General features: G+C 33.3%; 2 protein-coding genes across 2 annotated transcripts; one reads left to right on the forward strand and one right to left on the reverse strand.

Annotated features, from left to right (window-relative positions):
- The first annotated feature begins 18,766 nt into the window (after window positions 1-18,766).
- On the forward strand, window positions 18,767-21,479 carry LYSOPL2 (lysophospholipase 2). The gene is made up of 2 exons (XM_006843140.4): window positions 18,767-19,526; window positions 20,920-21,479. Exons 1-2 carry the CDS (start codon window positions 18,930-18,932, stop codon window positions 21,289-21,291), a joined length of 969 nt encoding a protein of 322 aa, XP_006843203.1. The 5' UTR covers window positions 18,767-18,929; the 3' UTR covers window positions 21,292-21,479.
- A 1,899-nt stretch (window positions 21,480-23,378) lies between these two features.
- On the reverse strand, window positions 23,379-28,027 carry LOC18433045 (FAD/NAD(P)-binding oxidoreductase family protein). Its single transcript, XM_011624613.3, has 4 exons — window positions 27,735-28,027; window positions 26,748-27,046; window positions 25,418-25,628; window positions 23,379-24,157 (listed from the first exon to the last, which is right to left on the reverse strand). The coding sequence occupies exons 1-4, from the start codon at window positions 27,972-27,974 to the stop codon at window positions 23,648-23,650; spliced, it is 1,260 nt and encodes a 419-aa protein (XP_011622915.1). The 5' UTR covers window positions 27,975-28,027; the 3' UTR covers window positions 23,379-23,647.
- Between the last annotated feature and the right edge of the window lie 44,062 nt (window positions 28,028-72,089).

Below are 72,089 nucleotides of genomic sequence, written 5' to 3' on the forward strand. Positions count from 1 at the left end.
ATTACCTCTCTTCGTCCCTCCCTTTTTTCACTTTGATTTGTCTACGTTGCCTCTCTCTCTAACCTCTTTCTACTATCCATCTCTCCCTACATTCATAGACGTCTCTCATGCTCTTCTCCCCGTAACCTATGGGAATGGATGGTAGGAGTGAAAGAGAGAGAAAAAGGAAGATTTGGAGATGTGCAACTACCTAATCTTCACCCATACCCTGCAACAATAATGGCGACATCTTTAACCATAGCTGTCGAAAAGACCTTAAATCTATAGGTTTTAACTTCACCCAAAACCAGAGTTTTCTTCTAATATCAAACTCTCTGCTCCAAAGAAAACCATTTGATCCAAACCATAACAATGGCTGTACCCGTTAACCAAGAATTTCAATACCTAAATTGACAACCTTTAACTCCATTCCAAACCAGTTTTTCTCTCCCAATCTCTCTTACTCAAAACTCATTAATGCAAAGTTCCAAATTAAATCCACTCCAAAATCAGCTTTTTTGTCCCAATCTCCACATAAAACCCATTGATTCAAAGTTCCAAACAACCAAAGTCACAAGAAAAATAGTGGCTTTAACGGCTTACCTATTGCTTAGAAATTTTGCACTTCTAGTAAAACACAGGGTCGGAATATTAGACCACAAAACCAGTTTTTTTCTCACGCCCGAAACCTGAATCTCAACCTCCAAATTCATAAATTTTAATTCTCTCTGTCAAGCCACAAGAAACTTCTCTCTCAAGAAACATGAACTAACCTATTTCCCTCCTAAGAAAGAGCAGGAAACCAATACCTTCATAATAAGAAAAAGATAAGAGAAAAGGAGAGAAAAAAGGGCATATGAGAGAGATGCAGGTGATGAATAATTTTTCTTTTTTTAAACCTTCATAATAAAAGACTAAAATGCCTTTTTTATTTTAAGGTTCACTTCTGTTATGCAAGGGTAACAAAGGCAAAACTAATATTCACAAGTGGTTTTAAAGTTAACCTATGTTATTTCGAGAGTTGTTAAGTGTAAAAAATCCATATATATATCTATATATATATATATATATATATATATATATATATATATATGGTGCAGTTAGCATACAGATGCATCAGTAGCGGTAGAGGTCAGGTGCACCTTCAAATTTTATCATGGTATATATTTTTCATGTAAAATGTTCTTAGGATTATCTCAAAATCGATTTTTACATCTAATTATAAAATTTTAAATTTCAAAAATTGTTAAAATCAAGTAAATCTATAAACATATGAAAATCTTGAAAATGGACGGCGTAAATAGTATGTTGTAAAATGCACTATTTCTGAGACTTAAAATATTTTTATTTTTCATAGTCATACATCTTGATATCGAGATGATTAATCAAAGGGTTTTTCAACATTAAAACTACATTTTTTTATGGATTTTTGAGGTGCATCCATAGTTCTACATATAAGGTTGCAACCTTATATAAACTTTTTCCACATATATATATATATATATATATATATATATATATAAGTCTTCCCAACACCTATAGGTGAAAATGAATAGGGATTTCTCTCATCACCTTCCAAATTTCATCACGCAGTCACGATTGTCATGTACAGTTTTATTTTTTATTTTTTTTCTATAAATCGGAATAACCTAGAATTTGGAAGATATGTGCATCTTACTGAGGTACATCTAATAAAAAATATAAAAAAAATTATCCGTGAAAAAATAATTGACCAAAATACCCCCTAATTTTGGGGGTATTTTGGTCAATTATTTTCATGTAAAATATTTTTTTTATATTTTTCGAAGATTACCCTATTTTTAATGAATGCATGCTCCAAATTTCATATCATTCCGATTAGTTAAAAAAAATAAAAAATAAAACACTACCGGACAATCGTGACTACGCAATGAATTTTTTACAGTGATGTGGGTAGGCGAAATCACTGTTTATTTTCGCCTATAGGCACTGTATAGTATTTATATATATACCCTATTATTGAAGAATACATGCTCTAAATTTCATATCATTTCAATTTGTTAAAAAAAATAAAAAATGAAACACTACCGGACAATCGTGAATGCGCGATAAACTTTTGACGGTTATGGGGGTAGGAGAAATCACTGTTCATTTTTTCCTATAAGCGTTGCGTAGTGTTTATATATATATATATATATATATATATATATATATATATATATATATATATATATATATATATATATATATATATATATATATATGGTTTTTCTAGAGTTAACAACCCCTCAAAATACAATGGTTCAAGTAAGGATTAAAGTAGAGACCTGGAAAGCATGGGCTGTTAAGGTCGGAACAACAACTGTAATGATGGAGCGTAGAGTGAACAGAGTGAGAGAGAGAGAGAGCTGGAAGCTTAGAATAAGAGAGCAGAGAGAGAGAGAGCTTAGGGATGAATAGAGTGGAGAGCTGAGAAGAGAGGCTCCGAGTGACCTTGCTGTTGTGAAAGAAGGAGGCTATATTTATAGTCGAAGGAAGGAGAAAACTTCGAGATGAAGGTAAGTCCTGATTTGACTTAAAGTGGAGAGACAAGACTTAAAGAAGGAAATGAAGGATGATGGCACAAAAGCAAAAGAAAAAGAAGAAAAGTAGATTCTTTTGGTCGGAGGTAAGGACAAAAAGGGTATCTAGGAATAGTGGTCTTTTTGTCGTGACATGTCAGCAGCTTTTATCTTTTCTTGTGGCTACAGTGTCGGTGGCTTGTCGTTTATGTCGGTGGGAACAGTAATGGCTTCCTGAAACAGTGGTGACTTGTCGTTTATGTCGGTGGGAACAGTAATGGTATCCTGGAACAGTAGTGGCTTGTCGTATGTGAGTGAGTATTGTAACGGGTCACAATCTTGGCAGCAACAGATCATGGTCTTTGGCTGCATTCTTCCTGATCCTCTTTTTCTTCTTCGGGATCAGTTTCTTCAAGGGGAAAGTATCTATTGGTACGAGCTGGTGATGACTGTACGGTCTAATCTGATGAGACCGGCTTTCAACCTGCTTCTGCAAAAATCTCCCTCATTTGTTGTTCAAGGGTTTCTTTGGAGGCATTAGGGTTTGTTTGCAACATATTTTTCAAGTATGCAGGGAAATCAAAGGAAGTATTGACAGTATTATGTCCACTTGGACTGGGATTATATATAGGTTTTTGTGGAGGTATGCGTTTGGGCACTATGGTTGTGGGATCCATATTGAATATATCCCACCATTTAACTGAAATGGTTTTTCGAGGGCAAGGAATATATGTATGATCAGATGTATTATTAACAGAGATTGTATATTCCCATTTCATAATCCATGGGAGTTGATATAGTGCAACAAAGTAAAGGTGATTGTCTGTATTGATATCACTATTATTGAAGAGAACAAATTGTTCCTGCACTTTTTGAAAAGCAGGAGGTAAAATTTCAGTGGTTGATCCCCATACTAAAAACCAGTTTTTAAACCAATTGGGGAACCGTTCTAAAATTGGTAACCGAAATTGAATATACCAGCTATGAGTATTATTTGGATTTTGATAATAAAATATTTTATGTCAGGCCTCTATGTACTCGGCATATTTATAATATTTGTACGAAAACTCAGGATTATTTAGTTTTTTTCCCTGAGCGGGATTGCAACCCCACTTCTCATAAGAAAGCAATTTCTTGATCTGCATTTTGGAAAATGCAATCACTTTGATATTTTGTTGATAGTAATGGACAACAGAGATGGACCCTTTTTCCTTAAGAATGGCTTCATAGTACTCACGAGTTTTCCTCCATTGGTTGGATTCAAATGGTTTATGAGATATAATGGAGCAAGTTTAATGGGATCCATACTAGTATGGTGGTCATCTATTGTAATATCCATGAGATATGCTCTTTCAATGAATGGAGAGCGAGGAACATTAGACCTTTGGGTTGGCCTTGATTGAGCAGGAGTATAGGCTGGAGTGGTTGTATTAGTGTCTGGATAAGTGATTTGATGAATGGGTGAAATGGAAGGTGAAAGGGTAGCCAAAGGTGGATTTTTCACCTTCAAATGGTATTATTGTCAAAGGGCGTTTCTTCTGTGATCAGGAGAGACAAGACTTAAAGAAGGAAAAGAAGGATAGAAAAAGAAGAAAAGTAGATTCCTTTGGTCGGAGGTAAGGACAAAAAGGGTATTCCAAAAAGGGTATCTAGGAATAGTGATCCTTTTGTCGTGACATGTCGGCAGCTTTTGTCTTTTCTTGTGGCTACAGTGTCGGTGGCTTGTCGTTCATGTCGGTGGGAACAGTAATGGCATCCAGGAACAGTAGTGGCTTGTCGTATGTGAGTGAGTATTGTAACGGGTCACAATCTTGGTAGCGACGGGTCATGGTCTTTGGCTGTATTCTTCCGGGTCCTCTTCTTCTTCTTAGGTATGATCAGATGTATTATTAACAGAGATTGTATATTCCCATTTCATAATCCATGGGAGTTGATATAGTGCAATAAAGTAAAGGTGATTGTCTGTATTGATATCACTATTATTGAAGAGAACAAATTGTTCTTGCACTTTTTGAAAAGCAGGAGGTAAAATTTCAGTGGTTGATCCCCATACTAAAAACCAGTTTTTAAATCAATTGGGGAACCGTTCTAAAATTGATAACCGAAATTGAATATACCAGCTATGAGTATTATTTGGATTTTGATAATAAAATATTTTATGCCAGGCCTCTATGTACTCGACATAATTATAATATTTGTACGAAAACTCAGGATTATTTAGTTTTTTTCCCTGAGCGAGATTGCAACCCCACTCCTCATAAGAAAGCAATTTCTTGATCTGCATTTTGGAATATGCAATCACTTTGGTATGTTGTTGATAGTAATGGACAACAGAGATGGACCATGTTTCCATAAGAATGGTTTCATAGTACTCACAAGTTTTTACTCCATTGGTTGGATTCAAATGGTTTACGAGATATAATGGAGCAAGTTTGATGGGATCCATACTAGTATGGTGGTCATCTATTGTAATATCCATGAGATATGCTCTTTCAATGAATGGAGAGCGAGGAACATTAGGCCTTTGGGTTGGCCTGGATTGAGCAGAAGTATAGGCTAGACTAGATGTATTAGTGTCTGGATAAGTGATTTGATGAATGGGTGAAATGGAAGGTGAAAGGGTAGCCAAAGGCGGATTTTCACCTTCAAATGGTATTATTGTAAATGAGCGTTTTTCATTGCGAGAGGAATTGCTACGAGATCCCATTTTTCCCCCCCTTCAAAAATTCACGAGGTAAAAAATCAAGAAGGGAATTAGAAGAACCGTGAAGGTGTTCAATAGTAAAATCAAAGGCAAAAAGTAATAGCCTGCCAGCGAGCAAAGATTTGTTTGGAAACAAGGTTTTAAACATCTTTTTACAGAATGTCTTTTGCCGCTTTGCAATCGGTGCGAATAAGAAACTGTTGATTGATAATATCACTTTGAAATTTGGTAATGCAATGGACAATAGCAAGTAATTCTTTTTTTACCGTAGAATAGTTTTGTTGGGTTGGATTCCAAGCTTTAGAGGTATACCTGAGTAGTTGTTCATGACCATCTACTCGTTGTTTGAGGATTCCTCTTAATCCCAACTCTGAGGTGTCGCATTCAATTATTTTGAAAGCAGTAGGATGAGGAAGAGAAAGGCAAAAGAGAGTTTTGACTTTCTTTTTAATTATTTGTTCTGCCTTGGTATGAATATCCGTCCAAGGTTGTGGATTCTCTTTTAATCTATCATGTAAAGGTTTAGCATCTATAACAAGATTGTGATAGAAATCACTAACATAATTCAGACATCCTAAGAACTGTTGGAGTTCTGTTTTATCTAAAATCTTATCAAGAAATTTATCAGCAAATTGTAGTGATCGATCTATAGGAATAATGGTACCATGACGGATATTATGTCCTAAGAATCTAATAGTTGTTTTGAATAAAGTAATTTTTCTAACAGATACAACTAATCCAACATGCTGTACAGCATGAATAAAAGTATTAATATGTTTTATATGTTCATCCATGGGTTCAGAAAAAATCAGGACATCATCAATATAGACTATCATAAATTGATAATAAGCATTGAATACATCTTTCATTATTTTCTGAAATTCAGATGGAGCATTTTTCAATCCAAATGGCATTACATTCCATTCATATTGTCCAAATGGCACATTGAATGCTGTTTTATATTTATCTTTTTTTGGATTTGAATTTGCCAGTATCCTGACTTCATATCAAATTTAGAAAATATACAAGCATTTGCCACTCGATCTAATAAGTCTTTTTTATTAGGGATTTGATATCTTATCCATTGTAATACTTTATTTAATGGCTTATAATTAATAACCAACTCCATGGTGATGCGCTTGGTCTGATAAGTTTTTTTGTTTGGAGTTCAACACATATCCAGTAGAGCAGTATTCATTTGTATTGGTCTTGCTTTAGTAGGGATTTGTCTTGCATCAAATCTAGGTTCATATGGTAGGCAAATACTATGTTTTTTCCTTTCCCAAAAGGTATTGGGATGTTCACTGCAGATAGAGGTTTCTATTTGTTGTTGAATTTGTTGAATCTTTTGTTGTATCAAAGGATTCTGTAATTGTTCTTCCACATATTTTTATTTAATTTCTTGTTTCAAAGTACGAAGAAATTTTTCTTTATTTTGTAATTGACTTTTGACACTATTGATTTCTTTCAATTTTGGTTTATGAATAAAGTCAAAATGTATGGGTACATTTTGATAATTAGAAGATATTCCTATATGATTTATAGATAAGGGATATAGTAGTGTAAGGAATGGGATTCCAAGAATAACAGCTTGGCTTAGTCCTTTTACCATGATAAATGGTGTTTAGATACATTGATGATTATTACAAACAGAGGCATTAGATAATTTATAATTTATAAAGAGTCTACTGCCATCTGCAGTATTTAAGATTTGAGTTGTCTTATCAAAATATTTTGTTGGTACTAGTTCTTCATTGATACAATTAAGATCAGCACCTGAATCTATTAAAGCTGATGTTTGAAATCGATAGTCTTCTGCGACTATGATAGTGGCTTGAACAAACCATTTTCGAATCATAATTTTATCTAAAAGATTCACAGAAGAAGTTTGTTCTGTGATTAGAAGTGGTTCGGCTTCTGAGGTTTCTGGTATATCTCCTGGTGGGTCAGGATTATATGTTGTGACTAGATGATTGAATTCGATTTCATCTGTATCTGAATTTTGATTAGATAAATTTTGTAATTCTAAAATTTTAATCCTATTTTTTAATTGATGAACCTTATTTTTAACCTCATTGATCTCTTGTTTAAGTTCTGAAATAGAATGTTCCTTTTGCTTAGTGAGGTGTTGTTCACTAACTATTTTCATAATAGAGGTAAAATTATATTCATCAGGTGTTTTACTGATAGGAGGTGTTTTTACCTTTGTTTTGGCTAAATTTATAAATTTAGTAATAACAGATCTTTTTTCATCTGGATCTGTAATTTTTTCTATGAGATCTAAGATTAAATTATCTTCTTGTGTTAGGGTATGAAGAATATGCGAGGGGATAGGACAAGTGCAAGTGGATTCTTCCATTGGATGAGATGATTCTGTATCAGTAGAAGAATTTGAAGAATCAGATGACTGTGTCCATATTAGGTCGTCCTCTTGGATATTTCCTATGAGTGATGTGGTAGAATCTGTATTTGAGGAAGATGTATCACAAATGATTATATTATATAATTTTGATTTGATTGATTCATCTAGTTGTAATGCATCTATTTTCTTTTTTAATTTACATTGGTGTTTATAGTGGCTAAGTTTTCCACATTTATAACATACGGGTATTTTCTTTTTATTTTTATTGGGAGAAAACTTTTTTATGAATTTCTTATGTTTGGATTTCTTATATTGTTTATGTACTTTATCCTCTTTATATTTTTCCTTATATTTTTTCTTTTTCTTATATACCTTTTTCAGATTTATTATGTTTTCTATCTAAATGATAACCAAATTGTTCACAAAAATCACCAAGTTCTTTTCGCTTGGTAATTTGTTGTTTATCAAGTTGACGTTTGAATTAAGGTCAATACATAAAGCTAATCCTTCAGCACATATTTCAGCTGATAATTCTCCAAGTGTATATGCGGAGTATATGATAACTCCATTATGTTTCTTTTTTAGTCTTTTTTTGACTTTTTCTGCAAATAGGTATGGTAAACCAACAATAAATTTTTCTTTCCAATGGTCTAATTGACAATCTTCTCGTATGAGTAATCTAGAAAAGAATACATCCTTATACCACTTATAATGGGAGAGAGTAGGACATTGAAGATTGGACAGCAGATCTTCTGATCTTGCTGCTAATAAGGTTGTACTTCCTACGAAATGTTGAGTAATAGTATATATCAGGGTGTTTACTGCATCACTTTCAATATAAATTATTTCTTGATTTTGTTCATTTCTGGCAGTCCATTGTCTTGTATTGGTGAGGATTCTATTTTTTGTTTCATCATCAACATAGAAATCCTACCAACCTCTTAACCAGCCAGTAAATCCATTAACTATTGATTTGGCAACCTCTTGATCAGGATTGCCGGCCATTTTATTTACTGAGGTAAACATTGTCATATGTCTCATGACATCTAATATTTTTAGTTTTGATAAACCATCTATTGTCCAGTTGACAATTGAACTTCCTGAATAGGAAACAGCCTGTTGTATAGCATCTTCTTCTAATTGTACATCAACAAGTGTCGGTCTCTTATAGTATGGTAAAGCTGTGATCGGTTTCCATGTTTTACCATATGCTATTCTATTTAGATCAGTGGGTGAAGTATCCATAAAAGCAGATTCTTGGTTTTGTATGGTATCTTCTATAATTGGTTCCTCTTCTTGGAGCATTAAAGTCTCATGCTCAGGAATCTTCATTTTTCCTTTATTTGAAGATTCTGGAATAGTAGATAGAGGTATAGAAATACTGGGTATTGGCATAGAAGTACTTAATTTTGGGGACGGAATGCCCTTGATATCTAATTGAGCTAATTTAGATATTAATTGGTCCATGAGTGTTTTATTACCTTTTCCTATGTGGAATTTTGTCTTATTACGTTTCTGGAGATGGTTTGAATAAAACAGCTTTAGGAACAGGAGGGGTTACTCCCTTAGGTTGAGGAGTGACCAATCTTTCTATCATTTCTGCATGTTTTCCTAAAGATTGTATGTATAAGTTGGTATAATTATTTTGCTCAATAATATGTGGTATTAATTCATGTTTTTTTATCATATCCTTAGGTACAACCTTATAAGGTGTTGCAATAATTTCATATAGGGATTGAGGTGGTTCTCCTTTTACTGGTGGAGTATTGACTCCTTTGAGTATAATACTTTTGACAGGAGAATGGGTACTAGAAGTAGTAGTTCCATCTGTACTTATATAAGTTTTCTCTTCAATTGTTTGAATAGTATGGAACTGAGGAATTGTAATTTTATATTGAGTACAAATTTTTTGTAACCATATAAAAAATCCTTTTGTTTCTCTTTCCTTTTTCAAGAATTTATTATATTTTTTATGGAATAATTCTACTAACCTAGGTTTGAATGTTTTAAGATACCATTCTCTAATACCTTGATTTTCTGAAGTTAAATAGTCTTGTTTTATATATTCGATGTCTGCTTTTTTCTGTTTTCTTTGTAATCTATATGCTAGATATTCCTCTTATGTTTATATCTTCTTCGACTTGTAAAGTAAGTATTTGAAACTCATCTATGTCTGGTTCAGATGTTGTAGGTATTGATGGAGAAGGAAGTATTATGACATCTGGGGTTGTATGACAAGATTTCCCTGCTGGAATCATTAGTTTTCGAATCCTTTTTCTAGTTAATTCTAAATCATCTTGTGATTTAGTACTTTGAAATTTTATTTCAATATTTCCATCTTGATGTTCTATTATTTGATTGGGAATATTATTTACGGGTACTTCTCTGGGCTGGTTTGCATTTTGCAGTGCCCATGATTGAGGTAAAATAATATCTGACCAGGTAATGGTTTTGGGTATAATTGTATTTGATTTTTCTATATTTGTTTGAAATAATATGGTTTGATCCTTCTTATCTGTTTGCATAATATTAGGACAGAGAGTATTCATAACTTTGTAATAAATTCGATATACTATAGCTAAATTTTGATAACCATGAATCATATTAAATCCATAAGTTTTCAGATTGATAGTTAGGATATCTAGAATATTAGGGTCGGTTAATGAAACAGAAAAATTTGGACAACAATTAAAATAAATGGGTCCACTACAAAGGCTGGATTCAACCATGCCAAGGAGTGAGTCCGAAAACTTATTGTGTCTCGTATCTCTTAGGCATACGAGCACTGAGGTGTTTAACCCTAAACGAGTTAACGGTTTAATAGCTATTTGTATTAATCCAATGTGTAAATATTTATAATTATTTTCTTTATGTTTTTCAATTATTTTTCTTGATAATAGTAGAAAGTCTTCTTGGTTTTGTGTTACTGATAGACTTTCTTCTACTGTTTTTATTGCATATCCTAATTTTAATTTAAATGTTTCTTTTTGATAAATATCTTTTATTGGTACTTTAAGAATATTCCAGTTTTGCATATGATGTTCAATATCATTTATGACTATCTCTTCCTTATTTTTAACTCTTAAGGTTTGAGGTTGAGTTGCTATATTACCTTTAAGATTCCTAATTAAATTTGCTATCTGTAAGTTGCGGATAATGACAATCTGGATGACCAAGGGTCCAGTGTGTTCCCCTAAGCGGCTCTTCCTGGCCTTTGGCGAGTACTTTGCCTAGACTTCTTTCGTCTCTTGCCTTAACTCTCGGACCAACTTTCTTAGTTGTAAATTTAGTTAGGTTTCTACAGTAATACTGGAACTTAGACTCTTAAACAGTTTCACTGTTTTGCTCTGATACCAAAACGCGCCAGGATCTACAGTGAAGTCTTTTAGATATTGTTTACAATAGGTATGTGAATATTAAGCTATTATATTTTACTATTTTTTGTAAAATACGATAATAATTTAAACAGAATAGGAGTATGCAAATGAAGGGTATGACTGATATATTTATTATTAACCACCATGTGTGGTTGTGATTGCCTATTTTGATACTAAATACTATTTTGAATTGCATAATATAACATTATATCAAACCATAAGATATTTGATTTATACAGAAATGTATACAGAGGAGTACTGTAAAAACACGCTGATGTAAATCCCATGGACAAGCTTACAAATTGTAAAAACTTACAAACTGTAATAACTGTAAAACAAACTTACATTTTACAAATGCAATAACTGAAAAAGAGTTTCCAATGTTGAGGGCAATATGAAGGGAGAGCGTGAAGATTACAATCACACATACTAGGAATATAAGAAAGATGAGAAGATAGAACCTGGGTCTTAATGAAGTAAGGATTAAAGCAGAGACCTGAAAAGCATGGGCTGTTAAGGTCGGAACAGCAACTGTAATGATGGAGCGTAGAGTGAACAGAGTGAGAGAGAGAGAGAGAGAGAGAGAGCTGGAAGCTTAGAATAAGAGAGCAGAGAGAGAGAGCTTAGAGCTGAAAAGAGTGGAGAGCTGAGAAGAGAGGCTCCGAGTGACCTTGCTGTTGTGAAAGAAGGAGGCTATATTTATAGCCAAAGGGAGGAGAAAACTTCGAGACGACGATAAGTCCTGATTTGACTTAAAGTGGAGAGACAAGACTTAAAGAAGGAAAAGAAGGATAGAAAAAGAAGAAAAGTAGATTCCTTTGGTCGGAGGTAAGGACAAAAAGGGTATCTAGGAATAGTGGTCCTTTTGTCGTGACATGTCGACAACTTTTGTCTTTTCTTGTAGCTACAGTGTCGGTGGCTTGTCGTTTATGTCGGTGGGAACAGTAATGGCATCCTGGAACAGTGGTGGCTTGTCGTTTATGTCGGTGGGAACAGTAATGGCATCTTGGAACAGTAGTGGCTTGTCGTATGTGAGTGAGTATTCTAACGGGTCACAATCTTGGCAGCAACAGGTCATGGTCTTTGGCTGCATTCTTCCGGATCCTCTTCTTCTTCTTCGGGATCAGTTTCTTCAAGGGGAAAGTATCTATTGGTACTAGCTGGTGATGACTATACGGTCTCATCTGATGAGACCGGCTTTCTTCCTACTTCTGCAAAAATCTCCCTCATTTGTTGTTCAAGGGTTTCTTTGGAGGCATTGGGGTTTGTTTGCAACATATTTCTCAAGTATGTGGGGAAATCAAAGGAGGTATTGGCAGTATTATGTCCACTTGGACTGGGATTATATATAAGTTTTTGTGGAGGTATGCGTTTGGGCACTATGGTTGTGGGATCCATATTGAATATTTCCCACCATTTAACTGAAATGGTTTTCCAAGGCAAGGAATATATGTATGATCAGATGTATTATTAACAAAGATTGTATATTCCCATTTCATAATCCATGAGAGTTGATATAGTGCAACAAAGTAAAGGTGATTGTCTGTATTGATATCACTATTATTGAAGAGAACAAATTGTTCCTGCACTTTTTGAAAAGCAGGAGGTAAAACTTCAGTGGTTGATCCCCATACTAAAAACTAGTTTTTAAACCAATTGGGGAACCGTTCTAAAATTGGTAACTGAAATTGAATATACCAGCTATGAATATTATTTGGATTTTGATAATAAAATATTTTACGCCAGGCCTCTATATACTTGGCATATTTATAATATTTGTACGAAAACTCAGGATTATTTAGTTTTTTTTCCTGAGCGGGATTGCAACCCCACTCCTCATAAGAAAGCAATTTCTTGATCTGCATTTTGGAAAATGCAATCACTTTGGTATTTTGTTGATAGTAATGGACAACAGAGATGGACCCTGTTTCCATAAGAATGGCTTCATAGTACTCACGAGTTTTTACTTCATTAGTTGGATTCAAATGGTTTATGAGATATAATGGAGCAAGTTTGATGGGTTCCATACTCGTATGGTGATCATCTATTGTAATATCCATGAGATATGCTCTTTCAATGAATGGAGAGCGAGGAACATTAGGCCTTTGGGTTGGCCTTGATTGAGCAGGAGTATAGGCTGGAGTGGATGTATTTGTGTCTGGATAAGTGATTTGATGAATGGGTGAAATGGAAGGTGAAAGGGTAGCCAAAGGCGGATTTTCACCTTCAAATGGTACTATTGTCAAAGGGCGTTTCTTCTGTGATCAGAAGTGGTTTGGCTTCTGAGGTTTCTGGTATATCTCCTGGTGGGTCAGGATTATATGTTGTGACTAGATGATTGAATTCAATTTCATCTGTATCTGAATTTTGATTAGATAAAGTTTGTAATTCTAAAATTTTAATCCTATTTTTTAATTGATGAACCTCTTTTTTAACCTCATTGATCTCTTGTTTAAGTTCTGAAATAGAAGGTTCCTTTTGCTTAGTGAGGTGTTGTTCACTAACTCTTTTCATAATAGAGGCAAAATTGTATTCATCAGGTGTTTTACTGATAGAAGGTGTTTTTTCCTTTGTTTTGGCTAAATTTATAAATTTAGCAATCACAGATCTTTTTTCATCTGGATCTGTAATTTTTTCTATGAGATCTAAGATTAAATTATCTTGTTGTGTTAGGGTATGAAGATTATGCGAAGGGATAGGACAAGTGCAAGTGGATTCTTCCATTAGATGAGATGATTCTGTATCAGTAGAAGATATTGATGATGTCCTGATTTTTTTTGAATCCATAGATGAACATATAAAACATATTAATAGTTTTATTCATGCTATACAGCTTACTGGATTAGTTGTATCTGCTAGAAAAATTACTCTATTCAAAACAACTATTAGATTCTTAGGACATAATATCCATCATGGTACCATTATTCCTATAGATCGATCAATACAATTTGCAGATAAATTTCTTGAAAAAATTTTAGATAAAACAGAACTCCAACAATTCTTAGGATGTCTGAATTATGTTAGTGATTTCTATCACAATCTTGCTATAGATGCTAAACCTTTACATGATAGATTAAAAAAGAATCCACCACCTTGGACGGATATTCATACCAAAGCAGTACAAATAATTAAAAAGAAAGTAAAACTCTCCTTTGCCTTTCTCTTCCTCATCCTACTGCTTTCAAAATAATTGAATGCGACGCCTCGGAGTTGGGATTAGGAGGAATCCTCAAACAATGAGTAGATGGTCATGAACAACTACTCAGGTATATATATATATATATATATATATATATATAGAAAACTCTTTCCAGCGCCTATAAGCGAAAATAAATAGTGATTTCGCCTATCCTCATCACCATGCAAAGGTCATCGCGGGTCACAATTGTCCGGTAGTGTTTCATTTTTCATTTTTTTTCTACAAATCTAATTACTTAAAATTTGGAGCGTGTGTACGTCTTAGTGATGCGCATCTAATAAAAATATGAAAAAACTAATTCGCAAAATATAAATTGATCAAAATACCATTGAAAATTTATGGGGGTATTTTGATCAATTATATTTTACGAATTATTTTTTTCATATTTTTATTGGGTGCGCCTCATTGAGATGTACACACGCTTCAAATTTCAGATAATTCTGATTAGTAAAAAAAATGAAAATTAAAATACTACCGGATAACTGTGACCGTGTGATGAAGTTTGGATGGTGATGAGGGTAGACGAAATCACTGGTCATTTTCACTTATAGGCATTTTGTAGTATCTTCATATATATATATATATATATATATTATTATGTCATATTGTCGATCTAGCTATAGACACTCCATCTTGGTTAAGGGGTTTCTAAAGTGCCTAAAATCCTGAGGCTTAGGTCTTAAACCCTAGAATTGTCTATCTAGAACTACAAATTTCCCAGCATTTCAAAATTCAAAACTAAAATGCACCTAAACTTTGTCATAATACAACCTTGAGAAAAACCATTCTTAGGCCATGATAAGGGCTACATTCACACTAAAATTGCATAAACAAAGAAAACAGGTGAAAACATCTAAAATAACCCCCAAGTCTGCATCTTTGATATTATATCATTGGCTTTGGTTATGTTGGATATAGTGATTATCCAAAATCATCTACATTAGAAAATCCGTGGGATTGTGATTGATATTGATAAGTTTCTTAAAGAAATAGAAATCCAAAGAGATTAGGACTTTGAGATATATGTCTCTCGTTTCTTGAGATATATGTAACATCTATAAGAATTTTCTTATTTGATGTGGATTCCCAACTTTATATATATATATATATATATATATATATATATATATATATATATATATATATATATATATATATATATATATATATATATATATATATATGAGATGAAAGTGTAGAGAATTTATGTGCCCTATTTAGATCACCATATGGGAAAGGTGATTTCTTTTAGAGAGAGACATGGATCTCGTGTGCATGAGAGGTAAGGCGTTCCCTTCAGAGAGGAGAGCTTCTTATGGAGAAAAACACCTCGATGTGCCTCATGTCGATTAAGAAGCTAGTTTCTTGCAGGGAAGCGGTTCCAAGGAAGATTTTAGGTGGTTTCTCCTTTTAGTGAGAGAAAGTGTTTGTTGCTCTCAAGATTCTCTTCCTGGACAGTGGTTTAGCTATAGAATAGAGATGATCTCTTCATGGACTGTAGTTTAGGCTATGGAATAGATATGAGATGTCGATAATCGTGCCGATCCGGAGACTGGCTCTAAAAGGATTTACTCAACTGGGTTTTGTCGAGGGTTATAGAGGTAACTCTATGTCTTAAAATTTGAAATTTAACTTTAATTGGTATAGTGGATTTCAGTTTGTCGTGCTCGTAGATGTAGCCCTCTGTGAACCGTGTAAATCTTTATGTTCTTGTGGTGTATGTGTGTTTCACGTTTTATTTCTCGTGTTATAACTCGTACTCTCTCCTACAAAATTTTGTTTCTAGCCAGATAAATACACGATCTTGGTAGGATCCAATTTTGAGACTCTTGTTTCCTCATCTAAGAGGGTTCTTAAATCCTAACAGATTCATCGTCTACAAGACTTTTTGACGGATTTACACCCTTGGAATTGCTTAACCTAGAAATAAAAAAAAAAAACCTCTTTACACGAATATACCTTGTCAGTTCTTTGAAGTTCTCTTGAGTTGTTTTAGGCATATATTCATGTATTCAGCTTACGATCATCATAAAGATTTTCGAAAAAGATCAATTAACCCCATCGTCTAAGCTTACGATCACCATAAAGATTCTCGGGAAAGATCAATTAACCCCATCGTCTATCTGGGCTCGACTCCTAATGCTGGGCATGTAGACTAGGCTTAACCAAGCTCTCTTTATTTTTTTTCCCTTATTTTTATTTATTTGCTTTGATATTTCAAATTTATTATAGGTTTTGTTTATGTCCTATGCACTTTATTTTTATGGTCATTTAAGCAAGATTAAGCTAGCAAGGGCTAGAATACGTAATAAGAGAACCATGTGGTTCACTTTAGATGTTGCCGTATGATGGAACCCATTCCACTACTGCTCTTGTTGAAATTGTGAGTTCTATATCTAGATCAAGACATGTGAGATCTCGATTTTTTACTGCTCGGATTTGTATATAAACACCAGCGAGTTTGGATTGTTGATCCAGATGAGCTGAATCGGTTTCAATGCGTGAACGATCCAACCCCGTGATCCATTTTTAAAACTTGATTATAACAAAGCAAAAGTGTCACCTTCTACAAAAGGACTACTCTCCAATCAACCTCCAATTTAGTATTTACTTTGGAAAATTATAAATAACTCCCTTTGACCCTACTTTGTAAGCATTTTCCCCCAATACTTTATAAATGATACCACTAACCCCAAAAATGTCTATGTTTACATCCACCTCCCAAGTTAAAATCTATATTTTTTTCAGCGTAAAAATACCCAATCTAACAAGCACATTTAAAAATGTAGGTTCATTTACGATGAAAATATCCCTCTTAAAAATGCCCATTTCACTAACCCATCTCATTTTTTTAAATGATGCTGCTCTAGTGCAACCAACATCATTTTATAACTACGTACCGAACCGGCTTTATTTTTAAAAAAGGAAAAGATTATATAGAGCCCAACTTTATTTTAAAAAAGAGAAAAGTTTATATAGAGCTGGGGCTCTAAACAATCACATTCGAGCCTACGTAAAAAATTTTGCTAGACGATATTCTTTTGATGCCCAAAAGTCCTCAAATTGATCATCTCGACATCAAGATGCATTGACCAGAAAAAAATTAATTTTAATCTTTAAAAATAATGTATTTTGTAATGCATTTTTGGACCGTCAATTTTCAAGTTTTCATAAATCTGATGATCTACACCATTTTTGAAGCTTTAAACTTTATAAATAAAAATGAAAATATATTTTAAGGCTATTACAAAGATTTCTAGTGTTGAAATCACATTTCTCGATACTATTTAAAAGTATGCTCTAATTTGATTGTTTAGAGCCTAAGCTCTATACAAACTGCACCCTTTAAAAAATGACATGCACATTGTTTGATATAAAGCGAGTCCAACAATACAAGATGGATTTAATTTTTTTCTTAAAAAAAATGTGCATTGTAAGGCAAGTATTTAAATGGAACACATACCTAGTAGGGTGAACCCATCGGTGCTTATATACAAGATGGTCAAATCGGATGTAGTTCTAAGTCAATGTCCCTTACGAGACACTACAGCTCATCTCCACCTACTACGGTTCATCTCAACCATCGGCTTTTGAGATCAAACGGTGGATGTTTTACCTACTTGTATATTAATTATGTTCTGATTCTCACCTATTGATGTATGTACAATGCAGATCTAATTTTTTCCACTCTTGGACATTAATGCCTTTTTTTTGGAAAGAATTTTAGGAAGGATTAAGTTTTTATAACACCTAAAGCTTTATGAAAGCAAAATAAAGTCTCACCTCAAATCTCACTACTTTTGGTGACAAAAGTTTATGTGATGGATCTAAAATCAATTTTCAATACCAACTAAAAAATATGAATCTCAAATTGTACACACCTTGTGGATTTAGTAATACTTATTTTTAGATTGAAATGGGCGGTTTAGATAATTTTTTCCAATATACATTACTTTTAGAGTTTTAAATCCCAATTTTTTTTAGAGCCATTGTGTTCAATAGAGGTGATCGATGTAAAGGTTTTCCATTACGTAGAATTACAATTTTCAAGGAACTATAAGGTGAGGCTTCACTTAATTTGGTAGGACTGCAGCCATGTCAAACGATTGTCCTTTTAGGAAAGCAGAAATAAGCACACCAGTGCACTCACGGACTACCAATTGTCCGCTCTCTCTCTCTCTCTCTCCTCTCCACCAACCCAACCCCAACCCCAACCCCAACCCCAAACCCAACCCCAACCCAAAACCGTAACATCTAAGAACCAATTGTCCTCTCTCTCTCTCTCTCTCTCTCTCTAAGTTGAAACCTCCTTGTTGAATATACATCTCACCTACTCCCTCCCCCCCTTCTCCATCTCTCTCTCTCTTTCACAGTGTCTTAGCTTTTATATTTTGAAGCCACTACCTAACCCGTCTCCTTCTTCCCCACACAATTCATCTTCATCTCGGCAACTCAGAGCCACCCAACCCATTTCTTTTCTCTATCTAACTCAAATCCACCCAAGTCATCTCTTCTTCTATGCTGCTTAAAATTCAATCCCAAAACCAATCAACCTGTCTTCTTCTTGACTCAAAACCGCTGATTCAATCCCTAAACCACCCAAAACAAAATTCCAATAAACCAAAGGCACAAACCCACCAACCAAACAACAAAATCCTCTCTTTGAGACTGGAAACACAAAACCACTCTTCTCCAACCCAAAACCACTCTTCTCCAACCCAAAACCACTAATTAATCCCCTGAAAACCACCAAACACCCACACCTGTAATGGCTTCTGATCCCAATTCAACAACCCCTCCAAATTTTTGGGGTGACACACCAGAAGAAGAATACTACACATCGCAAGGAGTAACCCACTCTTCCTCTTACTTCACAACTCCCCACGGTCGACTCTTCACTCAGACATGGAAGCCTCTCTCCTCTTCTTCTAGAGCGTTAGTATGTTTCACCCATGGCTATGGCTCTGATACAGGTTGGCTTTTCCAAAAACTCCCCATTGCCTTTGCTCAGTGGGGTTACTTATCCATTGCCGCCGATCTTCTCGGTCACGGCCGATCCGACGGTCTTCGTTGTTATATGGGAGATATGAACAAAGTGGCATCTGCCTCTTTGATTTATTTTCAATCAGTGAGAGACTCAGATGAATGCAAAGAAATCCCTGCTTTTCTGTTTGGTGAATCAATGGGTGGGTTGGCTACTATGATGATGCATTTTTTGGACCCAAATGGGTGGAGTGGGCTCATGTTTTCAGCTCCATTATTTGTTATTCCTGAACCCATGAAGCCATCGAGGGTGAGGCTGTTCCTTTATGGGATGCTTATGGGTTTGGCTGATACTTGGGCTGTGATGCCTGACAATAAGATGGTATGTTAATGTACTTGATGGTCTTTTTGGTTTTTTCACTTTTACTCTGATGAGCTTTTTTTTTTTTTTTTTTTTTGAAGGTAGGTTGAAGCTACTTACCTCTTTTAGTTATAAAATTTAAATCCCAATATCAGTGAAATCCTTTCTTTTTAAAAAAAAATTTATATAAGGTTGCAACCTTAAAATGTAGAATTAAAGAATGTAGAATTAAAGATGCACCTCAAAAATATAAGAAAAAGTTGTTTTAATGTTTGAAACCCTCTAATTAACCATCTCATCTCAACATCTAAATGCATGAATATGAAAAAGAACAAAGATTTTGAATCTCAGAAATGGGGGTAGATATTAGTTTGATAAGTTAGCCGTATAGGAGGGCTTCAATTGCCCATTTGGTCAGTTTTTCTTTCAATTTTGTTTTGCTTCCAGTTAAAAGGTAATTAGGCTTTTCTTTTGTTTAGTTTTTTCACATTTGGTAGTGGATTGCTATTTCCACCATGTTTATTGCTTCAATTTCACACCCATAACGTGTTGGAGAATTTCCGAATTTAAGGCTGAAACTTTTTGGTAATAACCAATGAGAGTGTGGCTGCAGCAGAAACCACGGTTTTAAAAATCGGTGAACTAGACTAGAACGGGCCTGTTCAGATTGGGAATCGTCCAAACCAGTTCAGTTTTGCCTAAATATTGCGAACTGGCCAATTCTTCGCCAGAACTAGTCGGTTTTAGTAGAGAACCGGTCCTACTTTATTTTTAATATTTTTAAGGTTTTTGCTCGCCTTCTTTTTTATTCTCAGGTTCACTAGGCTGGATCGCCAATCCAGACTACCGATCCAGATGGGAGGGGCAATCTAGATCATCTAACCGTATTATTGACCCTTGGCAAAAACATTGTTCAATTAGCGAACCCCGTCTCTTTTTCTTGAATTTTTCCCATTTATTGTAATCCCGTCTTCATTTTTTCACTTTTCATATTTATCAATTTCTTTCTTTCCATTTTCATGATTCAGTTTGGGGCAAGTCCAATTTAAGCCCCTCGTACAAAAACTGCAATCCTATACTACCCGAAAGTACTCTATGCTCTAATCCTCATGAGGATGCGTGTTATGAGGATCATCGCCATCCAATCTATGGGTTGGACGGTGATGCATAGAGAAGGGGATCTTCCCTAATCGATATGTCCTCTCCTTTCATCACCACCAACCCATTGCTTGAACTTTATCACTACGCATCCCTATGATCATGAGGATCAATGTATACTTACCAAACAACACAGTTTTTTTTTTTGTAGAAAATAATACAAAAGAAAGTTTTGCTTCTTATTACCTGTTAATTAAATTAAAACAATCAAATTTACCTGACCACCTTTTATCTCGATTATGCTTTTGTGTTACAGGTGGGTAAGGCAATCAAGGATCCTGAGAAACTCAAGATCATAGCATCAAACCCTCGAAGATACACCGGAACACCAAGAGTGGGGACTATGAGAGAATTGAAAAGAGTTTGTGAATACATTCAAGCAAATTTCGACAAGGTGAAGGTGCCATTCTTGACTGTTCATGGAACAGCTGATGGGGTAACTGCACCCGAGTCGAGTAAGTGGCTCTACGAGAAGGCGTCGAGTGAAGATAAGACATTGAAACTTTATGAAGGAATGTATCATTCTCTTGTTCAAGGCGAGCCCGATGAAAATAGTGAGAGAGTTCTCGCAGACATGAGAGAATGGATCGATGCAAGGGTGGACAAGCTCCAAAATGTGAAGAAATAGAGAGAGAGATAGAGTATCCCAGATTTGAATGGTCTGTGGGGATAATTGTTTGAAAACTGTTGTTTTACAGAGAAAGATGCTCGATAAGCATTTCCAAGAGTGTGGGAGATGCATGCTTTGTATTTAAAGATGTTTGATTGGCATTATAATTAAGATTTGAATATGAACTTCTATTGTGTATGATAAAATGGTTTCCTCATGATCCAAGGGATAAATGCCCAAATGCCACATGTCTGGATCTGTTTGATCTAAGTTAATTAATTCATCGGTTGAATCTAAGTTAATTAATTGCATTACTCTTTTTGGGTCAAAGTGGAAAAAGATTGGATCCATCAAATAAGGAATTAATGTGTGGTATCATGTTACAACGCACATTGGTTTCTTTCAACTGATGTTCCACTATCAAAAGGTGAACACTCTTCTTTTTAATATGGTAAAAGGCAGGCAATGAAATCTGATCATTGGTCCCATGTGCCCCACTATCCCTTAGGTGGGTCTGATTAACAGTTAGGAATGTACAGTACCACTTTTCCTGATACTTATTAATTTGAGAACCATGGAAACCTATTAGTTTTTTTTGTGCAGTAAAACATACAAATCTTATAAAGGAAACAACAAAAGTAGGAAGAATTGTCATGTTCTCAACAGTCGTCCAACCTCAAGTTCCAAAACCAAGTAATATAAGCCATTCAATTGTCCCCCTAGAGGGATGAGTTCAGCAAAGATCTAAGATCTCACAATAACATCATTAATCCATCGAGGACTATTAGACACTGCCCTTCTATCTTACCCTTTTGATGTTTAGCAAATTCCTCCGATAAAGGCCCAAAGAAGGATGAGAGATATCAAAGAGTTCCACTTAGACAACCTTGACTTCAACCTCCATTGAATCTACAACACCAGTCGGTAGAAACAACCTTTTTTCGCATATCTTGGCTCCACCTCTAATTAGCCTTCTCGATCCCAAGTGTCAAAGTACAACTGTCAAAGTCTTGCAAATACCATTTTGGTAGACATCTTGGGACACCTCCTTGAACACTCTTGAGGTGCTCCCAAATCCTGATTATGCTGTTGGACAATTACGCCTTGAACTTCTCCAATGCAAATACCCAAGAAACAGGGTTTGTTTGAATGCAGTCAACCACCAACTCCCTCCTCACTGACCCTTATCCAAAATCTTCATTAATAATAGGGCCTCAAGAAACTTATATTTACAATCCACAGGAAGGAATCCATTGTTTTTTCTTTTTTTCTGTCTAATGTATAGCAGTTGTGTGTCACATTGCTGTTGACTGTGTGCACAAAGAGCACCAAAACGGCAACCAAATGCCAGAAGTTAAGTTTGGGCCTCACAAAATGACCGGTCAACAGAAGGTAGATTACACAACATTTCTGTAGAGAGAAAGAAGGCTGTTCAGAATGGACAAGAGAGCAAGGTGGTGACCCTTGCACGACTGTCTAGGCTGGGGTAGAGCAAATAATCCTAAGACAGTCGTTGAGTCATTGAGTCAATGTTTGGCCATCTGGTGTGCAAACCGTGTTTGCATAATTCCACCTTCAGGTCTTGACGTCATCAATGTAAATGACATTGGCTTGAATCCCATGATTTTCCAAATAAGAGAAATAATTCATTTATGCATGACGATCCATCAAGGGAACCTTCTCAAACAAGAAAGGACATGGGGGATGCCAAGCTCTAAGCTGGCTCGCCCAGGCCGCAAACCAAATCATGTTGCCTCGGCATTAGGCTAAGTCCATCGCCACTAAATCCAGAGAGAGAAATGCACCCAGTTTGACTCGAGTGAATCCAGCATATCCTATGGGAAAGCCCAAGTACCATTTTTTACATGATTGATAAGCACGTGTATAAATATATGCAAAGTTACACGCATATCTATGTATACATAGGAACTTAGTATTCGATTATGTATATATGTTCCAAATTCTATTGCATGACCTCCCCAAAACAATCTTCATAAAGTTCCATAACTGTCACTTCCCATATACCTGACCAGAATTACTCTAATCCATTACAAACACACAACAGAGTCATTCAAAGGGCACAAAGCTACGAAACTATGGGCAGATTTGGCAACCTTGTAACAATATATTTCATTATATACAATCCAGTCCTAACTGTTGAACAAATACAACACATCATTGAAAATGATAAGATGCCCAGCTAGAAAACAATATATTATGTACCTCACAAAATATCAACTAATTGAATGGTAGGCCAAACCAAAAACACTAGGAAAGTTCATTTCATACAACCTAAGCTAAAACAATAAATATATTACTTGGCAAAGAAACCGTTAACATTAACTACTAAATGGACCCATACATAATGACAAATCTAGCTTAAGATGTCACCAGGTAAAGGGATTTCCTCAAAAAAAGGCATTTTTCTTTGAAGAAGCTCCTCACGTTCCTCTGGACCTGCATTTTTCCATGGAAAGCTATGGGGAGGACTAAAAAGGAAACCTTGTTTTAGTCGCCCCAAGTGACGAGAGTGTAACACCTGCTTTGAAACCACTGGTAGCCGGAGGGACTCGTACTCTTTCAGTGCCAAACCCAAGTTTTCAACCCCAGATTTCCTTAGAGAATGGCCAAGTACCCAGGCATCTAGGATAGACATATTAGTACTTCTTAGGCCATGGGGTGAAGTGGGATGAGCTGCATCACCAACCAAGACCACATTATCCCAAGAGAGACGTACTAGAGGATCAGAATCATACATTATATTGATGAAGGGTTCCTTTGTTTCCTTCATGAGTCTAGCCAACTCAGGAACCCAAGCCTTCTCTGCCTCTTGATGCATCTTCTCTACCATGTCACCTCTCACTTTCACTGTCATTGAATTTCCCTGAAATGCATGCAAAGTAAATCAATAGCTTTGTGTCTTTTTGAAATGGATAATATACTTCACAAATATTAGTGCAATGATTTCCATAAAGGGACCCAAAACTTCAATTGAGAGATCTTGATCAGGGTACAAATGGAAGCCAACTATTAAATACATATGGAGGATAAAGAGGACCTTTTCTATACAAAGGTCCTCTTTATACAAAAAAATATGGAGGATAAAGAGGACCTTTGCTATACACAGTGAATATAAATCAAATGGATCAACTTGATTGTGATTTGTATATTTGTCTTTTTTAAGGCACTGTATAAGTTGATAGCAGGATAAATAGAAGTCAGAATGATTTAACTTGACTGCGGGATATAAATACTTCTATTTGGTTGTACTATATGTCAATAGCTGATGATTTACTTGCAATTGTTTAAAGATTTGTGCTATATCAAATTATAAGTTTCGTGTTCTCATTATATTATCAAGCCTATGGCTCCCTTGAGATCCTTATAATAATTATATCCCTCATTGCCCTTCCGATGGGAATTCTTAAGCTAGCACAATGTATATCCTAAACTGCGCCTAACTTCAAAATTTTCAAGTTTCTTGGAAGGAGTTCAATTTAAAACTATTTAGGAATAACAAACTTACTGGCATAAAAATTTAAAGTTCTAAGCAGCACGATGTAACAGTAAATTCAAATTCTTATACATTTATGAAGTAAACAAAAGAATACGAGCCCATTAGTTGCCTTACCTTAAAATGAAAGAAGGAAAACATAAGAAAACCAAATGAAAGACAAAAATTTACACTGTCAGAGGCTACAGCACCAGGATACACCTCTTTGGTAACATTAGTCGACAGCTAAGTAATTAGTCGACAGCTAAGTAAGTCCCAACACTAAACAAGATGTGTAACTGTCATAGAAACTAAGTGTACATTTGTCCAAAGTCTGGTCCAGGTCAAGTGGACCCAGACTCGACCCTTTGGATCTGGACCCGGATCTGGGTCAGGTTGACCCAACCTGTTCGCCACCCCTAAACCAGCTATAATCCAAAAGGTTAACTATGTAAAGAGGCTTTATCTATTCAAAGCCACATGACTCAAGAAAAACAGATCGAAATATTAAACAGAAATGAGACAACTTAAATAACTATATCAATAAAATGCATACTATAGAAAACGCACAAGGAAAGACAGGGGTATGTGTGTTGGTGTATATGTTTGTATGTACAATACCACATGACATGATCAAGAAGGATGTCATACCTTTGACTGTGGCTCAGGCTGGTTAACATACCAAATCCAATTGATCCTCTTATTTTGGATCTCATATATAACACAATGAGTTCCTTGTGCTAAATCAAAGTAAAGACAATTCCCAAGTTCTGGATAGACTCTCCGAAGTCCAAGTATAATGTCCGAATATTCATTCTCTGAAAAATCAAGAACTCCTCTCCATGCAGAGTAACCTAAATACCTGCTTCACAATAAGGAAAGTAGTAATCTATCATACAATACATAGATAAGGCTATGCATACACTTTTGCAACAAGCCATTTTACTTAAGAGCTTCAAGGAGTTTACAGTTGCTCGCTCCAGACTATAATGAACCAAATTTTTGTGACATTCTTTAAAGTCTAAAACCATTAATTTTGACAAAAAAGGAAAAAAAAATTAATGTAGCCCATATTTTCCATTAAATTTTCTAATGATGCCACAACACATTTTAAGCAGACCATTCATGGTTATCTGTTCTAAATAGAAGACGATCATCCTTGTGACCTCCTTGTATCAATAGCAGACATTGTATCCTTTCTACTTCTCTCAGTCCTTTTTTGGCTTGTGTCCCTTTGGTGCATTTGTCATGCTATTTGATCATTTTTTTTACTATATATACAACAATTTCATGAATTGCCAATAATCCAATAGCCTAAAGAGAGAGGTGTTCTTGATTTTATAATTAAAATTGTTCTTAATTTGAGAAACACCAAAAGGAAAGGACCTTCTCACCAAACTCATTTGCTAAGAAAATGAAAAGACAAAAGGAAGAATATTTCAAAGAATATTACACAACATGAAAGCATCACTAATTTGATCCATTACACAAAAAGCAACCCATAAATCAAGGTCAAGTGTTGTTCAGAAATATTTAATGTTACATTTGTGAAGATGCCAGGTACAAAGGTATTTGCTTCAGTGACTAATCGATTGGCCATCAATGCTTGACCTCTCATCAGCAATCCTCGAACTAGTCCATGTTACCTTTTAGTTCTGCAAGTATATTTTGTTTCTGTGGCCTTTTAATCCAATACCAACTTTACAATACAATACTTTCTTTGCATCCTCTGTCTCCATTGTTTTATGCATGACAAACTTAAATGATACCCCAGTATGTTCATCATTCAACTAAATTTCTTCATAATTTATCATTTTCTAATGTGCAAGACATTTAAAACTACACATGATTCAAAACAGACAATATGAAAACGGTAATAGAAACCCCAGCATTATCTATAAGAATACAACTGAATTATGATCAACGTATGAAACAGCAAGGACCCAGAATGAAAAACCATAAACCCACAAAGAAAATGTACCTAAGTTTATGATCAGGAAAGAAATGGCGCCGAATTGCGGATAAGCACCCATCAGCAGCCACAAGCAAGTCCCCAACAATCTTGATTACACTATCAGTTTCAATGATCTCAACTTGAGCTTGAACACCTTCTTGTGATCTTTGGAACGAAAGGAAATGGTGGCCCCAGAGAACAGTCTGTGGAGGCAAAGAGTAGTAAAGGAGGGCATGGAGATCACCCCAATGAGCTGCTCTGAAACCAAAGTCATCATCCCTGGCTAGTGTCCAACATACCTTCTTCTCGCTATCTGTTGCTTGGTTCTATTTAACAAATCCACAGAATCAAAATTCAAAAGTTCTGGAAAAAATTAAAGTTAGGTTTCATCTTACAACTTCAAAAGGTTTGCAGAAGCCTTAAAGTTGAGTGCAAATCTTATGGACAGTGGAAACTGAAAATCTAACTCACCATTAAAAAAAATGAAAATCCAGATTTTAAATTTGAGAAGAGAGGGAAGGCTCTTAATTTGGGTTATACTCAGGATTGTATACTACGATACCATTTATACTTACTATAAAGAGTCAACCGTTAACAGTAACCACGAGATGTCGAATTGGATGACTTGGGATATGTCTAGATGTTCAAGAAATTTTTTTGAATTTTAAATCGAGTCGATAACACTTTTGCAACAGCCCAATTTTAAATCTGCCCAAATATCATCAAATTGATCAAGATGGATGAACATGATAAAAAAAATAGATTTCCATGTTTTGAAAATAGTGCATTTTGTAACTATTTTTAGACGGACAATTTTCAAGATTTTCAAGTTTTCATATAAACGCCATCTACAATACTTAAATTTTATAAGTAAAGATAAAAATATAATCTAAAACTTTAAATTCTATAAGTAAAGATAAAAATATAATCTATTATTGAAACCATATTTCCCGACACTATTTGAAGGTGACTCTAATTTGATTAGTTAGAGCCTCAGCTATATACACACCGCACCTGATCAACCTTGAGAGGTAGGGATCCATGGAGGAGGGTCTGTTCTGTAAGCCATTGGGCAAGGACTCGGCACGAGTGCCTGTCGAGGCCGAGGCCTGCACCAGTGGAGCTGCCACTGTGTGCGAGCCCACTCGCCTTCTCCACCACCACCACGTCCCAGCCTGCACCTCCTAGTGAGTGCGCACAAGCTAGCCCTGATATGCTCCCACCCACAATTATGGCCCTTGGCTTCCCCATCATCTCTCTCTTGACCAGTCCTTATCCCTCGCTCCCAAGGAGGCCTTTTTACACACACGGCCTCTCTGTATAGGAAGCCTATTTCTCAGACACCTCTCTCCATATATGTACACCTCTCTCTCTATGTATAAAAAGCTTATTTCTCAATGACCTTTCTCTCCATATATATATATATATATATATATATATATATATATATATATATATATATATATATATATATATATATATATATATATATATATAACACTATACAATATCTACGGGTGAAATAAATAGTGATTTTGTCTGTCTTTATTACCGTCTAAAATTCATCGCACAGTCACGATTTTTATTTTTTATTTTTTTCTACAAATCAGAATGACCTGAAATTTGGAGCGTGTATTCATCAAAATAGAGAAATCTTCAAAAATTATAAAAAAAATATTTTACATAAAAAACATTAACCTAAATACCCCCGAAAAGTTTCGAGGGTATTTTAATCAATTTAGTTTTCACGGATAATTTTTATTAGATGCGCCTTAGTAAGATATACATACCCTCCAAATTTCAGGTCATTCTGATTTGTAGAAAAAAAAAGAAAAAGAAAACACTATCGGACAATCCTGACTGTGCGATGAAATTTGGACGGTGATGAGGGTAGGTGAAATCACTATTCATTTTCACCTATAGGTGTTGGAAAGACTTATATATATATATATATATATATATATAATAACTAGTCGAGGGACTCCTCTTTCTTTTTCAGCATTTTTATTTACATAAAAAGCTGTACAACTCCAAGATGAAGAGCTTGGTCGTATTAACTTTTTTAATTGGAGTTCATCTATTTCTTTTCTACGCATGTCTAATAAGGTAGTATTCATTTGTATTGGCCTAGCTTTTGTAGGTATTTGTTTTTCATCAAATCCTTGTTCATATGGTAGACTAATACTATGCTTTTTCCTTTGGGAATAATCGTACCATGATGAATCATATGTCCTAGGAACCTAATATTGGTTTTAAACAAAGTTATCTTTTTGGCCGATACAACTAATCCAGCATTCTGGACTGCATGTATAAAAGTATGAATATGTTTAATATGTTGGTCTAGGGATTCAGAAAAGATTAGGACATCATCAATATAAACTATCATGAATTGGTAATAAGCATTAAAGACATCATTCATTATTTTCTGAAATTCTGATGGAGCATTTTTTAAACCAAATGGCATTACATTCCATTCATATTGTCCAAATGGTACATTAAATGCTGTTTTGTATTTATCTTGTTCTTGAATTTGTATCTGCCAATATCCAGATTTCATATCGAATTTGGAAAAGATACAAGCATTGGCTACTCTATATAACTATTCTTTTTATATCAATAGGTGTAATCCATGGGAGTTGATATAAAGAAAATAATTATAAATATTTACACATTGGGTTAATTCAAATAGCTATTAAACCTTTAACTCGACTAGGGTTAAACACTTCTTTTTTTGTATGCCTAAGAGATACAAGACACAATAATTTCGCAGATTCACTCCTAGGTATGGTCGAATCCAGCCTATGTAGTGGACCAATATACTTTAATTGCTTTCCAAATTTTTCTGTTTCTTTAACAGATCCAAACATATTAGATATATTATCTATCAATTTAAAAACTCATGGATTCAATATGATGCATGGTTCTCAAAATTTAGCAATAGTATACAGAATTTATTATAAAGTAATGAATACTCTCTGTCCTAATATTATGCAAATTGATTCAACAAAAAACTATTAATACCTGCTAGAAAATCCTATCATGGTTTATAAGACTTGTTGCTAATATCATGAATGATTAGCTAATATCATGAATGAGACCTCTTTTTCATGATATTAGCAATCTAAATATTATACGAATAAAACTCTAGATAGTTTTAAAGAGGAAAAACACTATGCTTTTTCAAAGCGTAGTGTTTTCTTATATATATATATATATATATATATATATATATATATATATATATATATATATATATATATATATATATATATATATATATATTATAATAATCCAGCATTTTGGACTGCATGTATAAAAGTATTAATGTGTTTAATATGTTGATCTATTGATTCGGATAATATTAACACATCATCTATATAAACAATCATAAAATGGTGATAGGCATTAAAAACATCATTCATTATTTTCTGAAATTCTGATGGAGCATTTTTTAGTTCAAAGGGCATAACATTCCATTCATATTGACCAAATGGAACATTAAAAGCCGTTTTATATTTATCTTGTTCTTGGATTTGTATTTGCCAGTATCCTGATTTCATATCAAATTTAGAAAAGATACATGCTTGAGCAACTCTATCTAATAAATCTTTTTTATTAAGAATAGGATATCTGATCCATTTCAATACTTTATTCAAAGGTTTATAATTAATGACAAGTCTAGGAACGCCTCGTTCCTTTTCAGCTTTTTTGTTGACATAAAAAGCTGCACAGCTCCAAGGTGAAGAGCTTGGTCTTATAAGTTTTTTTATTTTGAAGATCATTCATTTCTTTTCGGCACAAATCTAATAAGATAGTATTCATTTGAATTGGTCTAGCTTTTGTAGGTATTTGTTTTTCATCAAATCCGTTTTCATATGGTAAACTTATACTATGCTTTTTTCTTTCCCAAAAAGCATTAGGATGTTCACTGCATATTGAAGTTTCTATATGTTGTTGTAATACTTGAATCTTTTGTTGTTTTGAAGGAGTTTGCAATTGTTCTTCAATAACCTTATATCTAATTTCTTGTTTAAGAGTACAAAGAAATCTTTCTTTGTCCCTTAATTGGCTTTTTACATTATTCAGTTCTTTTACTTTTGGTTTATGAATAAAGTTAAAATGTATTGGAATAGTTTGAATAGTTGACGATAGTCCTGTTTCATCTATGGTTAAAGGATAGAGCAGAGTAAGGAATGGAACTCCTAAAATTACTGCTTGACTTAATCCTTTTACCATTATAAATGGTGTATCTAGACACTGATGATTGTTACATACAGAAGCATTGGATAATTTATATTTGATAAGTAATCTACTTCCATCTGCTGTATTTAATATTTGAGTAGTTTTGTCAAAGTATTTGGAAGGTACAAGTCCTTCATTTATACAATTAAGATCAGCTCCCGAATCAATTAGGGCTGAGGTTTCAAAACTATAATCTTTGGCAACAATAATTTTTACTTGGACAAACCATTTTTGTATTACTATTTTGTCTATTAAATTAACAGAATGAATGGGTACTATTTTGGCTTCTGAAGATCCAGGGTTTTCTGATGATGGTTCTAAATCATATTTCATTAATTGGTCAAATTCTAGTTCATCTGTTTCTGAATCTTGTTGGAACATTTGTTGTAATTCCAATGATTTAATTCTATTTTTTAATTGGACTATTTCAGCCTTTATTTCTTTGATTTCTGTTTTGAGATCGGAAATTGTAGGTTCTTTTTGTTGAGAAGTGTGTTGGTCACTTACTTTTTTCATTATTGAAGCAAAACTATATTTATCAGGAGATTTATTGATGGGAAGTGATTTTGCTTTATTTTTAGTGATAGAAATGAATTGAGTAATGATGGCTCTTTTTTCTTCTGGATCAACAATTTTATCAATAATATCTAATATGAAATTATCTTCTTGAGTGAGTGTATGAACATTATGAGTTGATATTGGACAGCTGCAGTTATCATCTTTTGAATTAGATGATTCTGTATCTGTCGTATTGATAGAATCAGAAGATTCTGTCCATATTAAATCATCATCTTGGATTTGATCTATATGGGAATCAGAAGAAGTGGAGGATAAGGAATCATAATTGAGCATATGATATAATTTTGATTTTATTGTATCATCTAATTGTAATGATTCTATTTTCTTTTTTAATTTGCATTGATGCTTATAATGTCCTACTTTTCCACCCTTATAACATACTGGTAGTTTTCTTTTTCCCTTTGTATTGGGGGAAATTTATTAAGTAGTTTTCTTTTGGATTTTTTATAATATTTTTTCTTATCCTTATTTTTCAATTTATATTTTTCCTTTTTATATTTTTTCTTTTTCTTATATAAATTGTCAGGCATATTTTTCTTATCAAGATATTACCCAAATTGTTCACAAAAGTCACCAAGTTCTTTTCTTTTCGTGATCTTTTGTTTATCTAATTGTCTTTCGAGTTTCATATCTGTGCATAAGGCTAGTCCTTCAGCACATATTTCTGCGGAGAGTTCTCCTAAGGTATATGATGAATATACTATAATTCCATTGTGTTTCTTTCGCAGTCTTTCTTTGACTTTTTCTGCGAATAAATATGGTAAACCAGCTATAAATTTCTCTTTCCAGTGGTCTAGCTGACAGTCTTCTCTTATTAGTAATCTTGAGAAAAATACATCTTTATACCATTTATAATGCGATAGAGTAGGACAGCGTAAATTGGATAGCAGATCTTCTGATCTAGCTGCTAATAATGATGTACTGCCTACAAAGTGAAGTGTAATGGTATATATTAGAGTGTTAACAGCATCACTCTCTGTATAAATTATTTCTTGGTTTTGTTCTATTCTGGCGGTCCACTGTCTAGTATTATGTAGGATTCTTTGTTTGGTTTCATCGTCTACATAAAAATCCCACCAGCCTCTTAACCATCCAGTGAATCCATTGACTATTACTTTGGCAACCTCTTGATCAGGGTTGTCTGCCATTTTATTTGCAGAGGCATACATTGTCATATGTCTCATAACATCTAATACTTTTAATTCCGATAATCCGTCTATTTGCCAATTTACTATTGATCTTCCTGAGTATGATACTGCCTGTTGTATGGCATCTTCTTCCATTTGTATATCAACAGGTGTAGGTCTTTTGTGATATGGTAAAGCTGTTATTGGTTTCCAATTTTTTCCATAAGCTATTCTGTTTATAGTTTCAGATATAGGGGTAGTATCCATAAATGCCTTTTCTTGATTTTGGATAGTATCTTCTATAATTGGTTCTTCTTCCTGAAGCATCATTGTCTCATGCTCAGGTATTTTTGCTTTTCCTTTATCAAAAGACTCAGGTGGTGTATTGATTATATTTGGAGAAGGAATATTTATTTTGGGGGAAGATATTCCTTTAATATCTAATTGAGATAATTTTGATAATAATTGATCCATTAGAGATTTATTATTATCTCCAATATGGAATTTATTTTTTTTTAATTCTGGAGGTGGTTTGAACAAAACTGCTTTTGATATAATTGTAGCAGAAGGCTGTTCTTTGGTAACAAGTCTTTCTATTCTTTCTGCTTGTCTACCTAAAGATTGCATATATAAATTTGTATAATTATTTTGTTCCACAATATGAAGGATTAATTCTTGTTTCTTACCAAGTTCTTTGGGTAAGATTTTATATGAAGTAGCAACTATATCATATAATGATTGTGGTTGTGATGGTTCATCCTTAGTGGGGATAGCTGCTTTTAATATTATACTCTTCTCAGGTGGATGAGTACTAGCAGTGGTTGTACCATCTGTACTTATATAAGTTTTCTCTTCTATTGTTTGAATATTATCAAATGAGGGAATAGTCATATTGTATTGGATACATACTTCTTTTAACCATATGAAAAATCCTTTGGTTTTTCTTTCTTTTTTGAGAAATTTATTATATCTTTTATGCATTAATTCTATTAGTCTAGGTTGGAATGTCTTTAAATACCATTCTCTAATATGTTTATTTTCTTCAGATAAATAATCTTTTTTGATATATTCTTTATTAACTTTTCTCCTTTTCCTTTCTAATTTAGCTGCTAAATATGCTGCTATATATTCATCAGAATATTGATCATATGAATTAATTTCTTCTTCTATATCATCTTCTATTTGTAAAGTTAATATTTGGAAATCTTCAATACTAGGTTCAGGAGCTTTTGCTATACTTGATTTTGAGGTATATGTAGGAATAACAACATGGTTTGTTGTTCTTCTTATTCCTTGAAATTGTAAATTTGAAATGGGTATTGGTTGTATAGATGAAGAAGATTGGGTAGGAGGAGGTAGTATGATCACATCAGGATTATTAGAATAGGATTTTCTACTTGGTATTTTATTTTTTATATTTCTTTTTCTATTAATATTAATATCATCTCGAACCTGTAACTGTTGAAATTTTATTTCAATGTTACCATCGGGATGTTCTATTATCTGGTTTGGAATATGATTATGAGGAATTTCTTGAGGTTGATTGGCATGTTGTAATGCCCATGACTGTGGTAGGATAATATCTGACCAGTTTATTATTTTAGGAACTATCATATTAGATTTTTCCATGTTTGTTTGGAATAATATGGTTTGATCTTTTTGATCAATTTTCATGATATTTGGACATAAAGTATTCATAACTTTATAATATAGTCTATAAACTATTGCTAGATTTTGAGAACCATGAATCATATTAAAACCATGTGTTTTTAAATTTATTGTTAATATATCTAAAATATTTGGGTCAGTCAAAGAAACAGAAAAATTGGGAAAACAATTAAAGTATATTGGACCACAACAAAAGCTGGATTCAACCATGCCAAGTAGCGAGTCTGTGAAAATATTGTGTCTTGTATCTCTTAGGCATACAAGCACAGAGGTGTTCAACTCTAATCGGGTCAAAGGTTTCACTACTATTTGGATTAAACCAATGTGTAAATATTTGTAATTATTTTCTTTAGGTTTTTCAATAATTTTTCTTGATAGTAGTTGAAAGTCTTCTTGATTTTGAGTGACAGACAAACTTTCTTCTACTGTCTTGATGGCATATCCCATCTTAAATTTGAATGACTCTTTATGATAAATGTCTTTTATTGGTACCTTCGGTATATTCCAATTTTGAATATTTTCTTCAATGTCATTGATAATAATCTGTTCTTTATTTTTTACTCTAAGTGTTTGAGATGAAGTTGCACTTTTACTTGTAAGATTCTTTATTAAATTTGCCATATGTAGGTTGCGGATAATGACAACTCAGAACGATCAAGGATCCAGCGTTTTCCCTAAGCGGCTCTTCCTGGCCTTGGCGGTACTTTGCAATAGATTCCTTTCGTCTCGTGTCTTAACTCTTGGACCAACTTTCTAGGATGTAAATTTAACTTGGTTTCTTTAGTACAAATGTAACTTTTATCTCCTTCTTAGAGGTTTTTTGATAAAACACAGTTTTCACTGTTTTGACAGTCTAACTGTTTACACAGTTCCACTGTTTAAACAGTTCTACTATTTTCTTTTTAACAGTTTTACTGTATTGGCTCTGATACCAACTTCGGCCCAGATCTACAGTACTGTCTTTATAATCTTACTAATTGAATATATTCGGAAATATTTGTATATAAAGTGAATTGATGAAGTATATGAATTAATGAAGTATTTGCATATAGAATTACTGTAAATAGGTGAATAAAATACTATTGTATTTTAGTAATTCTTGCCGGATCCTATAATGGTTAAGCACAAACAATATTAAACAAATAAAGGGAATAATAGAAACATCTATTACTAACCATTGAGCATATGTATATTCTCTAACTTTTATACTAAACAGTATTTTGAATTGCATAACTAAATTTTCATAATAAACTTTTATTGATGACTTGTAGTATTTACAATTCCATTATTACAGAAAGTTACACTCTAAGCATACTATTACAGAAAGCAGGAAAGATAAACCGAAAACAAAACAGAAACAGAAACTAAAACAGAAGACAAAGAATAGAACAGGAGAGGATTATGAAACTTACTGAGTGCATATACAATAGCTGGAAAATAATTTCCAGTGTTCTGGACAATAGGAAGGAAGGGTTTTACTATTGCAATCACACATAAATATAGAGAGAAAAGATATTGAACCTGGTCAAGGTAGCTTGTATATTTGATTGCATGAAGAGATCTGAACAGGATGAAGAGGTCTGAACAGGTGAAAAAAGTCTGAACGGGGTGAAAAAGGTCTGAACGGGGTGAAGAGGTCTGAACGGGGTGAAGAGGTCTTCTGAGAGGAGAACAGAGGAGAAGGAAGAAAAAAGGCAGAGGAGAAGAGGCAGATGTTTCGACCTGCCTTGAATGAGAGGTCTCAGGGCCTTTTATAGGCAGAGATAGGTTACTTCATGACGAAGCAACGAATAAAGCAAAAGGAGATGGATGAGACGTAAAGGAGATGGATGAGACGTAAAGCAAAAAGAGAAAAAGACTGAAATGACTTAAAGAAGAAAAAACAAAATTGAAAAAAGAAAAGCTTGCCGACAGAGCATCTTTGTACAGTCCTATTTTTGTCGGTTCTTCAAATGGCTACAGTATTCTTGTCGGCTACAGTGTTTTTTGTCGGCCATCTTCTTGTCTTATATGTGAATGGCTACAGTGTTTTTGAACAGTCTTTGTCATCTTTCGTCGGTGGCTTTTGTCGTTTATGAAACCTGTTGATGGAGACTGTTTATCTTTTTATGATGGTGGAATCATTGATGCAGATTTCTTTATGGTCTTTGGCTGAATTCATCCGGATCTGCTTCTGGGTCTGATTCTTCCTCCGGATCTTCTATGGGAAGATTGAGATATTGGTTGGTGTGTAAGGGTGATGATTGCACTGTCTCTTCTGAAGACACTGGTTTTTTCCCAGCTTCAGCAAAAATTTCTCTCATTTGTTTTTCTAGTGTTTCTTTCGAGGCATTAGGGTTTGACTAAAGCATGTTTCTTAGGTATGTTGGGAAATCAAAAGATGCATTGGCTGTATTCTGGCTTGGTTGATTTTCAGGGGTTTTTGATGGTATTCTTTTGGGTGTGAGTGATGTGGGATCCATATTGAAAATGTCCCACCACTTTACAGAGATGGTTTTTCCAAGCCTGGGGATATAAGAATAATCTCCAGTAGTATCAGGGGATATTGAATAATCCCATTTCATTATCTAAGGGATTTGGTATAAGGACATGAAATACAAATGGATATCAATAGAGTGGTCAGCTTGGTTATATTCTTTGAATTGGTCCTGCACTGTTTTGAAAGCAGGAGGTAAAATTTGAGAAGTTGAACCCCACACAAAAAACCAATTTTTGAACCAGGTGGGGAATCTTTCGAAAATAGGAAGTCTAAACTGGATATACCAGCTATGTGTATTATTGGGATTTTGATAATAGAAAAACTTGTGCCATGCCTCTATATATTCGGCATACTTATAATATTTGTAAGAAAACTCTGGGTTATGGAGTTTCTTTCCTTGCGTGGGATTGCAACCCCACTCTTCATAGGAAAGTAGTTTTTTGATTTGGACCTTAGAATATGCAATGGTCCTAGTATTTTGTTGGTAATAGTGGACAACGGAGATAGATCCCGTTTCCATTAAAATGGCCTCAAAATATTCTCTGGTTTTAACCCCATTATAAGGGTTATGGTGGTTGAGTAAATATATAGGAGCAAGTCTTATTGGCTCAGAATTGATATGTTTCTCATCGATAGTAATATCTGTGAGATAGGCCCTTTCTATGTAGGATGATTTGGGTATATTGGTTTGTTGAGCAGATTTAGTCTGGGCTGGAGAATATATGGGTTTTGAAGCCGTAGCTTCAGGATAGGTTATCTGATGAATGGGTGATTGTGAAGGTGATCTTGTTGCCAAAGGCGATGATTCACCTTCGTATGGTATTATATTTCTCATGGGCTGTTTGTCTCGGTGAGAATTGCCTCGAGAACCCATTATAGGTGAAAGTGAAAGTGGTATATTATTATTTTTATTTTCCTCGAACAATTGTAATGCAAGGGATAACGGTGTTTCGTCGTTGGAGTCAGTGTTGCCCCCTTGCAAAAATTCACGGGTTAAAAAGTCAGGTAGAGAGTTGGATGACCCGGGAAGGTGTTCTATGGAAAAATCAAAGGCGGACAATATAGCCTGCCATCGAGCAAATATTTGTTTAGAAACCAAATTCTGAACATCTTTTTGCAAAATATCTTTGGCTGCTTTGCAGTCAGTTCGTATTAAGAAATGTTGATTTAAAATATCACTTTGAAATTTAGTAACACAATGAACTATAGCTAAAAGTTCTTTTTTGACCATGGAATAATTGAGTTGAGTATTATTCCAAGCTTTAGAAGTATAACGAAGTAATTGTTCTTGAGAATCAATTTGTTGTTTGAGAATTCCTTCTAATCCTTTATCAGAGGCATCACATTCTATGATTTTAAAAGCAGTTGGATGAGGAAGAGAGATACATTCTAGTGTCTTTACCTTGCTTTTTATTACCTTGACTGCTTGGGTATGAGTATTCGTCCAAGGTGGAGGATTCTTTTTGAGTCTATCATATAAAGGTTTAGAATCTAAAGCAAGATTAGGATAGAAATCACTAACATAATTTAAAACACCGAGAAACCTTTGAAGTTCCTTTTTATCCAATATTTGGTGAGGGAATTTATCAGCAAATTGTATAGACCGATCTATAGGAATAATTGTTCCATTATGGATCATATGACCTAAAAATCTAATATTGGTTTTGAATAGGGTTATCTTTTTGGCTGAAACAACTAATCCAGCATTCTGGACTGCATGTATAAAAGTATTAATGTGTTTAATATGTTGATCTATTGATTCGGAGATTATTAACACATCATCTATATAAACAATCATAAAATGGTGATAGGCATTAAAAACATCATTCATTATTTTTTGAAATTCTGATGGAGCATTTTTTAGTCCAAAGGGCATAGCATTCCATTCATATTGACCAAATGGAACATTAAAAGCCGTTTTATATTTATCTTGTTCTTGGATTTGTATTTGCCAGTATCCTGATTTCATATCAAATTTAGAAAAGATACATGCTTGAGCAACTCTATCTAATAAATATTTTTTAATAGGAATAGGATATCTGATCCATTTCAATACTTTATTCAAAGGTTTATAATTAATGACAAGTCTAGGAACACCTCGTTCCTTTTCAGCGTTTTTGTTTACATAAAAAGCTGCACAGCTCCAAGGTGAGGAGCTTGGTCTTATAAGTTTTTTATTTTGAAAAGATAGTATTCATTTGAATTGGTCTAGCTTTTGTAGGTATTTGTTTTTCATCAAATCCGTTTTCATATGGTAAACTTATACTATGCTTTTTTCTTTCCCAAAAAGCATTAGGATGTTCACTGCATATTGAAGTTTCTATATGTTGTTGTAATACTTGAATCTTTTGTTGTATTGAAGGAGTTTGCAATTGTTCTTCAATAACCTTATATCTAATTTCTTGTTTAAGAGTACAAAGAAATCTTTCTTTGTCCCTTAATTGGCTTTTTACATTATTCAGTTCTTTTACTTTTGGTTTATGAATAAAGTTAAAATGTATTGGAATATTTTGAATAGTTGACGATAGTCCTGTTTCATCTATGGTTAAAGGATAGAGCAGAGTAAGGAATGGAACTCCTAAAATTACTGCTTGACTTAATCCTTTTACCATTATAAATGGTGTATCTAGACACTGATGATTGTTACATACAGAAGCATTGGATAATTTATATTTGATAAGTAATCTACTTCCATCTGCTGTATTTAATATTTGAGTAGTTTTGTCAAAGTATTTGGAAGGTACAAGTCCTTCATTTATATAATTAAGATCAGCTCCCGAATCAATTAGGGCTGAGGTTTCAAAACTGTAATCTTTGGCAACAATAATTTTTACTTGGACAAACCATTTTTGTATTACTATTTTGTCTATTAAATTAACAGAATGAATGGGTACTATTTTGGCTTCTGAAGATTCAGGGTTTTCTGATGATGGTTCTAAATCATATTTCATTAATTGGTCGAATTCTAGTTCATCTGTTTCTGAATCTTGTTGGGACATTTGTTGTAATTCCAATGATTTAATTCTATTTTTTAATTGGACTATTTCAGCCTTTATTTCTTTGATTTCTGTTTTGAGATCTGAAATTGTAGGTTCTTTTTGTTGAGAAGTGTGTTGGTCACTTACTCTTTTCATTATTGATGCAAAATTATATTCATCAGGAGATTTATTGATGGGAAGTGATTTTGCTTTATTTTTAGTGATAGAAATGAATTGAGTAATGATGGCTCTTTTTTCTTCTGGATCAACAATTTTATCAATAATATCTAATATAAAATTATCTTCTTGAGTGAGTGTATGAACATTATGAGTTGATATTGGACAGCTGCAGTTATCATCTTTTGAATTATATGATACTGTATCTGTCGTATTGATAGAATCAGAAGATTCTGTCCATATTAAATCATCATTTTGTATTTGATCTATATGGGAATCAGAAGAAGTGGAGGATGAGGAATCATAATTGAGCATATGATATAATTTTGATTTTATTGTATCATCTAATTGTAATGATTCTATTTTCTTTTTTAATTTACATTGATGTTTATAATGTCCTACTTTTCCACACTTATAACATACTGGTAGTTTTCTTTTTCCCTTTGTATTGGGGAAAAATTTATTAAGTAGTTTTCTTATGGATTTTTTATAATATTTTTTCTTATCCTTATTTTTCAATTTATATTTTTCCATTTAATATTTTTTCTTTTTCTTGTATAAATTGTCAGGCATATTTTTCTTATCAAGATAATACCCAAATTGTTCACAAAAGTCACCAAGTTCTTTTCTTTTAGTGATCTTTTGTTTATCTAATTGTCTTTTGAGTTTCATATCTGTGCATAAGGCTAGTCCTTCAGCACATATTTCTGCGGAGAGTTCTCCTAAGGTATATGATGATTATACTATAATTCCATTGTGTTTCTTTCGCAGTCTTTCTTTGACTTTTTCTGCGAATAAATATGGTAGACCAGCTATAAATTTCTCTTTCCAGTGGTCTAGCTGACAGTCTTCTCTTATTAGTAATCTTGAGAAAAATACATCTTTATACCATTTATAATGCGATAGAGTAGGACAGCGTAAATTGGATAGCAGATCTTCTGATCTAGCTGCTAATAATGCTGTAGTGCCTATAAAGTGAAGTGTAATGGTATATATTAGAGTGTTAACAACATCACTCTCTGTATAAATTATTTCTTGATTTTGTTCATTTCTGGCGGTCCTTTGTCTAGTATTATTTAGGATTCTTTGTTTGGTTTCATCGTCTACATAAAAATCCCACCAGCCTCTTAACCATCCAGTGAATCCATTGACTATTGCTTTGGCAACCTCTTGATCAGGGTTGTCTGCCATTTTATTTGCAGAGGCATACATTGTCATATGTCTCATAACATCTAATACTTTTAATTCCGATAATCCGTCTATTTGCCAATTTACTATTGATCTTCCTGAGTATGCTACTGCCGGTTGTATGGCATCTTCTTCCATTTGTATATCAATAGGTGTAGGTCTTTTGTGATATGGTAAAGCTGTTATTGGTTTCCAATTTTTTCCATAAGCTATTCTGTTTATAGTTTTAGATATAGGGGTAGTATCCATAAATGCCTTTTCTTGATTTTGGATAGTACCTTCTATAATTGGTTCTTCTTCCTGAAGCATCATTGTCTCATGCTCAGGTATTTTTGCTTTTTCTTTATCAGAAGTCTCAGGTGGTGTATTGATTATATTTGGAGAAGGAATATTTATTTTGGGGGAAGATATTCCTTTAATATCTAATGTAGATAATTTTGATATTAATTGATCCATTAGAGATTTATTAATATCTCCAATATGGAATTTATTTTTATTTAATTCTGGAGGTGGTTTGAACAAAACTGCCTTTGATATAGTTGTAGCAGAAGGCTGTTCTTTGGTAACAAGTCTTTCTATTCTTTCTGCTTGTCTACCTAAAGATTGCATATATAAATTTGTATAATTATTTTGTTCCACAATATGAAGGATTAGTTCTTGTTTCTTACCAAGTTCTTTGGGTAAGATTTTATATGGAGTAGCAACTATATCATATAATGATTGTGGTTGTGATGGTTCATCCTTAGTGGGGATAGCTGCTTTTAATATTATACTCTTCTCAGGTGGATGAGTACTAGCAGTGGTTGTACCATCTGTACTTATATAAGTTTTCTCTTCTATTGTTTGAATATTATCAAATGAAGGAATAGTCATATTGTATTGGAAACATACTTCTTTTAACCATATGAAAAATCCTTTGGTTATTCTTTCTTTTTTGAGAAATTTATTATATCTTTTATGCATTAATTCTATTAGTCTAGGTTGGAATGTCTTTAAATACTATTCTCTAATATGTTTATTTTCTTCAGATAAATAATCTTTTTTGATATATTCTTTATTAACTTTTCTCCTTTTCCTTTCTAATTTAGCTGCTAAATATGCTGCTATATATTCATCAGAATATTGATCATATGAATTAATTTCTTCTTCTATATCATCTTCTATTTGTAAAGTTAATATTTGGAAATCTTCAATACTAGGTTCAAGAGCTTTTGCTATACTTGATTCTGGGGTATATGTAGGAATAACAACATGGTCTGTTGTTCTTCTTATTCCTTGAAATTGTAAATCTGAAATGGGTATTGATTGTATAGATGAAGAAGATTGGGTAGGAGGAGGTAGTATGATCACATCAGGATTATTAGAATAGGATTTTCTACTTGGTATTTTATTTTTTATATTTCTTTTTTTATTAATATTAATATCATCTCGAACCCGTAACTGTTGAAATTTTATTTCAATGTTACCATCGGGATGTTCTATTATCTGGTTTGGAATATGATTATGAGGAATTTCTTGAGGTTGATTGACATGTTGTAATGCCCATGACTGTGGTAGGATAATATCTGTCCATTTGATTGTTTTAGGAACTATCATATTAGATTTTTCCATGTTTGTTTGGAATAATATGGTTTGATCTTTTTGATCAATTTTCATGATATTTGGACATAAAGTATTCATGACTTTATAATATAGTCTACAAACTATTGCTAGATTTTGAGAACCATGAATCATATTAAAACCATGTGTTTTTAAATTTATTGTTAATATATCTAAAATATTTGGGTCAGTCAAAGAAATAGAAAAATTGGGAAAACAATTAAAGTATATTGGACCACTACAAAGGCTGGATTCAACCATGCCAAGTAGCGAGTCTGTGAAGATATTATGTCTTGTATCTCTTAGGCATACAAGCATAGAGGTGTTTTACCCTAATCGGGTCAAAGGTTTCACTGCTATTTGGATTAAACCAATGTGTAAATATTTGTAATTATTTTCTTTATGTTTTTCAATAATTTTTCTTGATAGTAGTTGAAAGTCTTCTTGATTTTGAGTGACAGACAAACTTTATTCTACTGTCTTGATGGCATATCCCATCTTAAATTTGAATGACTCTTTATGATAAATGTCTTTTATTGGTACCTTCGGTATATTCCAATTTTGAATATTTTCTTCAATGTCATTGATAATAATCTGTTCTTTATTTTTTACTCTAAGTGTTTGAGATGAAGTTGCACTTTTACTTGTAAGATTCTTTATTAAATTTGCCATCTGTAGGTTGCGGATAATGACAACTCAGGACGATCAAGGATCCAGCGTTTTCCCTAAGCGGCTCTTCCTGGCCTTGGCGGTACTTTGCAATAGATTCCTTTCGTCTCGTGTTTTAACTCTCGGACCAACTTTCTAGGATGTAAATTTAACTTGGTTTCTTTAGTACAAATGTAACTTTTATCTCCTTCTTAGAGGTTTTTTGATAAAACACAGTTTTCACTGTTTTGACAGTCTAACTGTTTACACAGTTCCACTGTTTAGACAGTTCTACTGTTTTCTTTTTAACAGTTTTACTGTATTGGCTCTGATACCAAATATTTGTTGGTTTCTTAACAAATATTTGCTCGATGGAAGGCTATATTGTCTGACTTTGATATTTCCATAGAACACCTTCCCGGGTCATCCAACTCTCTACCTGACTTTTTAACCCGTGGAATTTTGCAAGGGGGCAACACTGACTCCAACGACGAAACACCTTTATCCCTAGCATTACAATTGTTCGAGGAAAATAAAAATATCAATATACCACTTTCACTTTCACCTATAATGGGTTCTCGAGGCAATTCTCGCCGAGACAAACAGCCCATGAGAAATATAATACCATACGAAGGTGAATCATTGCCTTTGGCAACAAGATCACCTTCACAATCACCCATTCATCAGATAACCTATCCTGAAGCTACGGCTTCAAAACCCATATATTCTCCAGCCCAGACTAAATCTGCTCAACAAACCAATATACTCAAATCATCCTACATAGAAAGGGCCTATCTCATGGATATTACTATCGATGAGAAACATATCAATTCTGAGCCAATAAGACTTGCTCTTATATATTTACCCAACCACCTTAACCCTTATAATGGGGTTAAAACCAGAGAATATTTTGAGGCCATTTTAATGGAAACGGGATCCATCTCCGTTGTCCACTATTACCAACAAAATACTAGGACCATTGCATATTCTAAAGTCCAAATCAAAAAACTACTTTCCTATGAAGAGTGGGGTTGCAATCCCACGCAAGGAAAGAAACTCCATAACCCAAAGTTTTCTTACAAATATTATAAGTATGCCGAATATATAGAGGCATGGCACAAGTTTTTCTATTATCAAAATCCCAATAATACACATAGCTGGTATATCCAGTTTAGACTTCCTATTTTCGAAAGATTCCCCACCTGGTTCAAAAATTGGTTGTTTGTGTGAGGTTCAACTTCTCAAATTTTACCTCCTGCTTTCAAAACAGTGCAGGACCAATTCAAAGAATATAACCAAGCTGACCGCTCTATTGATATCCATTTGTATTTCATGTCCCTATACGAAATCCCTTGGATAATGAAATGGGATAATTCAATATCCCCTGATACTACTAGAGATTATTCTTATATCCCCAGGCTTGGAAAAACCATCTCTGTAAAGTGGTGGGACATTTTCAATATGGAACCCACATCACTCACACCCAAAAGAATACCATCAAAAACCCCTGAAAATCAACCAAGCCAGAATATAGCCAATGCATCTTTTGATTTCCCAACATACCTGAGAAACATGCTTCAGTCAAACCCTAATGCCTCGAAAGAAACACTAGAAAAACAAATGAGAGAAATTTTTGCTGAAGCTGGGAAAAAACCAGTGTCTTCAGAAGAGACAGTGCAATCATCACCCTTACACACCAACCAATATCTCAATCTTCCCATAGAAGATCCGGAGGAAGAATCAGACCCAGAAGAAGATCCGGATGAATTCAGCCAAAGACCATAAAGAAATCTGCATCAATGATTCCACCATCATAAAAAGATAAACAGTCTCCATCAACAGGTTTCATAAACGACAAAAGCCACCGACGAAAGATGACAAAGACTGTTCAAAAACACTGTAGCCATTCACATATAAGACAAGAAGATGGCCGACAAAAAACACTGTAGCCGACAAGAATACTGTAGCCATTTGAAGAACCGACAAAAATAGGACTGTACAAAGATGCTCTGTCGGCAAGTTTTTCTTTTTTCAATTTTGTTTTTTCTTCTTTAAGTCATTTCAGTCTTTTTCTCTTTTTGCTTTACGTCTCATCCATCTCATTTACGTCTCATCCATCTCCTTTTGCTTTATTCGTTGCTTCATCACGAAGTAACCTATCTCTGCCTATAAAGGCCCTGAGACCTCTCATTCAAGGCAGGTCGAAACATCTGCCTCTTCTCCTCTGCCTTTTTTCTTCCTTCTCCTCTGTTCTCCTCTCAGAAGACCTCTTCACCCCGTTCAGACCTCTTCACCCCGTTCAGACCTTTTTCACCCCGTTCAGACTTTTTTCACCTGTTCAGACCTCTTCACCCTGTTCAGATCTCTTCATGCAATCAAATATACAAGCTACCTTGATCAGGTTCAATATCTTTTCTCTCTATATTTATGTATGACTGCAATAGTAAAACCCTTCCTTCCTATTGTCCAGAACACTGGAAATTATTTTCCAGCTATTGTATATGCACTCAGTAAGTTTCATAATCCTCTCCTGTTATATTCTTTGTCTTCTGTTTTAGTTTCTGTTTTTGTTTTGTTTTCGGTTTATCTTTCCTGTTTTCTGTAATAGTATGTATAGAGTGTAACTTTCTGTAATAATGGAATTGTAATACTACAAGTCATCAATAAAAGTTTATTATGAAAATTTAGTTATGCAATTCAAAATACTGTTTAGTATAAAAGTTAGAGAATATACATATGCTCAATGGTAAGTAATAGATGTTTCTATTATTCCCTTTATTTGTTTAATATTGTTTGTGCTTAACCATTATAGGATCCTGCAAGAATTACTAAAATACAATAGTATTTTATTCACCTATTTACTGTAATTCTATATACAAATACTTCATTAATTCATATACTTCATCAATTCACTTTATATACAAATATTTCCGAATATATTCATTTAGTAAGATTATAAAGACAGTACTGTAGATCCGGGCCGAAGTTGGTATCAGAGCCAATACAGTAAAACTGTTAAAAAGAAAACAGTAGAACTGTCTAAACAGTGAAACTGTGTAAACAGTTAGACTGTCAAAACAGTGAAAACTGTGTTTTATCAAAAAACCTCTAAGAAGGAGATAAAAGTTACATTTGTACTAAAGAAACCAAGTTAAATTTACATCCTAGAAAGTTGGTCCGAGAGTTAAGACACGAGACGAAAGGAATCTATTGCAAAGTACCGCCAAGGCCAGGAAGAGCCGCTTAGGGAAAACGTTGGATCCTTGATCGTCCGGAGTTGTCATTATCCGCAATCTACAGATAGCAAATTTAAAAAAGAATCTTACAAGTAAAAGTGCAACTTCATCTCAAACACTTAGAGTACAAAATAAAGAACAGATTATTATCAATGACATTGAAGAAAATATTCAAAATTGGAATATACCGAAGGTACCAATAAAAGACATTTATCATAAAGAGTCGGTCAAATTTAAGATGGGATATGCCATCAAGACAGTAGAAGAAAGTTTGTCTGTCACTCAAAATCAAGAAGACTTTCAACTACTATCAAGAAAAATTATTGAAAAACATAAAGAAAATAATTACAAATATTTACACATTGGTTTAATCCAAATAGCAGTGAAACCTTTGACCCGATTAGGGTTGAACACCTCTGTGCTTGTATGCCTAAGAGATACAAGACACAATATTTTCACAGACTCGCTACTTGGCATGGTTGAATCCAGCCTTTGTAGTGGTCCAATATACTTTAATTGTTTTCCCAATTTTTCTATTTCTTTGACTGACCCAAATATATACTAACAATAAATCTAAAAACACATGGTTTTAATATGATTAATGGTTCTCAAAATCTAGCAATAGTTTATAGACTATATTATAAAGTTATGAATACTTTGTGTCCAAATATCGTGAAAATTGATCAAAAAGATCAAACCATATTATTCTAAACAAACATGAAAAAATCTAATATGATAGTTCCTAAAACAATAAAATGGTCAGATATTATCCTACCACAGTCATGGGCATTACAACATGCCAATCAACCTCAAGAAATTCCTCATAATCATATTCCAAACCAGATAATAGAACATCCCGATGGTAACAATGAAATAAAATTTCAACAGTTATAGGTTCGAGATGATATTAATATTAATAGAAAAAGAAATATAAAAAATAAAATACCAAGTAGAAAATCTTATTCTAATAATCCTGATGTGATCATACTACCTCCTCCTACCCAATCTTCTTCATCTATACAATCAATACCCATTTCAGATTTACAATTTCAAGGAATAAGAAGAACAACAGACCATGTTGTTATTCCTACATATACCACAGAATCAAGTATAGTAAAAGCTCCTGATCCTAGTATTGAAGATTTCCAAATATTAACTTTACAAATAGAAGATGATATAGAAGAAGAAATAAATTCATATGATCAATATTCTGATGAATATATAGCAGCATATTTAGCAGCTAAATTAGAAAGGAAAAGGAGAAAAGTTAATAAAGAATATATCAAAAAAGATTATTTATCTGAAGAAAATAAACATATTAGAGAATGGTATTTAAAGACATTCCAACCTAGACTAATAGAATTAATGCATAAAAGATATAATAAATTTCTCTAAAAAGAAAGAATAACCAAAGGATTTTTCATATGGTTAAAAGAAGTATGTATCCAATACAATATGACTATTCCCTCATTTGATAATATTCAAACAATAGAAGAGAAAACTTATATAAGTACAAATGGTACAACCACTGCTAGTACTCATCCACCTGAGAAGAGTATAATATTAAAAGCAGCGATCCCCACTAAGGATGAACCATCACAACCACAATCATTATATGATATAGTTGCTACTCCATATAAAATCTTACCCAAAGAACTTGATAAGAAACAAGAATTAATCCCTCATATTGTGGAACAAAATAATTATACAAATTTATATATGCAATCTTTAGGTAGACAAGCAGAAAGAATAGAAAGACTTGTTACCAAAGAACAGCCTTCTGCTACAACTATACCAAAGGTAGTTTTGTTCAAACCACCTCCAGAATTAAATAAAAATAAATTCCATATTGGAGATAAAAATAAATCTCTAATGGATCAATTAATATCAAAATTATCTCAATTAGATATTAAAGGAATAGCTTCCCCCAAAATAAATATTCCTTCTCCAAATATAATCAATACACCACCTGAGTCTTCTGATACAGGAAAAGCAAAAATATCTGAGCATGAGACAATGATGCTTCAGGAAGAAGAACCAATTATAGAAGATACTATCCAAAATCAAGAAAAGGCATTTATGGATACTACCCCTATATCTGAAACTATAAACAGAATAGCTTATGGAAAAAATTGGAAACCAATAACAGCTTTACCATATCACAAAAGACCTACACCTGTTGATATACAAATGGAAGAAGATGTCATACAACAGGCAGTATCATACTCAGGAAGATCAATAGTAAATTGGCAAATAGACGGATTATCGGAATTAAAAATATTAGATGTTATGAGACATATGACAATGTATGCCTCTGCAAAGAAAATGGCAGGCAACTCTGATCAAGAGGTTGCCAAAGCAATAGTCAATGGATTCACTAGATGGTTAAGACGCTGGTGGGATTTTTATGTAGACGATGAAACCAAACAAAGAATCCTAAATAATACTAGACAATGGACCGCCAGAAATGAACAAAACCAAGAAATAATTTATACAGAGAGTGATGTTGTTAACACTCTAATATATACCATTACACTTCACTTTGTAGGCAGTACAACATTATTAGCAGCTAGATCAGAAGATCTGCTCTCCAATTTACGCTGTCCTACTCTATCGCATTATAAATGGTATAAATATGTATTTTTCTCATAATTACTAATAAGAGAAGACTGTCAGCTAGACCATTGGAAAGAGAAATTTATAGCTGGTCTACCATATTTATTCGCAGAAAAAGTCAAAGAAAGACTGCGAAAGAAACACAATGGAATTATAGTATATTCATCATATACCTTAGGAGAACTCTCCGCAGAAATATGTGCTGAAGGACTAGCCTTATGCACAAATATGAAACTCAAAAGACAATTAGATAAACAAAAGATCACTAAAAGAAAAGAACTTGGTGACTTTCGTGAACAATTTGGGTATTATCTTGATAAGAAAAATATGCCTGACAATTTATATAAGAAAAAGAAAAAGTATAAAAAGGAAAAATATAAATTGAAAAATAAGGATAGGAAAAATTATTATAAAAAATCCAAAAGAAAACTACTTAATAAATTTTCCCCCAATACAAAGGGAAAAAGAAAACTACCAGTATGTTATAAGTGTAGAAAAGTAGGACATTATAAGCATCAATGTAAATTAAAAAAGAAAATAGAATCATTACAATTAGATGATACAATAAAATCAAAATTATATCATATGCTCAATTATGATTCCTCATCCTCCACTTCTTCTGATTCCCGTATAGATCAAATCCAAGATGATGATTTAATATGGACAGAATCTTCTGATTCTATCAATACGACAGATACAGAATCATCTAATTCAAAAGATGATAACTGCAGCTGTCCAATATCAACTCATAATGTTCATACACTCACTCAAGAAGATAATTTTATATTAGATATTATTGATAAAATTGTTGATCCAGAAGAAAAAAGAGCCATCATTACTCAATTCATTTCTATCACTAAAAATAAAGGAAAATCACTTCCCATCAATAAATCTCCTGATGAATATAATTTTGCTTCGATAATGAAAAGAGTAAGTGACCAACACACTTCTCAACAAAAAGAACCTAATATTTCAGATCCCAAAACATAAATCAAAGAAATAAAGGCTGAAATAGTCCAATTAAAAAATAGAATTAAATCATTAGAATTACAACAAATGTCCCAACAAGATTCAGAAACAGATGAACTAGAATTCGACCAATTAATGAAATATGATTTAGAACCATCATCAGAAAACCCTGAATCTTCAGAAGCCAAAATAGTACCCATTCATTCTGTTAATTTAATAGACAAAATAGTAATACAAAATGGTTTGTCCAAGTAAAAATTATTGTTGCCAAAGATTATAGTTTTGAAACCTCAGCCCTAATTGATTCGGGAGCTGATCTTAATTATATAAATGAAGGACTTGTACCTTCCAAATACTTTGACAAAACTCTCAAATATTAAATACAGCAGATGGAAGTAGATTACTTATCAAATATAAATTATCCAATGCTTCTGTATGTAACAATCATCAGTGTCTAGATACACCATTTATAATGGTAAAAGGATTAAGTCAAGCAGTAATTTTAGGAGTTCCATTCCTTACTCTGCTCTATCCTTTAACCATAGATGAAACAGGACTATCGTCAACTATTCAAAATATTCCAATACATTTTAACTTTATTCATAAACCAAAAGTAAAAGAACTGAATAATGTAAAAAGCCAATTAAGGGACAAAGAAAGATTTCTTTGTACTCTTAAACAAGAAATTAGATATAAGGTTATTGAAGAACAATTGCAAACTCCTTCAATACAACAAAAGATTCAAGTATTACAACAACATATAGAAACTTCAATATGCAGTGAACATCCTAATGCTTTTTGGGAAAGAAAAAAGCATAGTATAAGTTTACCATATGAAAACGGATTTGATGAAAAGCAAATACCTACAAAAGCTAGACCAATTCAAATGAATACTATCTTATTAGATATGTGCCGAAAAGAAATTAATGATCTTCAAAATAAAAAACTTATAAGACCAAGCTCCTCACCTTGGAGCTGTGCAGCTTTTTATGTCAACAAAAACGCTGAAAAGGAACGTGGCGTTCCTAGACTTGTCATTAATTATAAACCATTGAATAAAGTATTGAAATGGATCAGATATCCTATTCCTAATAAAAAAGATTTATTAGATAGAGTTGCTCAAGCATGTATCTTTTCTAAATTTAATCTGAAATCAGGATACTGGCAAATACAAATCCAAGAACAAGATAAATATAAAACGGCTTTTAATGTTCCATTTGGTCAATATGAATGGAATGTTATGCCCTTTGGACTCAAAAATGCTCCATCAGAATTTCAGAAAATAATGAATGATGTTTTTAATGCCTATCACCATTTTATGATTGTTTATATAGATGATGTGTTAATATTCTCCGAATCAATAGATCAACATATTAAACACATTAATACTTTTATACATGCAGTCTAGAATGCTGGATTAGTTGTTTCAGCCAAAAAGATAACCCTATTTAAAACCAATATTAGATTTTTAGGTCATATGATCCATAATGGAACAATTATTCCTATAGATCGGTCTATACAATTTGCTGATAAATTCCCTGACCAAATATTGGATAAAAAGGAACTTCAAAGGTTTCTCGGTTGTTTAAATTATGTTAGTGATTTCTATCCTCATCTTGCTTTAGATTCTAAACCTTTATATCATAGACTCAAAAAGAATCCTCCACCTTGGACGAATACTCATACCCAAGCAGTCAAGGTAATAAAAAGCAAGGTAAAGACACTAGAATGTCTCTCTCTTCCTCATCCAACTGCTTTTAAAATCATAGAATGTGATGCCTCCGATAAAGGATTAGGAGGAATTCTCAAACAACAATTTGATTCTCAAGAACAATTACTTCGTTATACTTCTAAAGCTTGGAATAATACTCAACTCAATTATTCCATGGTCAAAAAAGAACTTTTAGCTATAGTTCATTGTGTTACTAAATTTCAAAGTGATATTTTAAATCAACATTTCTTAATACGAACTGACTGCAAAGCTGCCAAAGATATTATCAATGACATTGAAGAAAATATTTAAAATTGGAATATACCGAAGGTACTAATAAAAGATATTTATCATAAAGAGTCATTCAAATTTAAGATGGGATATGCCATCAAGACAGTAGAAGAAAGTTTGTCTGTCACTCAAAATCAAGAAGACTTTCAACTATACTATCAAGAAAAATTATTGAAAAACATAAAGAAAATAATTACAAATATTTACACATTGGTTTAATCCAAATAGCAGTGAAACCTTTGACCCGATTAGGGTTGAACACCTATGTGCTTGTATGCCTAAGAGATACAAGACACAATATTTTCACAGACTCGCTACTTGGCATGGTTGAATCCAGCCTTTGTAGTGGTCCAATATACTTTAATTGTTTTCCCAATTTTTTTGTTTCTTTGACTGACCAAAATATTTTAGATATATTAACAATAAATCTAAAAACATATGGTTTTAATATGATTCATGGTTCTCAAAATCTAGCAATAGTTTATAGACTATATTATAAAGTTATGAATACTTTATGTCCAAATATCATGAAAATTGATCAAAAAGATCAAACCATATTATTCCAAACAAACATGGAAAAATCTAATATGATAGTTCCTAAAACAATAAAATGGTCAGATATTATCCTACCACAGTCATGGGCATTACAACATGCCAATCAACCTCAAGAAATTCCTCATAATCATATTCCAAACCAGATAATAGAACATCCCGATGGTAACATTGAAATAAAATTTCAACAGTTACAGGTTCGAGATGATATTAATATTAATAGAAAGAGAAATATAAAAAATAAAATACCAAGTAGAAAATCCTATTCTAATAATCCTGATGTGATCATACTACCTCCACCTACCCAATCTTCTTCATCTATACAATCAATACCCATTTCAGATTTACAATTTCAAGGAATAAGAAGAACAACAGACCATGTTGTTATTCCTACATATACCCCAGAATCAAGTATAGCAAAAGCTCCTGAACCTAGTATTGAAGATTTCCAAATATTAACTTTACAAATAGAAGATGATATAGAAGAAGAAATAAATTCATATGATCAATATTCTGATGAATATATAGCAGCATATTTAGCAGCTAAATTAGAAAGGAAAAGGAGAAAAGTTAATAAAGAATATATCAAAAAAGATTAAACAGAATAGCTTATAGAAAAAATTGGAAACCAATAACAGCTTTACCATATCACAAAAGACCTACACCTGTTGATATACAAATGGAAGAAGATGTCATACAACAGGCAGTATCATACTCAGGAAGATCAATAGTAAATTGGCAAATAGACGGATTATCGGAATTAAAAATATTAGATGTTATGAGACATATGACAATGTATGCCTCTGCAAATAAAATGGCAGGCAACCCTGATCAAGAGGTTGCCAAAGCAATAGTCAATGGATTCACTGGATGGTTAAGAGGCTGGTGGGATTTTTATGTAGACGATGAAACCAAACAAAGAATCCTAAATAATACTAGACAATGGACCGCTAGAAATGAACAAAACCAAGAAATAATTTATACAGAGAGTGATGTTGTTAACACTCTAATATATACCATTACACTTCACTTTGTAGGCAGTACAGCATTATTAGCAGCTAGATCAGAAGATCTGCTATCCAATTTACGCTGTATATATATATATATATATATATATATATATATATATATATATATATATATATATATATATATAAGAAAACACTACGCTTAGAAAAACAAAAACGCTCAGGATCTACAGTACGATCCTATTTATAATATTTTAGAGTATAAGGTGGTGATTATGGATCTAGAGTATCTCTAGAGTAGATATGTAAATATTAGACTATTGTATTTAATAAGTTCTTGCAGAATTTTGTAATAATTCAGAATGAAAAGGATTATGCAAAGGAGGGGTATGATTTAGATATCAATAACAAACCATTGAGCATAATTAAAATCTCCAATTTTTACACTAAATAAGATTTTAAACTGCATGCTAAATATATTAAAACATCTGAGACAAACTGTATTAATCAAAGTATATGATTACAAACTGTTATGCCAAAAACATAAGTACAGATAAACCAAATTGATACAAACATAAAACACTAAACGTAAAACACTACAGACAAACCAAGAAACAAACTGAAGAAATATTGAAAACAGTAGACTTACTGTTTACAGATGCAGTAACTGGAAAAGAGTTTCTAGTGTTGCGGGTAATATGAAAGAAGTGAGTTTATATTTGTCACACCCCAAGAATTTACAGTACTGTTATTCCTGAGATGTGACAGACAAAATATATATACATCTATTGATAGGACAAATTTACAGTGGCGAGGTCTTACATAGTAAATAAAGAAAGCTAGCACAACAACAGTATCTTCCAAGGTTGATCTTGACTAGCACTCAAAATGAATCCGTAGTTATCCTGAAAAAATGTTTACCATAGTTTGATGAGTTTGGCTACTCAGTAAGTGATCATCATAATCCTAAAAATAATCATGATTGAAAGATATCAATATTTTCCAAAATGAGATCTATTAACAGAAATGCGTCAACAGTTTCGCTCAATAAATGCATAATTAAGTATAATCTGAGTAATTGAAATGCTTATAACACTTTTAACGGCAGTACATAATTCAAAGGATTTCACAAAATACTCTACTGGCGTCCGAAGTAGGTCACCTATATACCTCATCAGCGTCCTGATGGGTCCACTTAATCCCTATCGGAGTCCCAGATAGGTCCACTTAATCCCTGCAGGTCCACTTATACCTCACCGGCATACCGGATGAGTCCACTTAATCCCTACCGGCGTCCCGGATAGGTCCACTTATACCTCACCGGCGAACCGGATGAGTCCACTTGCATACTTAAATTATTTCTAAATCTCTTTAAACATTCGAAAGCAGCAATATCATGTACTCAACATATCACTGAAATCATTAATATGAATTTCACTTAAACCATTAATAACAGTCACTCTCTATAACATTTCAAAAATAACCAATCAAATATTTTGGGCTCAAATTTAGAAAAGTAGCAGTTTGTAAAGGCATTCTAGCATAATTGCCAATTTAATATGTATAGAAAAACTCTTATAAAAATTCAAGAATACGAAATTATCGCAATTTATGGGATATCAATCCACAAATAAACATTTCACAACAATACTAAGAAATATCACAATTTTACTAAAAGCAGAAATATCACATTTATTTCTAACAATAAACAAGAAAAATAAATAAATCTATTTTTCTAATTTACAGCATTCAAAATTTTTAACATAGATGAAATATCACAATTTTTATTAAAAAGATTATTTTTCAAGATAATGAGGTCGTGTGCGCATAAAATTTATCGCACCTAAATTTTATGATAATAAGCAGAAATAATTATTTCATTTTATTTTTAAAAAGAATGGATTATTTTTCGAGACAATGAGGTCACTTACACACAAAACTGATAAAATAAAGATCCTAGACGGAAATATCACTATTTATTAAAAATAGAGTATTTTTCATAAAGACGATGTCACTTACACACAAAACTTATAAAATAAAGATCCTGGAGGGAAATATCACTATTTATTAAAAACAGACTATTTTTCAGAAAGACGATGTCACTTATACACAAAACTTATAACATAAAGATCCTGGACGGAAATATCACTATTTATTAAAAACAGACTATTTTTCAGAAAGACGATGTCACTTACACACAAAACTTATAAAATAAAGATCCTGGACGGAAATATCACTATTTATTAAAAACAGACTATTTTTCAGAAAGACGATGTCACTTACACACAAAACTTATAAAATAAAGATCCTGGACGGAAATATCACTATTTATTAAAAACAGACTATTTTTCAGAAAGATGATGTCACTTACACACAAAACTTATAAAATAAAGATCCTGGACGGAAATATCACTATTTATTAAAAACAGACTATTTTTCAGAAAGACGATGTCACTTACACACAAAACTTATAAAATAAAGATCCTGGACGGAAATATCACTATTTATTAAAAACAGACTATTTTTCAGAAAGATGATGTCACTTACACACAAAACTTATAAAATAAAGATCCTAGACGGAAATATCACTATTTACTAAAAACATACTATTTTTCAGAAAGGCGATGTCACTTACACACAAAACTTATAAAAATAATGATCCTGGAAGGAAATATCACTATTTATTAAAAACAGACTATTTTTCAGAAAGACGATGTCACTTACACACAAAACTTATAAAATAAAGATTCTGGACGGAAATATCACTATTTATTAAAAACAGACTATTTTTCAGAAAGACGATGTCACTTACACACAAAACTTATAAAATAAAGATCCTGGACGGAAATATCACTATTTATTAAAAACAGACTATTTTTTAGAAAGATGATGTCACTTACACACAAAACTTATAAAATAAAGATCCTGGACGGAAATATCACTATTTATTAAAACAGACTATTTTTCAGAAAGACGATGTCACTTACACACAAAACTTATAAAATAAAGATCCTGGACGGAAATATCACTATTTATTAAAAACAGACTATTTTTCCGAAAGACGATGTCACTTACACACAAAACTTATAAAATAAAGATCCTAGACGGAAATATCACTATTTATTAAAGCAGACTATTTTTCAGAAAGACGATGTCACTTACACACAAAACTTATAAAATAAAGATCCTGGACGGAAATATCACTATTTATTAAAAACAGACTATTTTTCAGAAAGACGATGTCACTTACAAACAAAACTTATAAAATAAAGATCCTTGACGGAAATATCACTATTTATTAAAAACAGACTATTTTTCAGAAAGACGATGTCACTTGCACACAAAACTTATAAAATAAAGATCCTGGACGGAAATATCACTATTTATTAAAAACAAACTATTTTTCGGAAAGACGATGTCATTTACACACAAAACTTATAAAATAAAGATCCTGGACGGAAATATCACTATTTATTAAAAACAGACTATTTTTCAGAAAGACGATGTCACTTACACACAAAACTTATAAAATAAAGATCCTGGACGGAAATATCACTATTTATTAAAAACAGACTATTTTTCAGAAAGACGATGTCACTTACAAACAAAACTTATAAAATAAAGATCCCGGACGGAAATATCACTATTTATTAAAAACAGACTATTTTTCAGAAGGCGATGTCACTTACACACAAAACTTATAAAATAAAGATCCTGGACGGAAATATCACTATTTATTAAAAACAGAATATTTTTCAGAAAGACGATGTCAATTACACACAAAACTTATAAAATAAAGATCCTGGACGGAAATATCACTATTTATTAAAAACAGACTATTTTTCAGAAAGACGATGTCACTTACACACAAAACTTATAAAATAAAGATCCTGGACGGAAATATTACTATTTATTAAAAACAGACTATTTTTCAGAAAGACGATGTCACTTACACACAAAACTTATAAAATAAAGATCCTGGACGGAAATATCACTATTTATTAAAAACAGACTATTTTTCAGAAAGACGATGTCACTTACCCACAAATATTTGAGAGGGAACTTCGATAAAATTCGGCTAGAGAGAGAGAGATCTCAAAATTTTCTAGGGTAAGAGTGCTCACCTCCCCTATTTAAATTCTTAGAACGTATTATTATAATATTTTATTACGCTCTACCTCATACCTGAGGTGTCGCGTTAAGCGTCTGCTTTTAACATACGAAAACCACGTCCGCTAAAGGACGTTGCCAGCTGCAAGCAGCAACTGCAAAGGCTGCAAACAAAAGCAGAAGCAAAAGTTTTAAACCAAGTAAAAGTTTTGAAAATAGTGATGGTCCCCAAGGACCATCATACTCAATCAGACCATCACCTATTAAAGCATCTTTTCTCCTTTTTTTTTTTTTTTTTGAAATTTTTGGATTGTTACATTCTTCCCCCCTTAAAGAAATTTAGTCCTCTAAATTTGTGTACCTGATTACTGAAAAAGATAGGGGTATTTTTCTCTGATTTCGTCTTCTCGTTCCCAAGTCGACTCTTCTCTTGAATGGTACTGCCATAATACACGGACCAAAGGAATCTCCTTGTTACGCAACCCTTGCACCCTTCTATCCAGTATCAAAATTGGCTACTCAATGAAGGATAGGTCCTTCTTGATCTATAAAGGTTCATATTTTAAGATATGGGACGGGTCGGGCTGATATTTTCGTAGTGAAGATACATGAAAGACATTATGGACATTTGCCAATTCTGGTAGTAAGGCAAGTCTATAAGCGACACCTCCGATTCTTTCCAGGATTTCAAATGGTCCGATGTAACGTGGGCTCAACTTTCCTTTCTTGCCGAATCTCATAATGCCCTTTATTGGTGAGATTTTTAGGAAAACTCGATCACTTTCCTCAAATTCAAGATCTCTACTTCAGTTATCGGCATAACTCTTTTGCCGACACTGAACTGTCCTGAGCCTTTCACGAATTAATGTTATTTTATCTGTGGTTATCTGGACAATTTCTGGCCCCAAAAGCTTTCTTTCACCAACCTCGTCCCAACATATGGGTGACCTGCATTTCCTTCCATACAAGGCTTCATATGGTGCCATCTGAATACTGGCTTGGAAGCTATTATTATAAGCAAACTCAATCAGGGGTAAATGGTCATCCCAGCTTCCTGTAAGGTCAATAACACAGGCCCTCAGCATATCTTTCAAGGTTTGGATGGTCCTCTCCGATTGTCCATCAGTTTGGGGGTGAAAGGCAGTACTAAAGGTGAGTCTCGTCCCCATGGCTGACTGTAGTCTAGCCCAAAATTTAGAAGTAAACCGAGTATCCCTGTCCGATACAATACTGACAGGAACTCCATGCAATCGCACTATTTCCTTAATGTACAACTGAGCCAGTCGATCCAAAGTGTCCGTCGTGCGAATCGGTAGAAAGTGGGCAGCTTTGGTCAACCAGTCCACAATGACCCAAATGCTATCATGTCTTGAATTTGTTCTAGGCAAGCCAGAGATAAAATCCATAGAGATGTGCTCCCACTTCCATTCTGGCACGCGTAAAGGCTGCAACAACCCAGCGGGCCTTTGATGTTCAGCTTTTACTTGCTGGCATGTTAGGCATTTAGACACAAATAGTGCTACCTCTTTTTTCATATTATTCCACCAAAAGGTTTTCTTCAGGTCTGATACATTTTAATACTTCCGGGATGTATTGTATAACGAGAATGATGTGCTTCTTCTAAGATAGCTTTCTTTACACTCTCATCATTCGGGACACAAACCCGACCTTTGAATCTTAGCAAATCCTCACTACATATAGAGAATTCAACTCTCTTTCCTTGCTTCACCTCTTCTATAATTGTTATAAGCTGAGGGTCTTTCTTTTGTGCTCTGTTGGATTAATTGGGGTTCCGCCTTAATGTTGGCAATCATACTTACCACACCATTAATGGACGGAGTTGGATGCCAATCCACTATTTCCTCTAACAATCGCATTTCTTGGATCATTAGATGAGCTAAGACTCCTGTAGATTTTCTACTTAGAGCGTCGGCCACAACGTTAGCTTTTCCTGAATGATAATGGATTGTACAATCATAATCTTTTAAGAAATCCATCCATCTTATCTGCCGCATATTTAAATCCTTCTGAGAGAAAAGGTATTTCAAACTCTTATGATCCGTATATATTACAAATTGCTCACCATATAGATAATGCCTCCATATTTTCAAAGCGAATACTATTGCAGCTAGCTCTAAATCATGAATTAGATATTTTTTCTCATATTCTTTCAACTGTCTGGATGCATATGCCACTACTTTCCCATATTGCATTAATACACAACCTAAACCTTTATGTGAAGCATCACTATAAATCACAAATCCTCCACTCCCCTCAGGAATAGTTAAAATAGGTGTTGAAGTTAATCGAACTTTTAGTTCTTGAAAACTCTCCTCACATTCACTTGTCCACTCAAATTTGACATTTTTCTATGTCAATCGAGTTAATGGGATTGCGATTCGAGAAAATCCTTCTACAAATTTTCTGTAATATCCTGCCAATCCCAAAAAGCTTCGAACTTCAGTCACATTACTTGGTTGTTTCCAATTAACAACGGCTTCAACCTTTGAAGGATCAACTGATAGACCTTCCTTTGATATGACATGTCTTAAAAATGTCACTTGTTCAAGCCAAAATTCACATTTACTAAGTTTGGCATACAATTTCTTTTCTCTTAATATTTGCAATACCATTCTTACATGCTGCTCATGTTCCTTCTGATTCTTGGAATAAATTAAAATATCATCGATGAATACCACAATAAATTTATCCAAAAAGGGCCTAAAGATTCGATTCATCAAATCCATAAATGCAGCCGGTGCATTAGTTAATCCAAAAGGCATGACTAAAAATTCATAATGGCCATACCTTGTTCTGAAAGCTGTCTTGAGTACATCTTTACTTTTAATCTTAAGCTGATGGTATCCAGATCTAAGATCAATTTTTTAAAACACTTGTGATCCTTGTAATTGATCAAATAAATCATCAATTCTAGGTAATGGATACTTATTTTTCAATGTCACTTGGTTCAACTGTCTATAATCAATACACAATCTCATAGTCCCATCTCTCTTTTTGACAAACAGTACTGGAGCACCCCAAGGTGACACACTGGGTCTGATAAAACCTTTATCTAATAATTCTTCTAATTGTTGTTTCAGTTCTTTAAGTTCTGCAGGAGTCATTCTGTAAGGTGCCTTAGAAATTGGTGCTACCCCTGGCAATAATTCAATGGAGAATTCAATTTCCCTGTCAGGCGGTAATCCTGACAATTCTTCAGGAAAAACGTCGGGAAATTCTCGGATAACCGGAGTGGTATCTAAATTTATTTCTTCCTTCCTATCTTCTTTGATATAGGCAAGAAAGCCTTGACACCCTTTTTCGAAGGAGGAGATTAGCTCGAATACAAGAGGTTAAATATGACGGGGAGTCTTCTTTGACACCATTGAAGTAAAATACTGGTTGATTGGGAATACTAAAGGTAACAATTTTCTTATAACAATCAATACTTGCATGATATGCAGAAAGCCAATCCATGCCTAAGATTACATCAAAATCTTGAATTTCCAAGAGTATTAAATCAACCAACAGTTCCTTTTCTTCTATCTTTATTACACATGATTTGTACATTATATTGGTGTTAATTGAATCTCCCATCGGTGTGGCTACCTCTAGAATGTATTCTAATTGTTCTGGTTCTACCTTTAAGTGGCATGCAAAGTGTTGTGACACAAATGAATGAGTAGATCCAGGATGAATCAAAACATGAGCTACTTTTTGGAAGATAGTAAGAGTACCTTGGATCACTGATTTTGAGGCCTGAGCGTCTTGCTCGGTAATCGTAAATACTCTTCCCTTCATCTGAGGCTTTGGAGTTATCTCTCCCTGCTTTGGAAGCTGTTGTGTCTGTAAGCTAGGACATTGCTTAATCTGGTGTCCCAATTTTCCACATTTAAAACAGGCTCCGGTATTCCAATAACAAGGGCTTGATCCATGATTTTTTCCACATTTTCTACATGGTTCTATTGGGTTTTGAAATGGCCAGGGCCTTGGCTTCTTGTTTGGCCTTTCAAACTGTTGTCGATTAGATGATGTAGGTCTAACATGACTGTTTTGATTTTTCGTCTTTTGGTTATCTTCAAAATCTTTTTCGACAATTTGGGCACGATCCACTATTTCAGCATAAGTTCTTAATTTCAAGACTGATATTCTGCTTCTAATAGCTGGCTTGAGACCCCTTTCAAATTTCTTCACCTTTCTTGCCTCATTATTAATCATATGTGGTGCAAACCTGGCCAATTCAGTAAACTTGGCCTCGTACTGTGCTACTGTCTTATTTCCTTGGATTAATTCTAGAAATTTCATTTCTTTTTGGTTTCGAATAAAATCTGGGAAATACTTTTCATTAAATGCCTCTAGAAATACTTCCCAAGTCAAGGGTTTATTTTCTTTGACCAATACTCCTTTTGCCATTCGCCACCAGTGTTGTGCCTCACCTTCTAACATAAAAACTGCCAAGGCCACCTTCCTATCATCAGGACATTCCATAACCTCGAATATTTTTTCCAATTGCATAATCCATCCCTCGGCTTCCAGTGGGTTTACAGCACCCTTAAAAGAAGGTGGGTTTAATTTCTTAAATTGTTCGATATTGCTCCCACCATTTCCTGTAACTGACTGCCGGGGTGGATTGTTGTTTTCCATCTGATGTTGCATTAGAGCAACCATATTTTCCAAGGCTTTGTGAATTCCTTCCATATTGGCTTCAGCTATTCTGGATCTTGACTTTATCCCAGTCTGTACACACAATAAATGTGATTTTTAAGTACATTCTTTTTAAATTTCCTAAGGATCTTAAACCTATTGCTCTGATACCATAGTTTGATGAGTTTGGCTACTCAGTAAGTGATCATCATAATCCTAAAAATAATCATGATTGAAAGATATCAATATTTTCCAAAATGAGATCTATTAACAAAAATGCATCAACAGTTTCACTTTCAATAAATGCATAATTAAGTATAATCCGAGTAATTGAAATGCTTATAACACTTTTAACGGCAGTATATAATTCAAAGGATTTCACAAAATACCCTACTGGTGTCCGAAGTAGGTCACCTATATACCCCATCAGCGTCCTGATGGGTCCACTTAATCCCTATCGGCATCCCAGCTAGGTCCACTTAATCCCTGTAGGTCCACTTATACCTCACCGGCATACCGGATGAGTCCACTTAATCCCTACCGGCGTCCCGGATAGGTCCACTTATACCTCACCGGCGAACCGGATGAGTCCACTTGCATACTTAAATTATTTCTAAATCTCTTTAAACATTCGAAAGCAGCAATATCATGTATTTAACATATCACTGAAATCATTAATATGAATTTCACTTAAACCATTAATAACAGTCACTCTCTATAACATTTCAAAAATAACCAATCAAATATTTTGGGCTCAAATTTAGAAAGGTAGCAGTTTGTAAAGGCATTCTAGCATAATTGCCAATTTAATATGTATAGAAAAACTCTTATAAAAATTCAAGAATACGGAATTATCCCAATTTATGGGATATCAATCCACAAATAAACAACAATACTAAGAAATATCACAATTTTACTAAAAGCAGAAATATCACATTTATTTCTAACAATAAACAAGAAAAATAAATAAATTTATTTTTCTAATTTACAGCATTCAAAATTTCTAACATAGATGAAATATCACAATTTTTATTAAAAAGATTATTTTTCAAGATAATGAGGTCGTGTGCGCATAAAATTTATCGAACCTAAAATTTATGATAATAAGCAGAAATAATTATTTCATTTTATTTTTAAAAAGAATGGATTATTTTTCGAGACAATGAGGTCACTTACACACAAAACTGATAAAATAAAGATCCTAGACGGAAATATCACTATTTATTAAAAATAGACTATTTTTCATAAAGACGATGTCACTTACACACAAAACTTATAAAATAAAGATCCTGGACGGAAATATCACTATTTATTAAAAACAGACTATTTTTCATAAAGACGATGTCACTTACACATAAAACTTATAACATAAAGATCCTGGACGGAAATATCACTATTTATTAAAAACAGACTATTTTTCAGAAAGACGATGTCACTTACACACAAAACTTATAAAATAAAGATCCTGGATGGAAATATCACTATTTATTAAAAACAGACTATTTTTCAGAAAGACGATGTCACTTACACACAAAACTTATAAAATAAAGATCCTGGACTGAAATATCACTATTTATTAAAAACAGACTATTTTTCAGAAAGACGATGTCACTTACACACAAAACTTATAAAATAAAGATCCTGGACGGAAATATCACTATTTATTAAAAACAGACTATTTTTCAGAAAGACGATGTCACTTACACACAAAACTTATAAAATAAAGATCCTGGACGGAAATATCACTATTTATTAAAAACAGACTATTTTTCAGAAAGACGATGTCACTTACACACAAAACTTATAAAATAAAGATCCTGGACGGAAATATCACTATTTATTAAAAACAGACTATTTTTCAGAAAGACGATGTCACTTTCACACAAAACTTATAAAATAAAGATCCTGGATGGAAATATCACTATTTATTAAAAACATACTATTTTTCAGAAAGACGATGTCACTTACCCACAAATATTTGAGAGGGAACTTCGATAAAATTCGGCTAGAGAGAGAGAGATCTCAAAATTTTCTAGGGTAGGAGTGCTCACCTCCCCTATTTAAATTCTTAGAACGTATTATTATAATATTTTATTACGCTCTACCTCATATCTGAGGTGTCACGTTAAGCGTCTACTTTTAACATACGAAAACCACGTCCGCTAAAGGACGTTGCCAGCGGCAAGCAGCAACTGCAAAGACTGCAAACAAAAGCAGCAGCAAATGTTTTAAACCAAGTAAAAGTTTTGAAAATAGTGATGGTCCCCAAGGACCATCATACTCAATCAGACCATCACCTATTAAAGCATCTTTTCTCCTTTTTTTTTTTTTTTTTTTTTTTTTGAAATTTTAGGATTGTTACAATATTGCAGTCACACATTAAAAATAGAGAAGAGAGATAGAATCTGGTAGTTGATTATGGAGCTATGAAGGTCAAGATAGCTCTTGATTAACTGTATATTGTATCTTCAGGGAAGAGAGAGAAGTAGAATGAAGAAACTGAGAAAGAAGAGAGATGGAGAAGCGGAGAGAAGAGGAGCGGAGCAGAGATGAGTATTGCAGAGTGAGGGAGTGAGCGACCTCTGTCGAATGAAAGGGAAGAGGCTCCCTTTTATAAGGGAGATTGCTTCATGAGGAAGCAAAGAAAAAGGAAGAGGACAAAGGCTCAAAGGTGATGCTGACAAAAGATGGGACCAAAGGACAAAAGACAAAAAATAAAAAAGGAAAAAGCATTTGTGTACAGTGTTTCTCTTGTCGCTTAATGATTATGGCTACAATGCTTTTTTGGATTATATGCAAGTGGCTACAATGTCTTTTTTGGACCATATGTAAGTGATGGCATCTTCTTTTGCCGTTTGTGTCGGTGAGGGCATCTTCTTTTGGCGTATATGTCGATGAGGGCATCTTCTCTTTGGTGATAATAGGATAGAGGAATCTCTAGAATATTCTGTTGGTGATGATAGTATCCGTCAAGGTCTCTGGTGTATCCGTCAAGGTCTCTGGCTAAATTCATCCGGATCATCTTCTTCTGGATCTGTTTCGTCATCCGGATCTGTTGCGGGAAGTTGCAAGTACTGATTGATATGTAGAGGTGAAGATTGTACAGTTTCTTCAGAAGAAACTGGTTTTCTTCCTGATTCAGCAAATATTTCTTTCATTTGTTGCTCTAAGGCTTCCTTTGAGGCATTGGGATTGGACTGGAGCATATTTCTCAAATAGGTTGGGAAATCAAAAGAAGTGTTGGCAGTATTTGGGCTTGGTTGGTATATAGGTGTTGTCTGAGGTATTCTTTTGGGTGTGATTGTTGTGGGATCCATATTGAATATGTCCCACCATTTTACAGAGATAGTTTTTCCCAGTCGGGAAATATATGTGTAGTCAGCAATAGTATTGACTGAAATAGTATACTCCCATTTCATAATCCATGGGATTTGATACAAGGCCATGAAGTATAGGTGAATATCAATGGTATTATCAATATTATTGTATTCCACAAATTGTTCCTGTACTGTTTTGAAAGCAGGAGGTAAGATTGAAGTTGTTGAGCCCCACATGAAGAACCAGTTTTTAAACCATGTGGGGAATCTTTCAAAAATAGGTAGTCGGAACTGTATGTACCAACTGTGTGTGTTATTTGGATTTTGGTAGTAAAAGAACTTATGCCAGGCTTCAATATATTCGGCATACTTATAGTATTTATAAGAGAAATCTGGGTTGTGCAATTTCTTTCCTTTCGCGGGATTACAACCCCACTCATCATAGGAAATTAGTTTTTTTTATTTGAACATTTGAGTATGCAATGACTCTGGTATTTTGCTGGTAATAATGGACAACGGTTATGGATCCCGTTTCCATAAGGATGGCTTCAAAGTACTCTATGGTTTTTACACCATTGGTTGGATTTAAGTGATTGAGCAAATATAATGGAGCAAGTTTTATCGGTTCTGTATTGATGTGTTGTTCATCAATAGTAATGTCCATGAGGTAAGCTCATTCCATATATGCAGATCTAGGTATTTTAGGTCCTGAAGCAGACTTAGACTGTGCTGGAGAATATATGGGATTTGAAGCATTTGCTTCGAGATAGGTTATTTGGTGCATAGGAGAGTGTGAAGGGGAACGGATTGCCAAAGGCGAAGGTTCTCCTTCCAATGGTATTATATTGGTCATTGGGCGTTTATCGTGGCGAGAAGTGCTACAAGAACCCATGATAAGTGAAGGTGAAAGTGTAATATTATTATTTCTATTTTCTTCGAACAGCTGTAAGGCAAGGGACAAAGGTGATTCTTCGTCGTTGGCGTCAGTGTTGCCCCCCTGCAAAAATTCACGGGTTAAATAGGATCGTACTGTAGATCCTGGGCGTTTTGGTATCAGAGCCAAACAGTAAAACTGTCCAACAGTAAAACTGTGTAAACAGTTAAACTGTAACAAACAGCAATACTGTTCTTAACAGGTAAACTGTAAGAGGTAAAAGTTACATTTCTACTGTAGAAACCGACTTAAATTTACATCTAAGAAAGTTGGTCCAAGAGTTAAGACAAGAGACGAAATGACAAGTCTAGGCAAAGTACCCGCCAAGGCCAGAAAGAGCCGCTTAAGGGAACACGCTGGACCCTTGATCGTCCAGATTGTCATTATCCGCAACCTACAGATGGCAAATTTAATTAGGAATCTTAAAGGTAATAATGCAACTTCATCTCAAACATTAAGAGTTAAAAATAAGGAACAGATCATAATAAATGACATTGAAGATCACATTCAGAATTGGAATATTCCCAAGGTACCAATAACAGATATTTATCATAAAGGATCATTTAAATTTAAAATGGGTTATGCTATAAAAACAGTAGAAGAAAGCTTGTCTGTTACACAAAATCAGGAAGACTTTCAACTACTATCTAAAAAAGTTATTGATAAACATAAGGAAAATCATTACAAATATTTACACATTGGCCTTATTCAAATAGCCATTAAACCTTTAACCCGATTAGGGTTGAACACTTCAGTGCTTGTATGCCTAAGAGATACAAGACACAATAATTTCACTGATTCACTCCTCGGCATGGTTGAATCCAGCCTATGTACTGGACCAATATATTTTAACTGTTTTTCGAATTTTTTCAGTTTCTTTAACTGACCCAAATATCTTAGATATACTATCAATAAATCTGAAAACCCATGGATTTAATATGGTACATGGTTCCCAGAATTTAGCCATAGTATACCGAATATATTATAAAGTAATGAATACCCTTTGTCCTAATATTATGAGAATGGATAAAAAAGATCAAACCATATTATTCCAAACAAATATAGAAAAATCCCATAATATTGTCCCTAAAACAATCAAATGGTCAGATATTGTTTTACCACAGTCTTGGGCATTGCAACATGCAAATCAACCTCAAGAAGTACCAAGTCATAATATTCCAAATCAAATTATTGAACATCCAGATGGAAATATTGAAATAAAATTCCAACAAATACAGGATGACATAAATGTCAATAGGAAAAGAAATAAAAAACCAATAATACCAAGTAGAAAATCTTGTTCTACTACTCCTGATGTCATTATACTTCCTCCTCCTTCCCAATCTTCTTCTCAAACTATACCTTACTCAGATTTACAATTTCAAGGAATACGAAGAACAGCCGATCATGTTGTTCTCCCTACATATACTCCTGAACCAAGTATAGAAGACTTTCAAATATTAACATTACAAATCGAGGATAATATAGAAGACAATAGTGAAACTGATATATATACCGATGAACAAATGGCAGCCTATTTAGCAGCCAAATTAGAAAGGAAATCAGAAAGAAAGAAGAAGAAAATCAATACTAATTATATTAAGCAAGATTATATTTCAGATGAAAATAAATATATTAGAGAATGGTATCTTGCAACAGTACCATTAAAAGTAAGAGACTTATTACAAACAAAATATAATAAATTTCTCAAAAGAGAAAGAGAAACAAAAGAATATTTTATATGGTTAAAAGAAAAATATAGTGATAAAATTAATATTCCTTCATTTGATAATCTTCAAACTTTGGAAGAAAAAACCTATATTAGTACAGATGGAACTACTACTGCTAGTACACATCCTCCTGAAAAGAGCATAATACTTAAAGGAGTTACTCCATCAAATAAAGGAGAACCACCTCAATCTTTATATGATATTATTGCTACTCCATATAAAGTCTTACCCAAAGAACTTGGTAAGAAACAAGAATTAATCCCTCATATTGTGGAACAAAATAATTATACAAACTTATATATGCAGTCTTTAGGGAAGCAAGCAGAAAGAATAGAAAGACTAGTTTCAAAGGAAGTAACACCTTCCCTTCCTAAAGCAGGTTTGTTCAAACCACCTCCGGAACTGAATAAAAATAAATTTCATATTGAAAAAAATAATAAAACCCTAATGGACCAATTAATAGCGAAATTATCCCAACTAGACATAAAAGGAATACCATCTCCCATAATTACTATACCTAGTCCAATACCACCTAGTCCAATACCTGAATCTTCAGATAAAGGCAAAGCTAAAATCCCAGAGCATGAAACAATGATGCTCCAAGAAGAACCAATCATAGAAGATACTTTACAAAACCAAGAAAATGCTTTCATGGATACCACTCCTATTGATCTGAATAGAATAGCTTATGGAAAAAATTGGAAACCAATTACGGCCCTTCCATATCATAAAAGACCTACACCTGTTGACATCCAACTTGAAGAGGATGCTATACAACAAATAGTATCATACTCAGGAAGATCAATAGTCAATTGGACAATAGATGGTTTATCTGAATTAAAGATTTTAGATGTCATGAGACATATGACAATGTTTTCCTCTGCAAATAAAATGGCAGGCAACCCAGATCAAGAGGTTGCAAAAGCAATAGTTAATGGATTTACTGGCTGGTTAAGAGGATGGTGGGATTTTTATGTAGATGATGAAACAAAAAATAGAATCATCACCAATACTAGACAATGGACCGCCAGAAACAAACAAAATCAAGAAATAATCTATACGGAAAGTGATGTCGTCAATACTTTAATATATACCATTACACTTCACTTTGTAGGCAGTACATCACTGTTAGCAGCAAGATCAGAAGATCTGCTCTCCAATCTTCGTTGTCCTACATTATCCCATTATAAATGGTATAAGGATGTATTTTTCTCACGATTATTAATACGAGAAGATTGTCAACTAGACCACTGGAAAGAGAAATTCATAGCTGGTCTACCATATTTATTAGCTGAAAAAGTTAAGGAAAGACTTAGGAAAAAACATAATGGAATCATTATATATTCCTCATATACACTTGGAGAACTATCAGCAGAAATGTGTGCTGAAGGCTTAGCTTTATGCACAGATATGAAACTTAAAAAACAATTGGATAAACAACAAATCACGAAGCGTAAAGAGCTTGGTGACTTTTGTGAACAATTTGGATATTATCTTGATAGGAAAAATATGCCTGAAAAATTATATAAGAAAAAGAAAAAATATAAGAAAGACAAGTATAAATCCAAATCCAATAAAGACTATAAACAATACAAAAAATCCAAAAGAAAACTTATCAATAAATTTTCTCCCAACGCAAAACATAAAAGAAAGCTTCCAGTATGTTATAAGTGTAGCAAGGTTGGTCATTATAAACATCAATGTAAATTAAAAAAGAAAATAGAGTCATTACATTTAGATGATACAGTTAAAACAAAATTATATAATATAATCAATTATGATTCTACATCTACCAATGCTTCCTCCAATTCTTATATAGAAAATATACATGATGATGATCTGTTGTGGACAGACTCGTCTGATATGTCAACAGACTCGGAATCGGAATCATCTAATCCAATAAAAGATAATGATTGCAGCTGTCCCATACCTTCACATAATCTTCATACACCTACCCAAGAAGACAATTTCATCTTAGACATTATTGACAAAATTACGGATCCAGATGAAAAAAGATCTGTCATTACTTCTATAACTAAAAATAAAGTAAAAACACCTCCCATCAATAAATCTCCTGATGAATGCAATTTTGCTTCAATAATGAAGAGAGTAATTGAACAACATACTTCTCAACAGAAAGAACCTTCAATTTCTGATTTAAAACAAGAAATCAAAGACATTAAGAAAGAAGTATCTCAATTAAAAAACAGAATTAAAATTTTAGAATTACATCAAGTATCTCCACAAGATACAGATACAGATGAAATAGATTTTGATCAAATCATCATGGAAGAACCAGAAGAGATGCCAGAAACATCAGAAAAGAAACCTTATCTGGTAACTCTCCCTTCAGTTAATTTAATAGATAAAGTACTAATTCAAAAATGGTTTGTCCAAGTCAAAATTATAGTTGCCAAAGATTATAGTTTTGAAACTTCAGCCTTAATAGACTCAGGCGCTGACCTGAATTGCATCAATGAAGGTCTAGTACCTTCAAAATATTTTGATAAGACAACTCAAATATTGAATACAGCAGATGGAAGTAGATTGTTTATAAATTATAAATTATCAAATGCTTCTGTTTATAACAACCATCAATGTATTAATACACCTTTTATTATGGTTAAAGAGTTAAGCCAAGCGGTTATACTTGGAGTCCCATTCCTTACCCTTTTATATCCATTGACAATAGATCAAATAGGAATATCTTCTACTTATCAAACTGTACCAATACATTATATATATATATATATATATATATATATATATATATATATATATATATATATATATATATATATATATATATAAGAAAACACTACGCTTAGAAAAACACTACGCAACCCCTATAGGCGAAAATGAACAGTGATTTCGCCTATCCCCCATCACCATCCAAAGTTCATCGCGCAGTCACGCTTGTTCAATAGTATTTTATTTTTTCATTTTTTTCTACAAATCAGAATGACTTGAAATTTGGAGTGTATATTCATAAAAAATAGGGGAAACTTCGAAAAATATATAAAAAATATTTTACAAGAAAATAATTGACCATAATACTCCCAAAAGTTTTTGAGGGTATTTTGATCAATTATTTTTTGTAGATAATTTTTTTTATATTTTTATTAGATGCGCCTCAGTAAGATATACATACCCTCCAAATTTCAGGTCATTCTGATCTATAAAAAAAAATGAAAAATAAAACACTACTTGACAATCGTGACTGTGCGATGAAACTTGGACGGCGATGAGGGTAGGCGAAATTACTATTTATTTTCACCTATAGGCGTTAGGAAGACTTATATATATATATATATATATATATATATATATATATATATATATATATATTATAGGAATGACACTATGACTCTCCCACACTTATATATGAATAGGATCTCAAAGGATCACCATTAAATCATTAAATTTTGACACCGATCTCTAGAAAAGTTATCACATGTATGTGAGACTTGGGTGTATGGGTTTATTGATAACTTTTCTAGAGATCTGTGTCAAAATTTTAATAGTGATCTTTTGGAGTCCCACTTGCATAGATATGGGAGGGTCTCATAGTGTTATTACTTATATATATATATAGGAAAATTGTTT

This window comes from Amborella trichopoda, chromosome 5 (assembly GCF_054954075.1).
Source record: "Amborella trichopoda isolate Santa Cruz 75 chromosome 5, AtrichopodaSantaCruz75HAP2 v2.0, whole genome shotgun sequence".
Taxonomy (NCBI): domain Eukaryota; kingdom Viridiplantae; phylum Streptophyta; class Magnoliopsida; order Amborellales; family Amborellaceae; genus Amborella; species Amborella trichopoda.

Coding starts and splice junctions, on each gene's coding strand:
- LOC18433045 (XM_011624613.3), bottom strand. CDS start 27,974: ATGATGGGGAAGCCAAGGGCCATAATTGTGGGTGGGAGCATATCAGGG. Junction 27,047..27,734: donor TACCTCTCAAGGTTGATCAG/GTGCGGTGTGTA, acceptor TTTGTTAAATAG/AACCAAGCAACAGATAGCGA. Junction 25,629..26,747: donor TTTCCTGATCATAAACTTAG/GTACATTTTCTT, acceptor ATTGTGAAGCAG/GTATTTAGGTTACTCTGCAT.
- LYSOPL2 (XM_006843140.4), top strand. CDS start 18,930: ATGGCTTCTGATCCCAATTCAACAACCCCTCCAAATTTTTGGGGTGAC. Junction 19,527..20,919: donor TGATGCCTGACAATAAGATG/GTATGTTAATGT, acceptor TTTGTGTTACAG/GTGGGTAAGGCAATCAAGGA.